This window comes from Monodelphis domestica, chromosome 2 (assembly GCF_027887165.1).
Source record: "Monodelphis domestica isolate mMonDom1 chromosome 2, mMonDom1.pri, whole genome shotgun sequence".
In the NCBI taxonomy this organism is placed as follows: domain Eukaryota; kingdom Metazoa; phylum Chordata; class Mammalia; order Didelphimorphia; family Didelphidae; genus Monodelphis; species Monodelphis domestica.
Window position 1 is genome coordinate 17,276,960 of NC_077228.1, and position 72,089 is coordinate 17,349,048.

Genomic DNA, 72,089 nt, shown 5'->3' on the forward strand with positions numbered 1-72,089 from the left:
AACCATTTTAAATATTACAGTTTATACCCTTAACTCTTTTAACTACTATAGTTTATGGCTCCCACTCTTTTAACTGCCACAGTTTATGGCCCTCAACTATTTTAGTTATAAGATTTTTTAATATGGTACTAGAAACACTAGTTTTAGCAATGAGAAGAAAAATAAATTGAAGGAATTAAAGTAGGCAATGAGAAAACTAAACTATCACTCTTTGTAAAAGATATGGTTTTATACTTAGAAAATCAATTAAAAACCATTGAAAAAAACAATAATGAGCAAAATCACAGAATACAAAATGAATCCACATAAATCATCAGCATTTCGATAGATTACCAAAAATGTCCAACAGCAAGAGATAGAAAGAAAAATTCCATTTAAAATAAATGGACAACATAAAACAACTAGGATGCTACTTGCAAACAAACACAGGAATTATAAAAACACAGTTGCAAAACACTTTTCAGACAAATAAAGTCAGATCTAAACAATTGGGAAAATGTTAACTGTTCATTTTTTTTTCCGTTAGTTTCCTTGGTGTTATTGATCTTTATTTCTTCCAGATGAATTTTGTTATTTTTTTCTAGCTCTCTAAAATAATTTTTGGTAGCTTAATTGGTGTGGCAATAAATCAGTTAAACATTTAAACTACATAAAATTGCATATGTGGGAATAGAAAATAATGCAATAAAAAGGAAATTTCAATTGTATAAATTTTATTAGAATTTTATTCCACTCATTACAATTTATTCCAATTATTCCCATTTATTTCTATTATATTGGAATGTTATCCAATTATACCATTTTTTTCTAATATTGTAATTTTATTCTAATCATGCCAATTATATTAGGATTTTATTTCAATTATTTTAATTATATTAGACTTTATTTTAATTACCCCAGTCAATTCCAATTAAGTTACATTATTCTAATTATTCCAAAGTAATTATTGGAATAAAGTTGGAATTGTTTTCTTCTAGTCATGCTTATAGAACCCCACATATAACCTTATGGGTCCATTGTTTAGAAACCTTTTACCGTAGTTCTCAAGCCTCTTTAGAGAGAGTTTGTCTTGGGGAGAAGAGGGCAGTCTTGAGGTCTGCTGAGCTGGGAAGTAACTCAGGCTCTGCAACCTCCTCAGGGCTGTGGGACCTTGTCCATTTCCTGGCCTCTCTGGACCTCTGCTTTCTACTCTTCTAGCTGAAAGGTTGCTTCTCTGATCCCTTCCTGCCCCCAAACTGTAGCCTCTGTGTATGGGTGCCTTCCTGCCCTCTCTGGCCAAGCGATCTCTCCAGTTTCCAGTAGTTTTCCAGTAAACAAGCCCAGCCTTCTCTTCACGAGGAAGCCTGTTTGCTCTCAGGAGGCAAGTCCTGGCAGGGAGCAGTGGGGTGGAGCACGGAAGAGAGGCTCACACTTCCTGGTGCTCTCACTGGCTGGCCAATAAAAAGCAACCCAATTAGCCGCTTCAAGGGACAAGCACAGCTCAAGCTTTGTCTGTCACTCGAGCTCTGGTCCTGGTGGCCCCACTGCTGCAGAAGTAGCTTGGCTTGGCTGGCCTTGGTGCTGAGGCTGGGGAAGAGTACAGCTCCCTGGGAGAATCATGCTCCTTTCTCTTTGGGAAGGAGCCTCCCTGCTGACCCTCCTCCTCGTGTCTACTGTTCTCCTGATCCTAGCATTTTATGTGCAGAGGGGGAGACAGCACCCTAACTTTCCTCCAGGCCCTCCTCTACTGCCCATATTTGGCAACATCTTTCAGATGGACCCTAAAAAGCCCCAAGACACCTTCCAGGAGGTAAGAAATGAGATGGGAGGGTGAGGGGGACAAAGGAACTGAGGCCCTAAGAAATATGCTAGATTGAATGGCCACAAAGCTGGGTGTCCATTCAGGCTCTGACCCAACCTGGGAAGCAGACTCTTAGGATGGAAGGAAGATCTGGTTTGTGGCCCAGAAGGCCTGGGTTCTCATTCCTCTTCTGACATTTATTACCTATGGGACCCTGAGAAACTCAGATGCTCATCACTTCTGGGATGAGTCATTGTGGAGTAACCTTTGGTACGTGGTTAGGATCAGATGGTCATGGAGATGGAGATCCCTTCAATTCTGATCAACCAAGATGATAAATGTAAAGTCTATATATAACATAAGGCAAAATGGAAGTGATGCCTTTTTATTGTTATCTTCATCATCAGCTTTATGCAAAGTCAATGAATCTCTGCCTCGGTTTACTCTTCTGTAAACAAAGATAAGGATAGCACCTACCTTACAGGTGAAGATCAAATGAGATATTGATTGTAAAGTGCTTAGCACAGTGCTTGAAACACATTAAGCATTTATATGTGTATGCATGTATAAATTCCATATAAGCTATCATTGTTATCTATAAAATGAAAGATGAAGTGCTTGATAACAGGGACTATCATACTCCTCTTTTTGTGTCCCCAACACTAAGCACAGTGTTTGGCACTTAAGAAATGATCATTAATTGACTGGCTGCAGAAAATGGTTCCTTCAGACTTTTGAAGCAGAGGTTCTTAATTGGAAACCAAATGAATATTTGTTAAAATGATTTTTGATAACTATATTTGAGTATATTTGGTTTCCTTTATAATCCCATAGATCTTATTTTATACACTTAGAAACTATTTTCTGAGAAGGGACTCATAGGCTTCCCTCGATTACCAAAGGGACAATACCACAAAAAGTTGAAGAATTATTGCTTTAGGTCACTGATCTTAGGACTTTGGACAAGCCATATCAGGTATCTGATATTCACTAGCCTTATTGGTCAATTATGACTGATAATATTGGCACAGTGCTGCATTCCCTGTAGTGTTCCTTTCTATTAAGTTTAGTAAATAAGAACTGATTTTTATTATAATTAAATGAATTATCCATTGGTATGTTGGTACCTAAATTAACAATTGATTTCTAATAATTGGAATTGGAATTTTGTAGTATTTTAAGATTCACACGGTGCTTTACAAATATTTCTTTCTTTGTTAACAAACCTTGGACAAACCAAGGCAGAGGGGCAGTTAGGTGGTTCTGTGAATAGAGAGCCACATCTGGAGACAGAAGGTCTTGAATTCAAATCAGACCTCAGAACCTTTTAAGCTATGTCATCACAGGCAAGTTGCTAATCCCCAAAGGCTTAGTCCTTATTGTTCTTTTTCCTTGGAGCCAATAATTAGTACAAATTCTAGGGCAGAATGGGTTTTTTGAAAAGTGAACACAAGGAAAAACAAAGATTGAGCTTGGTTATTTCCATTCCCCACCCCTATTCTGTAGTATATATGCAAAAAGAGAACTTTTTTATCCTCAGCTCCCACTGACAGAACTGGTGATACAGGTATGATTAATTTTGATGGCCCTGACAATTATACTTTTTTCAATTTGCCCTTATAAATAATCCTTGTGTGATCACAAGCTCTCTGTGTGTCCTTGGGTAAATCAATTCACCACTTTGATTATTGGCTTTCTCGTCTATAAAACAAGAATTTTGGAGCAATTGCATGCAAAATGTGCTTAAATCAATTCACTTCCATAAATAGTGTGGCTCTGAGAAACATTTTTTGATGCTCCTCATGCATGGTACTCTTTCCCATTTCCATGTGTAATAAAGGAGAAGAGGGAAAGGGAATGGAGCCTTCTCCTTTTAAAGGCAGGGTCAGAGTGAGGAGGTGGTGTTGATAAATCAGGGGAGAGAAGGAGATAGATTTGTCATTTCCCCCTCATCTCCCTGACCCCCCTACCCCAACTATGGCTGCCTTCAACTCCTAACTGTCAATTTCTCTGGGATCTTGTAAGAAGAGGCTTGTGATGATGATCCTCTTTCTTCTGGGGAGAGAAATGCCACTTCTCTTCTCCTCAATCTCAGGTTGCCCTCTAGTAAAAGCTGGAGTCAGTTTCTGGGTCCTATTTACTGAAGTTATTGAAGGGAAACTGAAAAGGGACAGGCAGGGTAGATGGAGGGTAGAAAATGAGATTCAAAAGGGAAGGAGGAAGAGGGGGTCCCTAACTGACTAATACTCTGCCCCCCATAGTCAGGCAGGTTAGGTCTTGGTTAACCCAGACCCCTTGGGGTTCAGAGTAAAGAAACCCTGGTTTCTTGGCTGCACAGTAAGTGTCCCCAAGTTCAAGGTTCAAAGAGGTTGGAGGAGATCTTTCTTTATGGACTGCTTATGCCTCAAAGTCCTATCCATTGACTTGTCTTCTTGGGAGGATCTGGGGTCAGGAATCACAGGGAGAGAGATCATTGAGTTAGGGATTTAGCCAGAGCCCAACCTCTCTGGTGAGTAATCTCAGACAGAATCAAGTTTCAAACTGCCTGGATCAGCTCTCTCACTCCTCTCACCCCAAGGTTCTGAGTCCTTCCTGCCCTTCCCCTGCTGCTGTGAAGTTCTACAGCTCTTCCAAGCTCATTTCATTCCAAGGTTTCAGATCCTCTTCCACGCATGCCTTTGAACTGGCAGTGCCCCTGCCTGGAATGAACTTCTCTCTCAGCTTTTTCATCAAGAAATCTTCTTTTCTTTGAAGCTTCAGTTCAATCATCAACTTCAATAGGCTGCCATTTCTAATCCTCTAGTTGCCAATGCAATACTATTTTATTAATATTAATTAATAATATTAATTAATGATTAATATTAATGACAATTAATATTAAATAATAATTAATATTAACACACATGAAGACACAATAATATGTGTATTGTGTCTATATACATATTGGGATTGTATCCAAGTAGGTGAATATATGTGCATTGGGAATATAAACATACATGTGAATATGGGTGTATATACACATACACATGTCAGGATCCTTTTACTTTCATCTTCATAGCCTCAACATCTGCAAAAGAGCTCTACGGTTGATCAGTGGAAACAATCATAATCAGTCACATTTCTGCAAAGGCTTAAGGCTGAGAACAGCTGCCTTTTCATCACCACTACTCCAGGAGGCAGATCATGTATTAGCCACCCACCCATTCTGCAGAAGAGGAAAATGTTTATTTATAGAGGCCAAGCAACTTTGGAATCACTAACTCCAAAGAAGTTAGTTTTACTTTTCTTACCAAATGCTGACTTCATTCAGAGATCCCATCTGCCACCCCCAAGCAGTGGTAACCCAGAAATGCTGGTCCTGCTACTCGCACAGCTGTATTCTCCCATTAGCATAAGCTAAAAATGATTTGATTTCCCTGGGTGGTCATCTCTAGAAATGCCCAAATTTGGGGTTGTAGAGAGGTAACAGCTTCCCAGGGTTAAGGATAGAGAACAGAACCATGGAATTTGATAGTTGGAGGGGACCAAAGTGGCCACCTAGTCCAACATAAACTTGAAAAACAGAACCCCGCAATAATATCAATGTCCACCCAGCCTCTTCTTAAAGGTAGGAACATATCTGGGAGACAGAACATGCTACCACCTCTCCATTTAGCCCCTTCCACCTTGGAATTATTGGTTAATCCTTTTGATTATGTCTGACTCTTTCTGACCCCACTTGAGGATTTCTTGGCAAAGATATTGAAATGGTTTGCTAGTTCCTTCTCCAACTCATCTGACAGATGAGGAAACTAAGGCAAACAAGGAAAAGTTACTTGCCCAGAATAATTCAGCCAGGGTCTGAGGTCAGATTTGAACTCAGAAATATAAATCTTCCTAACTCCAGGTCTGACCCCATTTGATTCCATCACCCAGCTATCTCTTCTAGCTTAGTGTTGTTTGAAATCAAATAAGCATCTCATTTTTGTCTTTAGCCAAGTCACTGATAAAAAGGATAGCCCAAACCAAGCAGGAAAACAGAAAGAATCCACTGGAGACCACCTACCTGGGACGATGGAAGGTTAAGCACCTTGCTGAGTGTAATAGTGGGCATGTGTCAGAGGTGAGACTTGAACATAGGTCTCTGTGATGCTGATGCTAAGTCTCTTTGCAGAATCCCATATTGCCTCTTAAGTGATATGGATATAGCCCTTGCATATTTTCAGAGAACTTTACATGCCTTATCTTTTTTAATCATCAACACACAAACACACCCCTTCAAGAGAGCTACAACATATATAGAAACTGTATTGGTCAAGATTTGGTGACTGGTTCCTGGTAGAAGTCAAAGGTAAGATCTGAACTCAAGTCCTACTAGATTTTGAGACACAAGCCTTTAACACATTCTACCCCTCACTTCATTTTCTTCTTTTCTGAAGTCTACATATCCCTGGTTTCAGAAAATAGTCTTCCTGTGTTGTCACCTTAAAATCATTCACTGTTCTAGGTCCTGAAAGCAAAAGCAAGCATTCTCAAGGCTTACTGGTGTGTGATGGCTTCAGATAAGGGAATGATGATGGATTCTCTGGGTATCTATTCCTAAGGCAAGTTCTGCTATGCTCAGGGAAGCTCATAATCATATTCAGCAGCAATGATTGACTTTCCTTCTAGTGTCCCTAGAAGACTCTTACTGAGTGGAATTTGATATGGGTCATTGGGGGAATGCCTAATCAGTGAGTCCGTCAATCGATCAATTGACAAGTATTTCATAAGTACATTCTGTGTGGTAGGTACTGTGCTGGATACAAGAGATTAACAACAACACAAAAGAAGCTTCTACCCACTGCAATAAACTTAGCCGTGGTACACGTATTGGCCTCTAAGTCTTTCGCCAATATTAAATTCTTAAGATGTTTATATATTGTCCTACATTCCTATCCTAGGGTATTGCCTCAAATGTAGTAGAGATTTCAGAGCCTGGAATATACTCCCTTTTCCCCAATATCTTTTGAAATTGAAATTCCCACTTTCCATCAGTTTCATTTTCTGCAGGGGCCACAACCCGCCGAAAGCTTTCGTGATACTTTACAGTTGCTAGTCTTCCCTAAAATCACTTAACAATCCTTTGCATGTATTCTGTGTTCACTTACCTATGTACTGATCATTTCCTTCCTATGTCAGCTTCTCAAAGGAATAAATGATTGTTTTTGTGACTGCCTATTCACATCCTAGCAGAAGACCTGGGACATGATCGGATGAGGCGATGTTTGTTGGGATGAGCGGAATTCAATTAAATTCAATTGAATTAAATGGAATTGAGTGGACTTCATTGGAATTGATATTTTACATCATTAGATTGTCATCTGATAACACTACAGAAAAAATGGCCTCAAAGCCAATAGAAAGTAACAACTCAAATTAATCTTTTTCAGTTTGCCAAGAAATATGGAAATATTTTCTGCTTGAAACTCTTTGGTGCTCCCATGATATGTGTGACTGGATTACCACTGATAAAGGAAGTCCTGCTCAAACAAGGCCAGGTGTTTATTGATCGCCCACAAACTCCTTGGAGTTCTTATGCCTTTAAACACCATGGTGAGTTTTTTTTTTTAATTCTAATAAATATTTTATATCTCAGTCTTCTTTGAAAAGTATTTTTGACCCCTGTCCTTCATCCTTCTTGGAGAATTACAACCCATTATGAAGATCATATGACTAGAAGAATTATGATAGAAGAAATAACCTTTTGAATTTTCCTTCCTCCGTGTCCGAGAGTGGGATGAAGTGAGTAAATTAAGAGGGGGGAAAACCAGCATTTCAAAGGGTTCAAATTCATGCCATAAGAAAATCTGTTGAATGAGCTTGAGATGTTCAGCTTGAGGGCAAAAAGAGGCCTCTTAATAGAAAAAGGATACACTTGTTGCTGAGGGGTATAATTTGGCTAAATACAAGGAAGAACTTTCTAACAATAAGAGCTATCGAAAAATGAAATGATTTTCTTCCAGCGGTGGTAGATTACCCCTCAATGGAGATCTCATCTCTGAGATGAGGCATGATTAAATGTAATAGACTGCTACTAATAGCAGTACCATCGTAGTGCTAGGACAGTTCTGAGGGACTTATGAAAGAATGCGCTCCACCTCTAAATAAAGACTTTTGGAGTGAAAATGCAGAAGAAACCATATGATTTATCACTTGTTTACATGGGTATATGATTGGGGATTTTAGTTTTAAAATATTACTCTACTACAAAAATGAACAGTACGAAAATGGGTTTAGTGTGATAATACATGTAGAATTTAGTGGAATTGCTTGTCAACTATGGAAGCCAGGTACGAAGAGGGAGGGAGACAGAATAGATCACGAAACCTTGGAAAAATGTGTAAATTTGTTACTGGAATATAATAAATAAAATTAAATATATATATATATATATATATATATATATATATATATATATATATATACCCATTTAGATGTTATCTTGGTAAATGGTTTGATATGTTGATCTAAATCTATTTTTTGTCATACTGTTTTCCGATTTTCCCAGCAGGTTTTGTCAAATAGTGAGTTCTTATCTCAAAAGCTGATATCTTTGGGTTTTTCAGACACTAATTTGCTGAAGTCATTTACCCCTATTCTATTTTCCATTGATTCAACCTTCTATTTCTTAGCCAGTACATGATTGTTTTGATAATTATTGCTTTATATTACAGTTTAAGTTCTGGTACTGCGAAGTCACCATCTTTTATATTTTTTCATTAATTCCCTTGATATTCTTAAATGTTTTTCAAATGATTAATTTTGTTATTATTTGTTCTAGTTCTATAACATTTTTGATAATTTGATGGTTATGGCACTAAATAAGTAAATTAATTTAGGAAGGATTGCCATTTTTATTATATTAGCTCAGTCTACCCATGAGCATTAATGTTTTTCTAATTGTTTAGATCTAATTATATTTATATGAAAAAATTATGTAGTGGGGTTCATATAATTCCTATATTTGTCTTGGCAGATAGATTCCCAAATGTTTTATATGTCTAGAGTGATTTTAAATGGAGTTTCTCTTTCTAACTCTTGCTACTGAGTTTTGTTGTAAATATATAGGAATGCTGATGATTTATGTGGGATTATTTTCTACCCTACAACTTTGCTAAAATTGCTAATTATTTCAACTAGTTTTTGAGTTGGTTTTCTAGGATTCTCTAAGAATACCATCATATCATCCACAAATAGGGATAGTTTAGTTTCCTTATTGTCTATTTTGATTCATAAATTTCTCTTTCTTTAATTGCTAAAGCTAGCATTTTTAGTACATGATTAAATAATAATGGTGATAATGGGCATACTGCTTCACTCCTGATCTTATTGGGAAGGCTTCTAAATTATTCCCATTACAGATGATACTTGCTGATAGTTTTAAATAAATACTACTTGTTATTTTAAGGAAAGGTCCTTTTTTCTATGCTTTCTAGTGTTTTCAACAGGAATGGGTATTGTATTTTAACAAAGCCTTTTCTGCATCTATTGAGATAATCATGTGATTTCTATTAGTCTGATTTTTTTATATAGTCAGTTATGCACATGGCTTTCCTAATATTAAACCAACCTTGAATTCCTGGTATAAATCCCAACTTGTCATAGTGAATAATCCTTGTGATGTATTGTTGAAGTATCTTTGCTAGTATTTTATTTAACATTTTTGCATCAATGTTCATTAAGGAAATTGGTTATTATTTTCTTTCTCTGCTTTTGGTCTTGCTGGGTTAGGTATCAGCACCATATTTGTGTCATAAAAAGAATTTGGTAAAACTCTTTCTTTTCTTATTTTGGCAAATAGTTTGTATAATATTGAAGTGAATTGTGCTTTGAATGTTTGGTAGAATTCACTTGTGAATCCATCTGGTCCTTGGGATTTTTTCTTGGGGAGTTCATTGATGGCTTATTCAATTTCTTTTTTCTGAGATGAGATTATTTTAGTATATTTTTATCTTTTGTTAATCTAAGCAATTAATATTTTTTTAAATATTAATTTATTTTAAACTTAGATATTCTTCCCTCCAAGATCAAAGCTCTATCCTCTGACCCTTGCCTATGCCTATTTTCCATCCTTCGTATGGAATACTCTCCCTCCACCTTCTTAGATTTTTCAGATCCTTAAAGAATCAGTTCATATTCTTATCTTCCTCAAGTAGCTTTCCCTTGCCAGTAATATCTTCTCCCATGTCTGATATCAAGTAATTTTATATGTCTTAAATATGCTTTAATGTATATTTATTTATTAAGTATTTAGCAGTGCTTAGAACACTGGTGTATGGGGACTTCCGGTTAAGATGGCGGCTTAGAGAAAGCTGAAGTTCAGATCTCCGGAAAACCCTTCCCGACCGATCTCAAACTAGAAGCTCCTAAGGCACCGAAATTCAAAACGATCAACAGCACAGACCCTGGGAACCCTCCTCCTGGACCTGGACCCGGTTCAAAAGGTACGGCTCCCCTTAAAAGCCAGAACCCGAGATCCCTCGGACCTCAGGGGTAGGAGCGCAGAGTCCAAGGCTCCCGGAAGCAGCAGCGGCGCGGGGCTCAGAGAGCAGGGTCTGAGGAACAACAACCCTCAGGGTCTTCTACCCAAGTCCCAGTCCGGGTGAAAGTTACTGCCTGGGGCTTCCGCTGCAGAGAGCCAGTCGGTCCGGGTGAAAGTTACTGCCTGGGGCCTCCGCTGCAAAGAGCTGGTCGGTCCGGGGGAAAGTTACTGCCTGGGGCCTCCGCTGCAGAGAGCTGGTCAAAACAACAGCAACCCTCAGGGCGGGCAAGACAGCCTCACGGGCTGGATCCTGCTATCCAAGTCTCAGTGAAAGTCTGTGCTCTCGGAGCTTGGGGAAGCGGCAGCCCATCCCCCCGCAGGCCGACGAAACAGACTCACGGCCAGCGATTCTGAAGGCAACTTCCGGAAATCGAGCCAGGGGGAGAGTGTGGCCTCGTGGTCCGACCCTTCCATTCCAGTTCCAGTGAGGCATATTCAGTTTAACCCAGGGAACGCTCTTAGAACCAACATCTGCCCAGGACTAAAGCCTCTGATCACCAGACAAAGACAAGAAAAGCCAATCCTCCACGTCCAGAGATGACAAACTCCACAGAAGCACAGAAGCCCCAAAATACCAAGAAAAATAAGAAGAAAGGGGCGACTCTGGACACATTCTATGGAGCCAAAATACAAAATACAGAGCAGATAGAAGAAGATATACAAGAAAATTCTCCAAAATCCTCCAAAGGAAATAGAAACTCTCCACAAACCCATGAAGAATTTGAATCAGAAAGGACCAAAAAGATGGAAGCCCTCTGGGAGGAAAAGTGGGAAATGATGCAAAAGAAATTCACGCATCTACAAAACCAGTTTGACCAAACTGTAAAAGAAAACCAGGCTTTAAAGCAAGAACTAATAAAGCAAAGCCAAAACACCAAGAAATTAGAAGAGAACATAAAATATCTCACCGACAAGGTGATAGATCTGGAAAACAGGGGGAGAAGAGAAAATTTAAGAATAATTGGACTCCCAGAAAAGCCAGAAATAAACACCAAACTGGACATGGTGATACAAGATATAATCAAAGAAAATTGCCCAGAGATTCTAGAACAAGGGGGCAATACAGCCACTGACAGAGCTCACAGAACACCTTCTACACTAAACCCCCAAAAGACAACTCCCAGGAATGTAATTGCCAAATTCCAAAGCTATCAAACAAAAGAAAAAATCCTACAGGAAGCCAGAAAAAGACAATTTAGATATAAAGGAATGCCAATCAGGGTCACACAAGACCTTGCAAGTTCTACTCTGAATGATCGTAAGGCATGGAACATGATCTTCAGAAAGGCCAGAGAGCTGGGTCTCCAACCAAGAATCAGCTACCCAGCAAAACTGACTATATACTTCCAAGGGAAAGTATGGGCATTCAACAAAATAGAAGACTTCCAACTTTTTGCAAAGAAAAGACCAGAGCTCTGTGGAAAGTTTGATACCGAAAATCAAAGAGCAAGGAATACCTGAAAAGGTAAATATTAAGGAAAGGGGAAAAATGTTATCTTCTTCTTTTACTCAAACTCTCTTCTATAAGGACTACATTTATATCAACCTATGTATACTAATATGTGGGGAAAATGTAATGTATAAATAGGGGGTAAAGAAAGACCAAATAGAATAATGGTTCTCACACAAAGATTCACAGGGGAAGGGGAGGGGAAGAAAACTCCTATAAGAAGGAGAGGAAGAGAGGGGGGGGGTTTACTTAAACCTCAATCTCAGGGAAATCAACTCTGAGAGGGAAAAACATCCAGATCCATTGGGATCTTGAATTCTATCTTACCCAACAAGGGTAAGGAGAAGGGAAAACCAAGGGGGGGAGGGGGAGAGGGAGAACAAAAAGGGAGGGAAAGAGAGGGGGGAGGGGGAGGGAACAAAAAGGGAGGGACTAAAAAGGGAAACATCAAGGGAGGGGACAAGGGGGACTGATTCAAAGTAAATCACTGGACTAAAAGGTAGAGCCGAAGAAGAAAAGGTTAGAATTAGGGAAGGCAATCAAAATGCCAGGGAGTCCACAAATGACAATCATAACTTTGAACGTGAATGGGATGAACTCACCCATAAAACGTAGACGAATAGCAGAATGGATTAGAATCCAAAACCCTACCATATGTTGTCTTCAAGAAACACACATGAGGCGGGTTGACACCCACAAGGTCAGAATTAAAGGATGGAGTAAGACCTTCTGGGCCTCAACTGATAGAAAGAAGGCAGGAGTGGTAATCATGATATCTGATAAAGCCAATGCAAAAATAGACCTGATCAAAAGGGATAGGGAAGGTAATTATATTTTGTTAAAAGGGACTCTAGACAATGAGGAAATATCATTAATCAACATGTATGCACCAAATAATATAGCACCCAAATTTCTAATGGAGAAACTAGGAGAATTGAAGGAAGAAATAGACAATAAAACCATACTAGTGGGAGACTTAAACCAACCATTATCAAATTTAGATAAATCAAATCAAAAAATAAATAAGAAAGAGGTAAAAGAAGTGAATGAAATCTTAGAAAAATTAGAATTAATAGACATATGGAGAAAAATAAATAGGGATAAAAAGGAATACACCTTCTTCTCAGCACCACATGGCACATTCACAAAAATTGACCATACATTAGGTCACAGAAACATAGCACACAAATGCAAAAAAGCAGAAATAATGAATGCAGCCTTCTCAGATCACAAGGCAATAAAAATAATGATTAGTAATGGTACATGGAAAACCAAATCTAAAACCAATTGGAAATTAAACAATATGATACTCCAAAACCGTTTAGCTAAAGAAGAAATCATAGAAACAATTAATAATTTCATCAAGGAAAATGACAATGGCGAAACATCCTTTCAAACCTTTTGGGATGCAGCCAAAGCGGTAATCAGAGGCAAATTCATATCCCTGAAAGCTCATATTAACAAACAAGGGAGAGCAGAGATCAATCAATTGGAAATGCAATTGAAAAAACTCGAAAGCGATCAAATTAAAAACCCCCAGCAGAAAACCAAATTAGAAATCCTAAAAATTAAGGGAGAAATTAATAAAATCGAAAGTGATAGAACTATTGATTTAATAAATAAGACAAGAAGCTGGTACTTTGAAAAAACAAACAAAATAGACAAAGTACTGGTCAATCTAATTAAAAAAAGGAAGGAAGAAAAGCAAATTCACAGCATTAAAGATGAAAAGGGGGACAGCACCTCCAATGAGGAGGAAATTAAGGCAATCATTAGAAATTACTTTGCCCAATTATATGGCAATAAATACACCAATTTAGGAGAAATGGATGAATATATACAAAAATACAAACTGCCTAGACTAACAGAAGAGGAAATAGAATTCTTAAATAATCCCATATCAGAAATTGAAATCCATCAAGCCATCAAAGAACTTCCTAAGAAAAAATCCCCAGGGCCTGATGGATTCACCTGTGAATTCTATCAAACATTCAGAGAACAGTTAACCCCAATACTGTACAAACTATTTGACATAATAAGCAAAGAGGGAGTTCTACCAAACTCCTTTTACGACACAAACATGGTACTGATTCCAAAACCAGGCAGGTCAAAAACAGAGAAAGAAAACTATAGACCAATCTCCCTAATGAATATAGATGCAAAAATTTTAAATAGGATACTAGCAAAAAGACTCCAGCAAGTGATCAGAAGGATCATTCACCATGATCAAGTAGGATTCATACCAGGGATGCAGGGCTGGTTCAACATTAGGAAAACCATCCACATAATTGACCACATCAACAAGCAAACTAGCAAGAACCACATGATTATCTCAATAGATGCAGAAAAAGCCTTTGATAAAATACAACACCCATTCCTATTAAAAACACTAGAAAGCATAGGAATAGAAGGGTCATTCCTAAAAATAATAAACAGTATATATCTAAAACCAACAGCTAATATCATCTGCAATGGGGATAAACTAGATGCATTCCCAATAAGATCAGGAGTGAAACAAGGATGCCCATTATCACCTCTACTATTTGACATTGTACTAGAAACACTAGCAGTAGCAATTAGAGAAGATAAAGAAATTGAAGGTATCAGAATAGGCAAGGAGGAGACCAAGTTATCACTCTTTGCAGATGACATGATGGTCTACTTAAAGAATCCTAGAGATTCAACCAAAAAGCTAATTGAAATAATCAACAACTTTAGCAAAGTTGCAGGATACAAAATAAACCCACATAAATCATCAGCTTTTCTATATATCTCCAACACAGCTCAGCAGCAAGAACTAGAAAGAGAAATCCCATTCAAAATCACCTTAGACAAAATAAAATACCTAGGAATCTATCTCCCAAGACAAACACAGGAACTATATGAACACAACTACAAAACACTCGCCACACAACTAAAACTAGACTTGAACAATTGGAAAAACATTAACTGCTCATGGATAGGACGAGCCAATATAATAAAAATGACCATCCTACCCAAACTTATTTATCTATTTAGTGCCATACCCATTGAACTACCAAAATACTTCTTCACTGATTTAGAAAAAACCATAACAAAGTTCATTTGGAAGAACAAAAGATCAAGGATATCCAGGGAAATAATGAAAAAAAACACATATGATGGGGGCCTTGCAGTCCCAGACCTCAAACTATATTACAAAGCAGCAGTCATCAAAACAATTTGGTACTGGCTAAGAAACAGAAAGGAAGATCAGTGGAATAGACTGGGGGAAAACGACCTCAGCAAGACAGTATACGATAAACCCAAAGATCCCAGCTTTTGGGACAAAAATCCACTATTCGATAAAAACTGCTGGGAAAATTGGAAGACAGTGTGGGAGAGACTAGGAATAGATCAACACCTCACACCCTACACCAAGATAAATTCAAAATGGGTGAGTGACTTAAACATAAAGAAGGAAACCATAAGTAAATTGGGTAAACACAGAATAGTATACATGTCAGACCTTTGGGAGGGGAAAGGCTTTAAAACCAAGCAAGATATAGAAAGAATCACAAAATGTAAAATAAATAATTTTGACTACATCAAACTAAAAAGCTTTTGTACAAACAAAACCAATATAACTAAAATCAGAAGGGAAACAACAAATTGGGAAAAAATCTTCATAGAAACCTCTGACAAAGGTTTAATTACTCATATTTATAATGAGCTAAATCAATTGTACAAAAAATCAAGCCATTCTCCAATTGATAAATGGGCAAGGGAAATGGATAGGCAGTTCTCAGATAAAGAAATCAAAACTATTAACAAGCACATGAAGAAGTGTTCTACATCTCTTATAATCAGAGAGATGCAAATCAAAACAACTCTGAGGTATCACCTCACACCTAGCAGATTGGCTAACATAACAGCAAAGGAAAGTAATGAATGCTGGAGGGGATGTGGCAAAGTAGGGACATTAATTCATTGCTGGTGGAGTTGTGAACTGATCCAACCATTTTGGAGGGCAATTTGGAACTATGCCCAAAGGGCGACAAAAGAATATCTACCCTTTGACCCAGCCATAGCACTGCTGGGTCTGTACCCCAAAGAGATAATGGACACAAAGACTTGTACAAAAATATTCATAGCTGCGCTCTTTGTGGTGGCCCAAAACTGGAAAACGAGGGGATGCCCATCAATTGGGGAATGGCTGAACAAACTGTGGTATATGTTGGTGATGGAATACTATTGTGCTCAAAGGAATAATAAAGTGGAGAAGTTCCATGGAGACTGGAACAACCTCCAGGAAGTGATGCAGAGCGAGAGGAGCAGAACCAGGAGAACATTGTACACAGAGACTAATACACTGTGGTATAATCGAACGTGATGGACTTCTCCATTAGTGGCGGTGTAATGTCCCTGAACAACTTGCAGGGATCCAGGAGAAAAAAACACCATTCATAAGCAAAGGATAAACTATGGGAGTGGAAACACCGAGAAAAAGCAACTGCCTGAATACAGAGGTTGAGGGGACATGACAGAGGAGAGACTCTAAACAAACACTCTAATGCAAATACTATCAACAAAGCAATGGGTTCAAATCAAGAAAACATCTAATGCCCAGTGGACTTACGCGTCGGCTATGGGGGGTGGGGGGGAGGAAAAGAAAATGATCTATGTCTTTAACGAATAATGCTTGGAAATGATCAAATAAAATATATTAAAAAAAAAAAAGAACACTGGTGTATGTATATGTATCCTGCCCAATGTATAATAATAAGTGTTGACTGACTGACTGACATTTATGCATGACTTACCTTTACAACTAGATGGAATTTAAATTTACATGAGAACTTAGCCAGTCTAACTGTCTGTATCTGAATCACTACTCAATGGAGGATTTTGCTCATCTTCAATCCATAATAACTCACTCTGCTATATACTTCTGTTTTTTGGTTCAGTTCATGCCATTCACATTCAAAGTTATGATTACCAATTGAGTATTCCCCTCCATCTTATTTTCCCCTTTAGATCCCTTTCTTTCTCTTTTCACTTGTCCCTCCTCACAGATGATTTGTCTTTAATCACCACTCCTTAATTCCCACTTTCTTCTATTACCATCTGCTCCTTTTCTTACTTTGTGCTTCTGCAAAATCAAGAAAGATAGGACCCTATACTTGAGGGAACATGGTTGTTATTTCGTCTCTGAGTCTATTAAGATGAGAGTAAGATTTAAGCATTGTCCATCACCACCCTCATCCTGCCCCATTCCACCTCTCCCTTCCATTTTCTGTCAATGTGATGCTCCTTTTTACCCCTTGATTATTTTTGCATATTCTATTCTAAACAGCTTACTCCTACACCCTCTGACTATCTATACTCTTTCAATAAACTGATAAAAATAAGAAAAAAATCTCTTTCCACTTAGGAACACATACTGTGTGACCTTATTGAATTCCTTAAATTCTGTCTTTTCTATTTATGTTTTTAGGTTTCTTTTGGGTCTTCTGTTTGGACTTTAAGTTTTCTATTTATGTCTGGTCTTATCACCAGGAATGTTTAGAAATCTATTTTATTAAATCACTATCCCCCCCCCCCAAAATAATATACTAAGTTTTGCTGGATAGGTGATTCTGGATTGTAAACCTAGATTTTTTGCCTTCTGGAAATCATATTTCAAGATTTCTGTTTCCTTAAGGTGGAGGCTGCTAAATCCCATGCAATCTTGATTATAGCTCCATGGCATTTTAATTGTTTCTTTCTTGCTGCTACAGTATTTTCTCCTTGACTTGTGAATTTAGCTGTAATATTCCTGTGACTTGTCAGGAATATTTAAAAAGGTGACTGGTGGATTTTTTCAATGTCTATTTTCTCTCTTATTCAAGCACATCACAGCAGTTTTCTTTGAGTTTGTTTTTCTTGTATTATGATGATGAGAATTTTATCATGGCTTTTAGATAATTCAATAATTCTTAAACTGTCTCTTCTGGATTTATTTTCCAGGTTGTTTGTTTTTTTTTAATGAGATAATTCATGTTATCATCTGCTTTTTCATTCTTTTGATTTTGTATTTTTTTGATGTCTCATGAAGCCATTAGCTTCTAATTGCCCAATTTTACATTTAATGAACTCTTTTATTCATTGAATTTTTGTGCCTCTTTTTACATTTTATGAATTCTTATTTTTAACTGTCATTTTATTCTTTCATTACTTTCATTTTTCTTCCCTTTTTTCCTTGCTTTCTCTTAACTAATTTTTTAACCTTTTTAGTTCTTCTAGAGCTTGAGAACAATTCATATTTTCCTGTGAAGTTTTTCATGTAGCAGCTTTACTTTCACTGTACCCTTCTGGGTTTATGCCTTGCTACTTTTTGTTTCAATAATTTTTAAATTATATTTTTGATGTTTTCTTTTCCCCCAGTCTTTTTCTTGACTATTACTTTCTTCTTAAAGGTGGGCTCTGTTCTCAGGTTAGAAAAGGTATTCATTTTTCTTGCTACTGCCCTAAACTGTATTTCTATGTTTCTACAAGTTTTAATTCTTCCATGGTGGTATGATGTCCTGTGGAATGGGAGCTCTGAAAGCCCCATCCAACTTCTGATTCAATCAGCCCCTTGGGACAGTTGTTGGCTTATAGAAGTCAGAGCACAGTGAGTTACACTTTGCTAGAGTTTAGGGTCTAGCCTTGGCTTTTAGCTCATTCTGGGCTTGATCTGGCAGGGCACACTGTGGTCTGCATTGCCCCGAGGCTTGTAACTTCACCTAGAGCTTGGGAAGGGCCTAGATCTGGGCTTACACAGGCCAGGCATATCATGTGTACTACGTTGGACTGGGATTCAGGACATTACTGCCGGCTAGGGCAAGGACTCTGGCCTCCCCTTGGGCTTAACACATCTAGGTACCTTACCCTGATTTGCACTGAGGAATATGGCTTTTATTTGTACTTGAGTGGGAGTTTTAAAGCTCCCTTCTTGAAATGAACGAGACAGGTATGCCACAGCCTGTAATGAGCTAGGGTTTGGGGCCTCACTGAAGGCTTTGGCTGGTGCTTGGAACTTTAAGGGATGTGGGTGGGGTTGCACTGTTATTGTCTTAAGCAGGATCTCAGTCTCTATGTTGGCCTGGGCCCAGGTTCAAAACCTGGAACAGTAGCTATGAGGGGAAAGGAGTGCTTGCTGTGGACTGATCTCCTCTCTTACCCCAGTGAACAAACCCTTTCTACATATCTTTTGAGTCTTTTTCTGCATGAAAACTGTTTGACTCAGTGCCCTTTTTTCTGTATCATATTCATTTTGAAATACTATTTTAAGATTGTCTGGTGAGGGTCCTCAAATCAAAGTTTTTGAACTTTCTCTGCTTCTACTGAACCATCTTGGCTCCCCCACACCATTCCCACTAATTTCCAAACTTTTTTTGTAATTTAGTAATGTCTGACTCTTCATGAAACATTTAGTATTTCCTTGGCAGAGATATTGGAGTAGTTGGCCAATTCTCCAGCTTATTGGAAAGATGAGGAAATTGAGCCATAGGAAATTAATTGAATTGCTCAGTCACATAACTAGTAAGTGTCTGAGGATAGATTTGAACTCAGTTCCCCCTGATTCCAGGACCAACATTCTATCTATCCACTGAGCCAACACACTTCAATATCTGCTTAAATACTTTTCAAAGAGCCACAAACTTCATTCCAGCAGTTGCTTCCTACACTGAGGAACAAGAATCTTCCTACATGCCTATGTAGAACTTCCTTGAAACCTCGAGAGTTCATCAATGACTGGCCAACCTGTTGACATTGTGCCTCTCCACACATTGCCATTTTGGATCTTGGTCAACAAAGCACAGCCAGTTCTACTCATAGCCTTTTCAATCAGTCATGGATAGACATTTATTAAGTGCTTACTCTGTGCCTGGCACTGTTCTAATTGCTAAGAAAACAAAGGAAACACAAGATAGTTCTTGCCTTCAAGAAGCTTAAATTCTAAATGAGGAAGGGGCATATGAAGAGCTCTGTAAAAACAAACTGTAAAAGGGAAAAGTAGGAAAAATTTACCAGGGGGAAAATAATTGAATCAAGAAGAACTAGGAATTATTTCAGAGTAGAAGAGGAAAATTTAAGGGTTTCTTAAAGGACAGAGAAACTTCTTCAGAAAGATTTGGTGACAGAGCATCCCAGGCAAGGGTCACAGCCAGAGAGAATGCCCAGAGCTGAAAGATAGAGTATTTTGTTTAGGAAATAGCCAGAAGGTCACTGTCACTGGATCACAGAGTACATGATGGTGAGTAAGGTATAATAGGTCTGGAAAAGTTGGAGGGAGATGGGTTATGAAGGACTTTAAATGTAAAACCTAGTATTTTAGTGGATGAAATGTATTCCCTAAAATTAATTGTTTTCCCTCTGTCCTAAGGCCCGAGTTTACATTGGCACTTTCTTCAAACCAATATCTACTCAGTGCTACCTAAAACACCAGTTAAAACCTCTCCCCCTGCCTAGGAACCCAGTCAGGAGGAAGGATGCATGCAGGTATGCATGGATGGAAAGATGGACTTAGAGTCAAGAGGACGTTAGTTCAAATCCAGACTCATACTTCCTACCTGTATGATTTGGTACAGTCACTTCACCTCAGTTTTCTCAACTGTGGAATGGACATAAATCTTCATAGGGTTGTTGTGAGGATCAAATGAGATAATATTTGTAAAGTTCTTAGCACATAGTAGGGGATTAATAAGTAATTATTCCTTCTGTTCCTCTTTTCTTTCCCATTTTAAAGGCCTCTGTGGAAGAACAACTCTCTTCTTTCTAGAGAATATATGTAGTCATATAGAAACAGTTTCACATCTCTCCTGATATTAAAAAAAAAACTTATCTCTCTTGGACACCTCAATGCAGGGTACAGCCCAAATGCTACATCTTTTTTTTTTTTAATAAGAAAGGTATTTCTAGGGAAAGATATATCCCAGTGTCCTTCTTCTATCACCACAAGAGATTCCTCCTCTTGCCCATAGTTTTCTTCTCCAAAGCAGAAACTTGGCCAGCAGTCAATCATCTCTAACTGAGGAAACCAGCAACTCATACTTATATAGCTCTAGGCCTATGGCCTGCTTATAGACCCGATGCACCTCTGGACATTGACATCTCCCTTTGCTTTATCTTTTAGAATTTTGAGTTTTTTCCATGTGCTCTAGAGGTGTCCTTTAAGTGCTATATGAGTTCCTTGGGGCAGGGACTATCCAACTCTTTTCTCTGTTATAAATAACACAGTGTTTCGAACATAATAGTTTTATTTTATTTCTAAATGCTTGTTGAATTGAATTCCATTGCTAGAAGGAATAACAACTGCAGTTAAATTAAAGATTTTAAATATTGATAGAAATTATTTTCATAATTTAGGCATAAGTTTGTCTAATGGACAAATTTGGAAAGACCAAAGAAGATTTACTTTAATGACCCTAAGGAATTTTGGTTTGGGAAAGAAGACCTTGGAATTTCGCATCCAGGAAGAGGCCACATACCTCACTGAGGCCATCAAGGAAGAAAAAGGTGAGCACTGGTTAGATAGAGATATTTTCAGTTGCTTGAATTGTCCTTTGACCAAATGATCATTAAAGAGAATCTGTAACTGGGGATGAGGGAATTAGAGGTAGTCAGTTTATTCCTAGACTACAGATAGACAAAAATCCCTCACCTAGGGAAAATTTTCAAAGACGCAGAATGTTCCTATAGGAAGAATTGAGATGGTAAGCAAAGAAAGGAACCCCTTTACAGTCTATTCTCTTTAGTGATGTTATAGCCCTCTTCTGCCATTAGCTCATAGATCCTTAGATGCCTCACTTCTTACAGTGGTAAATATGGCATCCTACCTTGGTCAAACACTCAAATCTACATAAACAGACATGTATGTATAACCATTCCTCTGTACTATTCTGCTTCCATTCTCTACATTTTTTCTCCTTCTTTCTTCTTCCTTCCCTCTTACTTATTCCCTGTTCTAGGTATCGTCCTTATATTCTTCTCTTCCTTCTTTTCTCTTCTGACTTCTTTGATCTTTCTTCTTCATAGAATACATAACTAAATACCTGCACACACATACATATATCATGCTGTTTTCATTTCTTATTTTTATTTTTATTAATAATCGATTTTCTTCCCTTCCTTCAAGTGAAAAACAAAACCTCATGACAAATGCAGAAAGTCAAGAAGAATAAGAATATTGGCCATATCTATATCTATCTATCTATCTATCTATCTATCTATCTATCTATCTATCTATCTATCTATCTATATCTATATCTTTATCTATATATCTATATATCTATATATCTATATATATATATATCTTATGGTATGTCCTAAGTCCATCAAGTCATAATCAGGAAGGGAATATCAGGGACCTTCATGAGCCTCTGGAATTGTGGTTATTATAGCATTGATCCAGGAACTTACATATTTCCAAGTTGACTTTTTTCACAACCTTGTTGTGGAAATTGTACCTTCTTCCATTCTTCTTCCTTTTCCTTTCCTTCTTCCTTTCCCTTCTCTTCCTCTCTCCCATCCTCCCCCACTTCACCTTTTTCCTCCTTTTTTTGCTATTTCCTCTTATTATCACTGAATTAGATTAAGAATAAACCTTAAAGCCATCAAGTCCAGCCCTCCTTCCCATTCTATAGGTGAATAAACAGTCAAGGTCAATTAATTGGTCAATAAATATTAAATGCCTATTATATGCCAGGTACTGTGCTAAATTCTGGGAAACTTCAAAAAAGGAAAAAGATAGTCACTCTCCTCACAGAGGTCCCAGTCTAAGGGGGAAGACCACATGTAAACGACCACATACAAAAAATATACAGGCAGAAAGTGGAGATAATGAATAGAAGGAAGAACCTGGAACCAAGATCACCCAGACAGTAGATGTCTGAGGCAGGATTAAAACCCAGATCTTCCTAGCTTCAGTTCCAATAGCCTACATCCTACAACTTACTGCCTCCCTTCCTGATTTTCCTTTTCATATATTTTCTTTACATTCTGATATTTCCAATTGTAATATCATTCTTACCATTCACATGCATACAAGTACCCCCAAGTCCAGAAAGACATGAGTATTTTTGTATGCTATCATATATGAATGGACATACATGCACATGTGTACTCATGCATATTGCACACAGATGGACAAAACTGTGAACCTACTCATATGACATATCAGACATAAAATCCTAGATAGAGAAGTAAACCTCCTTCAGAGGTCATCTAGTCCAATGCCTTCGTTTTACTGATGAGTAAATGGAAGCAAAGAAAGATAAAGTAACTTACCCAAAGTCATACAGATAACTTATGAAAGTTGAAAGAATATATGACAAGTAAATCCTAATCTTGACTGAAACATAAAATTGGCATTCTCTTTTCTTTTTCACATCTTTTAAGCAGTCTCTGGTTATGGACAATAATAAAAAATCAGTTCTGTGTTGGATGAGGAGAATGTGGTGGTAGGGGGTATTGTTGAAGAGAAAAATGTAGAAAGTGATGCCAGGCTACTTTGACAACCATGACATGAAGGGTATCCCATCTTTTGTCTCTTTCTGTCCACAGGACAGCCCTTTGACCCCCACTTTCAGATCAACAATGCTGTTTCCAATATCATCTGTTCTGTCACTTTTGGGTATCGCTTTGAGTATCATGATTCCCAATTTCGAGAGCTTCTGAAGATCTTGGATGAAGTCATGGTGCTTCACGGAAGGTGGGAGTGTCAGGTAATAGACCATCATCCTTTCTGTGCAGGACTAGCTCTTCCTCAGTTGGGTAGTGTCCTTCTTTCACCAGAAAAGCAATACGCAAGGCTGTGAGAGATTGGCAGGAACTGAGTCTCTGAGCAGAAAAAGATACTGGTGAAGGGAAGAAGGAAGAAACAAGACTTTTATAAACAGTGACATTAAAGATTATGCCTGGCAGCCCCAGGCTTTTCCAAAGTACTGTAACTCCAAGTAGTGATTTTTAAGATGTTTGCCTAGATAATCAATCTATAAATATTTATTAAACACTGATCATATGCCAGGTACTTTATGAGGTAATGGAGATACAGTGATAAAAATGAATTAGGTTCTGACCTTGGTGGTTTACATTCTTCTGCTGATGGAGAAAACATGCACTCAAGTAAGTGCAAATACCAATAAATATAAAGGGAACCATTTTGTAGAGTAGTCATTAGAAACTATTTTTTTAAAATTAAGCTTACATGTTTGTTAAGTTTACATATAAGGTTTATAAAGAGCTTTACATATATTTTCTACAATCTTGAAGCCTTTACGCTTGCTACTCCTCATGTCTGGAATATTGTCCCTTTTCATCTCTCCATCTTGGCTATAATTTTATTTCAGCTCAAATTTTATGTTCATCTACAAAATATCCTCCCCAGGGTCTCCAGCTCTTAGTGTCTTCCATACTGAGATTACCTTTCTACTACGATGCTGATATCTTGCTTGTATGTAGTTATTTCCATGTTGTGTCTCCCATTAGAATGTGAGTTCATTATCATCACCATCATATTGAACCAGTTCCATATAGGCATTGGTACTATTTTTTTCCCTTCCTTTGTTTTACCAGAACTTAGCCCAGTTCCTGGCACATGGTAGGTATTACAATGCTAAGTGTTTAATAAATGCTTATAGACTAAATGATTTTTATTCCCTCACAACAACCTTTTGAACTGGTTGCTATTATTATCCCATTTTAGTGATAAAGAAACAGAGGTAAAAATAAGTTAATTATTTGCCTCACATGTAATAAGTGTCTCAGCTAGAATTCTAACTCAGACCTATCTGAGTTTTAATCCAGCCCTCCATTCACTCTGCCTCCAAGCTGAACAGTGTGTGAGCCTTACAAAATGAGTCACTTATTCAAGATTTCACTTGACTCCTCGGGAGTCTGACTATGGAATAAAATGATGAAGAATAGTGAATAACATTAGTCTCATTTGCCAAAGGGGAGCAAAATAGAAATTCAATAGAAGAGAATTCTGTGGGGCTGAGAGGAAAACACAAACTCAAGTACTAGTAATTTCCCCAGAAAAAATCTCTCATTTCCTTCCTTCAAAGTTGTGTGACTGAGTAAAAAGGGAGAATGACTGATGCCAGTCTTGAAAAGAATATTTAAGTGACTCAGAATATGGTTAAGTGGCTGTTGTATGAAACAAGAGATGATTGGATGCCAATCTGGTTGTTATGAGTGCAATATAATAAATGGAAAGACAGTGCTTAAGGGAAAGATGGTTAGGAGGTGGTTAGACAGGGAATTAGATTAAACCCACAACACAAAAAGGGCAAAAACTCTGGCCAGACTTAGATTAAGGGATATAAAGGGATAGGAAAGTCTAACAGGAACTGGCACTCATTCCTCCTTTCTCTCTCCCATTTTATAATTAATAGTTATTCGAAATGTTTCCTTGGATAATGAGATTCTTACCAGGACCTCACCATAAGCTCTTTAGAGAATGGAAGAAACTACAGTCTTTTGTAACCCAAATAATCAAACAACACAAAGAAGATCAGAACTCAGAGGAGGCCCAGGACTACATTGATGCTTACCTGAAGGAGCTGTCCAAGGTAATGAGGACAGTATAGAATGTGTCTCTTGTATACTTAAAAAGAAAAAAAGGGGGATGAGGTGGAGTGGGAAAAATAGGTTGATATGTTCAGAATTTTACATTTGCTTCATAACTTCAGCATCTTTCCTCAATGGCAATCCTGAGATGTCCCGAGAATTCATAATATTAATTTTACATGTTATATGATGGATGAATGTGTGTGTGTGCATGTGTGTGTGTAGTGGATGGAGGGGTTGTGTGGTGTTGTGTGTATGTGGTGCTTATGGTGGAGAGCTCACAGTTTTTATTTAGAATTAAAAGGGATCATAGAACTCACTGAGTTCAACCCTTTGCCTTTTTAATTAGAGAAACTAAGGCAAAGAGTTTTAATCAAATTGCCTCTGTCACATAGCTAATAGACATCTGAGGTAGGATTTTAACCCAACTTTCTGTCCCCAAGTGAACGCCACTCAGAATGGGATTAAGTCCTGGCCCTGATATTTCATCTCTATAAATTCATCTCCCTTTACCTTATTTTTCTCATCTATGAGTTGAAGATATACTCTGTGCCCTCTAATCCATAGAAATATTATGTGTATATTCTTGATAAACATTACAACACCATAAAAATAAATTAAATGGTCAGTCATAAATATTCAGTCAAACTATAAACACCTCAGAGAATTTGTGTTGAGATGGGACCAGTATCATTTGCTAAAATTTGGGGGTCAATTTCCACATTACCCTCATATTGGACACTTAATTAAAATGTTACCATTGTCAGAAAGCTGAATGTTATCCCAAGCATCAATATATCCACTTGGAAATATTCAATAGACGACCCAAGAATTGTGTACAATTCTGGGAGCCACCTTTGAGGAAGGATATTCAAAAGCCTGAAAACATTGAGAGGAAGGTGGCCAGCATGTAAGGGGCCCTATAATTCATTCTCCAAGAGGTTCTGTTGATGCAACAGGGCATTTTTATCCTGGACAAGAGAAGAGTTCATGAAACATGGTAGCTATCTACACATGGTTCAAGATCTGTCATGATGAGGAACGACTATATGGCTCTGCTTGTTCGCAAAAAGCAGAATAAGGTGGAACAGTGTTATGAAGCAAAGTTTAGCTGGAAATACAGGGGAAATTTTCTGTGTGAGTTGAATAAGCTGGCTCAGAGAGTTGTGGGTTAAAGACAAGTGAGCAAATGCTGGCATATTTTAGGTTTCCACTTCAGGTATCAGTTGAACCTTGGATTAGAGGTGTCAAATATGCAGTCAATGTATTTATTGCATGTGTATATCATTTCTAAAGGGGCAACTAGTCAGCACAGTGGATAAAGTCCTGGGCCTGGAGTCAGGAAAAATCATCTTCCTGAGTTCAAATCTAGCCTCAGACACTTATTAATTCTAGGAACTTGGACAGGTCACTACAGTCTGTTTGCTTCTGTTTCCTCAACGTCTAATGAGCTAGAAAAGAAAATGGAAACCACTCCAGCATCTTTGCCAATAAAACCCAAAATCAGATCACAAAGGACTGAACTGAATACTGAAAAATAACTGAAAACCTCAAAAATTAACAATCCATTGTGTGCCTTAAAGTACTATATAAGCAAGTTAAATGATCAAGCTCAGATTTTCAATCAAAATAGAACTACCCTTGGGAATCTGTACAATACTTAAATAAGTGGGCAATGTTGAGGGTGCAATACTCCTGAATACTGCAGAATCACATTAATATATAATTCAAAAAAACTTGACAAAATAATTAAAAATATTCTAAAACATAGATAGTGTAAATTTGTTGTTGTCTAAAGAAATATGGAGCACACAGGGATCCTTATATATGATTTAGTGGTTCCCATTTCTAATTAAATTTGACACATTGTGATTCACTTGCAACTTCAAGATTTTGTAATTAGGTTCTCTATCATTCAAGAATGCTAGACCTACCTATATTTGACTTCCACATCCTTCATTCATTAGAGTCATCTTTTCCTGGGAACAAACCATTTCTCTCTTTCAGTATCTTCTTTGGGTACAATATTATTGGCACTCCATAACATACAGGATCATGGGGAAAGTAGCTAACAATTATAAAGCATTTAAATACTGTTCATTTTCTCATTATTTAAGGAAGAATTTGATAAGTAGCAGTAGCTACTACTTATATGCCTATGCCTTAAAGGCTTACAAAATAAGATACTGCTTGTTTTTGTTTCTTGGGATTGTTGTTCATGTTTCCTTCTAAGCAATGTCATGAAATAGCTAGCACAGATAACATTTCCATTTTAGAAATGAGGAAACAGAAATTGAAAGAGATTGAGGGATTTTCCCAACAATCGTGGAGCATGGATATATGAACCCAGCTCTTTTGACTGTGTTCCATTTCATGAGCATGAAACAGGGGAGGAATGAACTTGGAACTAAGGTAAGCCAGTAGATGGTACATGAATAGAGCATTGGACTTGCAGTGAGGAAGACCTGGTTTCAAATATATCCTCAGACACTAACTGCATGACTCAGGGCAAGTCATTAAATCTCTGTGTGTCTCAGCTTCCTCAACTTTTAAATAGGGAAAAATAATAGAAACCTATATCACAGATTTGATTTGAGGATCAAATGAGAAAATATTTATGAATTGATTTGATAATTACAATGGTTTGATTGATTTGTCACAGTTCCTCAGACAGAGAAGATGCTACATAAAGGCTAGTTATTATATTCTCCATTGTGCAAGCAGCTTTAATCCTGCCAGAAGAAGAAATATCAGCAACTACTTATAGTCATGTAGATAGGTCTTTAGTGGAGGGATACTAAAAAATAATGGGAGTAATAATGAGAGGGAAAAGAAAGAAAATGGCAAGGAAGTGGAGGAGAAGGAAAAGGAAATGGAGAAAAGTGGGAAGGATAAACAAGGAGGAAAGGAGTATGAGAAGAGAAAAAGGAGGAGAAAGAAAAGAAAAAGAAGCAGGAAGATGGGGACTTTGAAATTTAGTTTTATCACCAGTAAAATGAGGATATTATCTATTTCTATGAGTTTTGTTAGAGAAATACTCAGTAAACCTCTTAGCTCAATGGAAAAAGGAGCTTTCATTCTTATGAACACTTACTGTAATCTTGGGGGTTAAAGGGAAGTCCAGGGTCTGTCCCTTCAACCTTCCCAATGGCCATTTAGGGTGTAGCTACTCATGTTTCAAGAGAGACAGAATTATTTTTTTTAATTAACCAACTGAAGCTTGTCTTTCTAATTCAAGGGTGATGTCAGCTCTAGTTTTAGTGAAGGCAATTTAGCTTCGTGCACCCTGGATATCTTCTTTGCTGGAACAGAAACAACTTCAACCACTCTGCGGTGGGCTCTGCTGTATATGGCCCTTTATCCAGAAATTCAAGGTATGGTGATGGCCCCAGGCCATAAAGAAGTCATGTACCCTTTTAGGATTCTGCCAAGGGGAAAAAAAGATCTATTCATGAGGAGCTATAAGGTTTGCAAAGTCATTTACATACATACTTTTAGGTATTGTAGATGGAGCCCTGAGCTTGGACTCAGGATGGTCGATGTTTGCACTGAGTGGGCTCTTAATACATAAGTGCTTATTAAAGTGAAAGGCATGGAGCAAAGTCCCAGCAGTTGAGACATATATCCTGAAGCCAAGCCTGGTTACATGCCAAACTGCTCATTCCAGGATGGCACACAAATCTAAGGTCATAGCAATTCAACATGAAGAATGACATAAAATGAACTCCAACCTCTTACAGTCAGCTTCTGCTTCTACAATGGCCATGACAGAATGAGAGGGAATGGGAAGAAGGTACTAAGAATCACATGACCAATTAGCATTAACTTAGTGGTAAGCACTCTAAATGTGAGATCTGGACATAACTCACAAATGTGCCATTTCATGAATTCTGAAATTTTCTTCTCTGATCATAATCTATTGATATTCTACCTCCCCCTCTGCCTTCATTGACTGCCAATCTTTTGACCCCTCAGTTCCCTCCAAGGTTATCACCCCTACATTAATCACACCTTCTTTCTTTCCCCATTTTGATCAAGGCTTGGTGAAATAGTTCAATTCAACACTTCATCCACTGTGGTATTACCTATCTTGCCCTGGGAATACTTGGTCTTGTATCACTCCCACAATCACTGGTCTGCAGATATTGAGGCCATCCTCTATGAACTCCCTCTTCTCCCCTCCTCATCTCACACCACCCAAATGCTTTATGCTACTATTACCTGCATCCTCCCATCTCCCATGAAGAGGTGTCAATTTTCCTGGCCAAGGTCAACTGCTCAATATGCCCAAGTGATCCCATTCCATCCCTTTTTACTTAGCCCATTATCATTTCTATCTTTCCTACTGGATCATTTATATGCAATCATCCCCATTAGCTGTCTGCTTCCTTAATGCTTAAAAACATGTCCATGTCTTCCCATTTTAAATAAATCCCTTACTTGACCCATCCCCAGTACTGACCCATATCATAGTGCTCCTCCTTTTTGTGACTAACTACTTGAGAAAGCCATCTACAAAATGCCTCCACTCCCTTTCATCTCTCTCCTCCATATTCTCTACTGTCTGGTTTCCAGTCTCTTCATTTAAGTGAAACCACTCTTTCCAAAGTAACTCAAGTTCTCTTAATTGCCGAACATACTGACTTTTTCAGTCTTCATCCTTTTTTACCTCTCTTTTACACTGTAAATCATTCTTTCTTCCTTGGCACTCTCTTTTCTCTAGGTTTTCATGATGCTGCTCCCTCTGAGTTCCTTTCCTACATACCTTATCACTCTGTCTCCTTTGCTGGATCTTAGACTGTGTCACAACTACATCCTGGTCACATTAAGAGTTATTCAAAGGGGATACCTAGAAGGTTCAGTTCATTGAAAGTCAGATCTAGAGATGGAAGGTTCCAGGTTCAAATTTGACTGCAGATACTTCCTAGTTGTGTAACCTTGGACATGTCAACTAACCTCCATTGTCTAGTCTTTAATACTTTTCTGCCTTGGAATCAAAACACAATATTGATTTCTAAAACAGAAGATAAATATTAAAAGTAATATTTGACAGGATTCTGTTCCAAACCCTCTTCTGCTTTTCCTCTAAAAAATTTACTTTTTGAACTCACCAGCTTCCATGAATTCAAGTTTCATTTCTATGCTGATAATAATCAAATCTATTTGCCCAAACCTACTATCTCTGCTGAACTCCAGTCTAATCTCCAATAACTATATTGGACACCTCAAATGAGACATCCTGTACATGTTGTTGAATTCAATATGTCTAAAGCAGATTTCATCATCTTTCATACTAAAACTTCCTCTATTTCCTAGTACTGTACAGGGCAATACCATTCTCCCAGTTCTTTAGATTTGCAACCTGAGAATCATCCTCAACTTGTTATCTCACCCTTACCCCTACATTTAACTGATTGCCAAAGACTATTGGTTATACCTTTTAGATACACTTTGAATTCATCCTCTTCTCTCCTCTGACACTGTCTCTGCTATGCTGTGCCTTCATTCCCTGAACTATTGCCAGTTTCCATTCAATTGCCATTGAGTGATTTGCTCAGTCAATAAAGTCTAGACACATATGTACATGCATTCATTTATTAAATTCCAGTGTCTTCTTATCACCTCCAGGATCAAATGTAAAATATTCTATTTGCTTTAATAACCAGCCCCCCTTCTAACTCACAAGTCTCCTTACACTTTATTCCCTGACACATACTCTTTGAGTCAGTGTCCCTGGCCTCCTGGCTGTCAAGTGAAAAAGATCCCCCCTCTCTCTCAGATCTTTCTCTAATTACCCTATGTAAATCTTGAAATTTCTGAGACTTGTGAATGTTAAAAATTTCCACATTGAGGAATCCTCCATTGGAACAAATTCCCTACTGGGAAACATTCCCATTTTGATGTGAGAACTCGCCAGGAGCAGAAATGAGAGGACCTCTAATCCACCTGTACTTAAGACTGCTTTAGGGGAGAAAACTCCTTGCTATGGGAGGACCTCTACTCCACCCGTACTTAAGACTGCTTTAGGGGAGAAAACTCCTTGCTAAACAATGAAAGTACTTGGACCCATGCTTATAATAAGGCAAGGAGTTCTTTGAGCCATGCCTATTTTTTAGAATTGATACAATGAGATGCTAGGTACCTAAAAGGGTCGGGCAAGTTTTCTATTAATGAGATTAGTTGACTCAGCTGTGTTTTCACTGGTTCAGATTTACTGAGGAGATTAGTCGACTTAGCAGGAATTCAGATGGGCAGTCCTTTGGAAAACATCTACAGTGATTGGTAGATGTAAGGACTTAGGGGAGGTGACATAGGAGAAAAACCCTTATATAAGAAAAAGCAGAATCTCTTGAGAAAAAAAATCCTTTAGGAGGATCTCTGATGAGGATCGCTTGGGAAGAATCTCTTGAGAGAGGCTCTGGAGAAGGGAAGCTCTTGGAGGACAATCTCTAAGGAGGTCTCGCTGGAGCTCCTCTGAGGGGACTCTGTCCCTCTGGAGGCTCTGGAGAGAGGCCCTTTGGAACAGTCTCTGGCTGGAAGGCTCTTTAAGGAGGACTCTGGGTGGAACTCTCTCTGGTGAAGTCATTTGAGATGGAGCTGGCCTGGTGTCACTAGAATCCTTGCTTAGACAGACCTTGTGGTGAGTGATAAAAGACTGACTGACTGATCTCTCTCTCTTAAGACTCAGGTCTAGGCCATGTTGGCTTAAGGCCCTTCATACTTATTTCCTTTTTCCCTCTTTCTCTCTTTTCTTTAATTCCACATTTGTATTAATTAAAATCTCTATAAAACCCAATTGACTTGGGTATTTGAATAATTGAGAATATTTCCCTGGAGACCACCTTATATTTGATTTAAAAACCAAGACACTGTAGTGAAACATATTTTCTGTGGTCAAATTTACTTACCCTCTCTTATATCTATCACAATTTATATCTTCCACCATTTTAACTCACTACAGTTTACAACCTCAACCATTTTAACTGCTACAGTTTATGGCAGACAACAATTTTAAATCTTACACCTATGCCTGGAATACTATCCCTCTTTATCTCTGACTTCTAGCTTTCATGGTTTCCTTCCCTTCAGCAAAAAGCCTTTCTCAATGCCCCTTAATAGTCCCTTTCCTTTGCTGATTATTTCCAATTTATCCTGCATTTGTACTGTTTGCTTACATGCTGTCTTCCTCAAAAAACTGTAAACTTCTTGAGGTGAGTCTATTTTTTGCCTTTCTCTAGCTCCTCAGTGTTTAGTACAGTGCCTGATATATAATAAGTGTTTGGTAAATGTTTGATGATGTAACTTGAAATACTTCATTTCTGTTTCTACAGTTCATCCCAAATTCTTTGACAGGGATACACTCACATAGAGTCAAATTACCTTTGTTCTAAAATTACCATCATGTTCTTAAGTACTGTCCTCTCCATCTGATGGATTGGCTTGGAAATTAATGATGATGGAACCATTAATTTAAAGCTAGAATTTGCCTTAGAGAAAATCTATCGATCTTGATTATTTTAAAGAGGCCCCCACAGGTTCGATGGTGTTCTCAAGGTCTTCTATATAGTAGTAATAGAGTCAACATTCAAACTTAGACCTTTTTTCTGTTCCTCCAGCATATTTTCCATGGTAACATTTTTCCTGGACACATTCTCATCTACACAAACGTCCTTATTTGCTATTGATCAGCAACTTCTCCACTTTTCCATGCTATTGAGCTTGGCATGTTTGGTAAAATATCAAGCCAAACCCTAGTCAATCCAATCATTAGTGTGGCTGAGGTTCTCCCACATGATCAGAGAAAACAGGAGAAAGAGAGCCCTGAGTTCAAACCCACTCTCAGGTATTTCCTAGATGGATGACTGAGCAAGTTACTTAACTTCTTTATGCCTCTTCCATAAAATAGAGATAATAATTGTACCACTTTCCTGGAATTGTTCTGAGGATCAAATGAGATAATATTGTAAAATATTTTGTAAACCTACATATGCTCACTACTCTTATTTGAGTGTCAAAAATCTCTCTCTGTCTTCCAGGCAAAATACAAGCTGAGATTGACAGGGTGATTGGCCAGTCCCGGCAGCCCACCATGGCTGATAAAGAAAATATGCCCTACACTAATGCGGCCATCCATGAAGTCCAGAGAATGGGCAATATCATTCCTATTAATGTGCCCAGGGTGGCCACAGTTGATACCACAGTTGCAGGATATCATGTGCCAAAGGTAATTTTTTTTTTCCTTTTTCTCTCATGAACTTAAAGTGATTCTATGGCTTCCACCTGCCTTGAAGGATTGAGGTTAGGAGTAGGTAAAATGAAAAGCATCAACTGTAGAACAAGAGTTCTCAGCTTGAGGTCCATGAACCTGGTGTGTGTGCATGTGTGTGTGTGTGTGTATTATTTCTATGTAATTGACTTGCTTTGTAACTTTATCTATTTTACTTCTCAAATTTAAAAACATTACTCTGAGGAGTTCCTAAGATTCACCAGGCTGACTGCCAATTAATTCCTTGGCAGACAAAGGTAAGGTCTTTGGATTGAAATCTTAAAGTAGTTGATTCTCCCATACAGAAAAGAGCCCTGGATTTGGTGTCAGGGGTCTGAGTTTAAAGATTTATGTCTATTTTCATCCCTATTTGTAACATCTTGAAAGTGACCCCCCTCTTTGGACCCAGTTTACTCTTCTGGAAAAAAGATACTATATAAATATAAACTATTATTACAAATAATGATACCATGGAAAATTGGGAAGAGAAAGTATCCTGAAACATAGAATCCTAGAAACGTTTGTCAGAGCTGAGAACTGCTTTGGAACAGGGAATATCAGAGCTGGCAGAAACATTCAGGATCATCTCAGCAGAAACAGCAAAGCTGAGGAGGATGAAATATTTCAGAGTCCCAAGTCCCATGAGTAATATCTGTCATAGCCAGTGTATGACTTCCCCTCTTCTACCTCAAAAGCCTGCCTTGCATGCCTGGGCATCTTTGCCATCTATGAAGATCAGAGTGGGGCAGTAGCCTTCCTTGCTCTTGATCCCACAATCACATGAGCATAATAGGTCTAGTGTGGGTTTTCCCCAGGTTGTTCTGACCAAAAGAAACACTATCAACCTAGATGGCAACAATTTCTCAGTCAGTGTGGATAAGGAGACTCAGTCGGACACTGACCACAGAATCCTGAATGAGTTATCTGCATTTCCTTTGCCCCAGATGGCACCAAGGAACCAAATGGCTGGGGAATGTGGCCAATATCCTATCCTGGGCCAGACTTTAACCCACTCTATAAGTTTTAATCTTGAGGCTCTGGAGACTAAATGAAATCATGTTAATGAATAATTATACCTCCCAGGTTCATAAAACTTTAATATCTCTGGAAGCATTTTCCTTCTAGCAATCTCACAATTCAATTCCATAAACAATTATTAAATACCTATGTGGGTTAGGTGTTAAGATCTGCTGAGGTTTAAATTGTGGGCTTCGGTCCTAAGATTCATTTCTTTACATCTACTGAGCTGATAACTCTGAAAGACACTGTGATGAATAGAGAGAGCTACATAGGTAATAGGCATAGGAGTAGGTAACATTTATAAAGAGCTTTGTAAATATTATCTCAGTTGGTCTTCACAACAAGCCTGGGGGTGAGGTGTTGTGATCATCTCTAATTTACAGATGAAGAAATTCAGGCAAGAAGGGAAGTGACTTACTTAGGGTCACACTGCCAGTTAGAATCTGATATAATAGTTAAAGACGAGCCTGGGGCGGGAGAGATCATGATAGCATGATGTAATTAATAACAGCTTTACAGAAGAGGAAGGGAGTCTGTAGGGTTTTGAATGGTGGGTGGATAGGATTTGGAGAGTCCTGAGAGAGAGAAAGAAGTGAACATTTAGGACACAGGAATGGATTGGGATGAAGTGTTAAGAAAGACTTAGTTTAAATATGGAGGCAGAGAGACAAATTAGAATAGTGGGAAGAGTATTGAACTTGGAATCCAGAAGATCAGGATTTGGATCCTGAGGTGGGTGACCTTGGCTAAGTCTCACAACCTCTTTGTGTGTGTAAAATGATAGGGGCAGGGTCTAGGACCCTCCCAGATCTAACATCATGATCCTATACCTACTGGAGAGCAGAGGTTCCTCCCATGACATAGTTTGAAGATGGTGTTTGTTCAAGGATTTCCATGCCCAGAGGTAGGGCTACCACATCATTTAGACACACCTACCTACTCATACAAGCAGGTTTCAAGAAAACCTGGGCCCACCTACTTTTGTGTCCTATCTTTACCTGTCCCACAGAGCTCCTCCCATGACGGCTGCTCTATCTAAACTCACCTAGATGCGTTTTTATATTGTTAGGTAGAAGGAAGCTGGAAGTTCCAACCCAACAAGGCCTAATGGATAAAATGCTGGAATGGGAGTTAAGGGAAGCTCATTCAATTCCAATGTCAGATGCTTTCTTATTGTGTAACCTTGAGCAACTCACTTCCTCTGTGAGGCTCAGTTTCCTTATCTGTAAAATATGCATAACAATAGGAATGTTCCTGAAGCAGTTCACTCATTCAGAAGCTAATTCATAAGCATGCACTAAGGAGAATGTGGTCTCAAATCCGGCAGAGTCTACTTGGAAGACAAATCACTCAGTGCTGATGGGCATCCAACTTGCCCCAAGATGACAGTTTGGATATAACTCCCCACATGCCCTGGGTGACCTTGAATCTACCTTTCTGGGTCTCAGTTTAGTCATCTAGAAAATGAGAGAGCTAGAACAGATGATTTCTACAGTCTCGTTCAGCTCAAAATCCATAGCTATCTAAGACATGGTTCTTGACTTGGGGTCCATAAACTTGATTTTCAATTATTTTTACATTATGATGCATTTATTTTGAAACTATTGGTTTCCTTTGTAATCCTGTGTTTTTGATTTGATTAATTTAAAAACATATTTCTGAGAAGGGGTCCATATTCTTCCTAGGGAGTCTCTGATCCTACACACATTGAGAGTTCCTGCTCCAAAAGGTCTTGAGTTCTACAATATTTGACCATTTATGGTTGCAGGAGGCTCTTTTCCCTTCCCTGATCCTCAATTCTTTAGCCTTTAAAAGGACAGAGTGGCCAGGTCCCTTCTACCCCAAAGTTCCCTGGACTCAGTTCTGTCCTCTAATTTCCAGGGTTCCTTATTGGTGACCAATCTAACCTTAACCCTAACCCTCATTCTCTAGTCTAGAAAATTAGAGGGTGCCCAGGGCATTTCTACCTCAATGTTTCTTGGACTCAGTTCCTTCTCCTTATTTCCAGGGGACTGTGCTGATGACCAATCTGACTGCCTTGCACAGGGACCCCAAGGAGTGGGCTACCCCTGAAACCTTCAACCCAGAACATTTTCTGGAGAATGGTCAATTTAAGAAAAGAGAGTCCTTTCTGCCTTTCTCAGCAGGTAAGTCACACTCATGGGGAAGACAGCCCTCGGCCAGGGGACACTGGTCTTTTAGAGATTTTTTTTTAAACCCTTACCTTCCATCTTGGAGTCAATACTGTGTATTGGCTCCAAGGCAGAAGAGTGGTAAGGGTTAGGCAAAGGGGGTTAAGTGACTTGCCCAGGGTCACACAGCTGGGAAATGTCTGAGGCCAGATTTGAACCTAGGGCCTCCTGTCTCTAGGCCTGACTCTCAATCTACTGAGCTACCCAGCTGCCCCCTCTTTTAAAGATTTTAATACTTTGCAAATCCCCCTCCCTAAGTCCCACAATCATATGAAAGCACCTGAATTAATATTATCCATTGTTTGGGAAAATGCATCACAACAAAATGAAAGTTTTAGAAATCTTCTTAAAAGCATGCAAGAAAGACAATATTTCTTGGGAGCTTCAGGGCAACTCTGTGAGGTCAGTACTACCAAGTTAGGTCTATACCATTCATTCATTATGGAGGGAGAGATGGTCACTAGTCAAGTATAATATTTGGAGAAGTCCTTCCTGCATTGGACCTGGTGACTCCCAAAGCATCAAGTCTTACTCATTTCTATCACTTATAAAGTTATATTTATAAAAGTTACATGTGTATATGTATGGTTGTATATATACATGTGTACACACACACACACACACACATACAGAGTACTTTAGAGATTCCAAAGTAATCTCATTCCTATGGGTGTTACTTCCCATCATTTCTCTCCTGGACCATTGCCCCAGTCTTTTAAATGATCTCCCTGTCTCAACTCATTCCCCACAACCAATCCATCCTCCACCCAGCTGCCTAAAAGTTACCCAGAGTGTAAGTCTGACTAGTTCTCCTCTGCCCTCTCCCTGCTCAGTGAGTTCCAATGGCTCCTTATCACCTCTAAGACAAAATATAAACTCCTCCTCGATCGAATGCTCTCCATCACCCGACCTCATCCTGCCTTTCCCCTCTACCATCTCATCCTCTTGGTGTAGGTGCTTTACTGCACATATAATGTTATGTCTTTACTCCATGCCTTGTTCCTGACTATTCCCCAGGCCTGGGACACCCTCCATCCTGACTTGTACCTCTCCAGATCTCTGGCTTCCTTCCAGATTTTGGTCAAATGTCAACTTGTATAGGAGGCTCTCGCTGGTCCCTCTGGTAATGAGGATCTTCCCTTCTCCTTTCTCTATTATCTTGTATAGACCTATTTGTGAACTGTTATTATCTCTCTCCTTAGACTGTAAGCTCCCTGAGGGCAGGAATCATTTTTGCTTTCCCCTACCCCCCTTTTATCTCTAACACTAAGTTGAGCACTCAGTGCTGGCATACAGTAGGTGCTTAAGAAGTATGTAGGCATCTAGTTGGCAGCAGAGTGAACAAAGAATGCTACTGGTGTTGGGGAGACTTGAGTTCAAATATGCATTCAGACATTTACTAGCAGGCCTAGTCTTTAACTACTGTTTCCTTCAGTTTCCTTATTTATAAAAAAGAGATAATAATAGCATCTACCACATAGGGTTGTTTTGAGAATTAAATCAGATAATATTTTAAAGGACCTTACCAACTTTAAAGGGTTTCATAAAGTGTTAGGTATAATTATTATGATGGGCTTGTTGAATTAATGAATAAATGCTTTACCTAACTTTAGTAAAGTTTGAAAGAAAGCTAGAATACTTTGTAAATCTGAAGTCACCAGAAATATAACATCCGTTATTATTCTGGAAGATCTACCCGTCTATTACTTAAAAGGGGGAGAATGATGGGGCATATAATCAAGCCACTTAATTTCCTGAAACTCAAATTCTAAATCTATAAAAGGAAGGAGTTTCAGTAGATGCTTCCTGAGGTCCCTTGAGCCCTGAGTCTTTGCTCTTCTTCTCTCCCTGGCTTCAGGGGCTACCCCTCCATCCTTTTGAATTTGAGTCTCTACCAGATCATTTCTTCCAAATACAAAAAGGAAGGCAGAGGGAGGGGAGGTGATTTGCCTGACATTTTTTAAAGAAACAATGATAGACTCAGGAATGGATTCTCAGCGGTAATGGGAAGTGGCAGGACTGTTATTTAACCCAACCTTCTTTTTAATACCAAACATCTAATATGACAAGATTTTGTTATGTTACTGAGGGGGTTGACACACAGGCTTAGCCTCATAGCTGGATTGGCACATTTTCCCTCTTGAGGTCTGTCCAGAGGCCTCTCTGAGGACCAGGGTTGCCCACCAAGGTGTGGCATCACAGTCAGATAAATGAGATGAGACACACTGTGCATTCAGCCCACGTACACAGGCATCACACACAGTGCTCTGCCATAGTATCATGGTATGTTTATTATATAGATTTTTGGTACACACACAATCAATTCTCTACATATGTGACATTCTCCAGTTTGATTGGATATTATCAAATCACCTAAACAACACTCTCGGGACGTTACTACAACAAAGAATTCTGTGATCATTTACTAGGTTTCTACAACCGTCTGTGATAGATATGATTAATGTAAATAAAGCCATTTGCCGGTTAGCACCCATTGACCTGCAGAAAGGATCATTGTGCTTTTAGTCAGCTTTCACTATCCATCATAATTGCTTGGGAGATGAACAAAAAACACATTCATATCTAGCTGTGAGGACTTCAGGCAGACAGATTTGGGGGTTTTTCTCAGTTTACAAGTTCTGTTTTTCTTGTGTTACTTTAATATGCCTAGCGATGCAGCTTGGCTTCTGTTCCAACAAATTCATTCAAGTGTGGTAACTATAGGACAAGATGCATTATAGTACTCACCCTTTCAGCTGGTGTTTATTGTAGGACCTTTGTGCTTGAGAAAGGAGGGGTCATGGGCAGTAATCTTTGGGCTTTTATTCTGTAATTGCAGTCTTTTGGGGTTAATAACCTAGGGGGCTTTAAGTAGGGTATATATTTATTGATCCTATAAGTATTTGGTCTCATGTTATTTCTCCTGTATGGGGGAGAGAATAATAATCATAACAAGTCCACGAGTGGAGAAAATTTGGGGAAAGAAGTCACAAAGGGGGATCATCAGGGGGCCCTCATTTGGGGGTCTGTTTTGCTGGGATGTGATGGCCTCCAGAATTTCCCATCAGAAATCATGTGAGCTTCCTCAGAGAAGTTCCCTGGAGAAGGAGAGAGCACCCTTTGTGCTTTTAAAGAAGGGGACCCAGGGTGTAATTAGCATCTATATATCATCCCAGATGATTACACAACTAAAGGGGTCTGTCCAGATTCTGCCTCCTTCTTCCAAAGCCTCCTCCTTCATTCAAGTCAAGCTGATTCTGAGATAACAGGCGTGCTGCCATCACAATCTTTCCTTGGCAAGACTTTCCAGATACAAAGTTCTGATGAGGCAAGTCAGCACCTTCTCTGCTTCTTCAAGATCTTAGACAATTGTTTCAAGCATTGAGAAATTGTCACTTGCCCAACATCACACCATTACTTAGTGTCAGAGGCAGGAAGTCTACTTCCAGACACATTATTTCAACTGTTCTAAGTGTCTAAGAGGGATGGTAGCAACATGGTATGGTAGATATAGTACCTCATATAGAGAGGAGAAGACTTGGGTTCAAATTCCACCTCTGAATTTTAATAGGTTGTGTCTATGGACAAGTGACTTAATACCAATGATTTCCTCTTTAATCAAAAGAGGGAATTGGGACAGATGACCTTAAAGTTTCACCTCAATTTTGGATTTGGACTCAGGTGATCTGATTCCTCAATCTGGGCTCTTGAGACTCCTTACCTTGAAATACTGTCTGTGCCAAGCTTTCATAGATTCATTGTTTTCTGATCTCTTTGCCTTTCAGGGAAGAGGGTCTGCCTGGGAGAACAGCTGGCTCGGGCTGAGCTCTTCATTTTCTTCACTTGCCTGCTTCAGAGATTCACATTCCAGGCTCCCCCAGACACCCAGCTGAGTCTGGACTTCCGAACTGGTGTGACCATCTCTCCTGTCCCCTACAAAATCTGTGCTCTTCCTCGGGAGACACAACCCAAGCTTGACCTATAGGGGAGCCTGTCCAGGGGATGGGGAAGGATGTGGAACTAGCCTTATCTTCCATGGTCATCTATCCAGCCTTTTGGAACTTGGATGGGGGAAAGAAGAGAAGTTAAGAAGGGAAGAAGAAGGGAAACAATGGGAGGATAGCTATGGCCAAAATTGAACCTTCCTCCTCAGAAAAAAGAGAGGTAATAACACCACCCAAGGAAAGCAGAATCTTTATTGCATTGGGAGGTTAAGGACCTGGTGAAAATCTTAGCTCTGCAACTTACTAGATGAGTGACCTTGGATCACTTAAATCTCTCTCTAATTCCATTTCCTCAAGTATAAAATGAGGAAGAGATTATCTAAAATCCCTTTATGTTCTATATCTAAAACCTTGTGATGATATGAATAAGAGAGAACCAATGCTTTTCCGCCCCTAATCAAGCATTGGGGCCAGAGGATATTTTTGTTTGCTTGGTTGGTTACACATCTCCTGATCTTGTAATTCATGTAATAAAAGTGACTTTAGGGGGCAGCTGGGTAGCTCAGTGAATTGAGAGCCAGGCCTAGAGATGGGAGGTCCTGGGTTCAAATGTGACTTCAGCCACTTCCTAGCTATATGACCCTGGGCAAGTCACTTGACCCCCATTGCCTAGCCCTTACCACTCTTCTGCCTTGGAGCCAATACACAGTATTGACTCCAAGATGGAAGGTAAGGGTTTAAAAAAAAGTGACTTTAGGAGAGGTTTCAGAGAGTTTATGTGAGTTTTAGGAGCTGTGTATATGTTGATGGGGAAGATCTTTAGAGATTGTCAACATTCTGTGGATTGGGAATGTTTTTATTATGTCTTTGGATCTCCATCATCTAGTCAAGAGCCTTGCCTAGAGAAGGACCCCAAGTAATCCTTGCTCATTCGTTTATTGCTAAATCATGCAAAAGTTTTTCCAAACATGTTCATGTTCACTATTTCCTCTGATTTTCACAGTGTGAAATATTAATCAATCAGCCAATGTGCTAGTTCCTCTTTCCTATGAAAAACCTTGTTATAGAAAATTAATCAGAATTATTCCACTATCAATTATAGTCACCCGGGGATAGAAACACTCTCCCCTTGAGTATGGAACCAGAAAAACAATAACTGATAGCATAACCGATGCTTGGTGTATGGTTTTTAGGGGGGAAAAGGGGAACTGTTATATGTAGTAAGAATTTAGGCTCATCCAAGAGTCTATGTATATAACCAGATTAAGAATTTAGTTCCAGATGAATATATGTAAGTATATGGATTGTTAGAGTAATTTAAAGTGTATGTTATTGATCATATTGATCATAAGTAAGTTATTGTGGAATCATGGGTGTGCCAATCCATTCAACAATGTACTCTAAGCAAGCTAGTTCATATAGAAAGTTGCAGAAAATGGAAGATTGCCAAAATTTCATGGAGGTCTCTGGGCCTGCCAACTTTAAAAGGCCCTGGGAAGGGGGGGTCCAGAAGAACCTAGCAGGTGGAGAAATTGTCTCCATGGAGATCTTTGGGGTGGGTGGGTTGGGAGGTTTTGGAGAAAGGAAGGAAAGTATAATAATAACACATGTGTTTTGCAAGACAGACTCTGGGGTTCTGAACTGGGAGGAAATACAAGCCCTATAATTTCTTTGTCACAATAAAATCAGATTTTTGCCCTAAAGGGTTTCCCAGCATCTTATTTTTACAAGCATCACCAATCTGTTATTTCTTGTTAGAGATGCATACACAAGATAGTTTTCCATGACAATAGAAACCCTTGAAATACTCCAGCCAGTTAGAAAACATCAATACCCAGGTTAAGCCAAGATCATGTTGTTCAAATTATGTATGTTCCCCTTGTAAATATTCCTCATTTATATCTATAAAAGAGATCTGTAAGCTCCTAATAAGGTCCTTATTTTAACTGATGCAGTCTTGGACCCATTTTATTGGTAAACTGCTAATAAACTGATCCTGGTCAGAACACGTTTACCTCATATTCTCTTATTCACAAATTTCAATTGTGACAACAGCTACTCTATAAGGTAAATTGAGGCAGATCCATTTTACAGATGGGGAAACAGAAAAGCATTTACTAAATCAATATTTAAAATGTAAAATTATAAAAGTAATAATTTTCCTAGGAAAAGAGATGGTAGAACCAACAATCCCAATCTAAACTGATTTTATATTTCTTTGAATACTGTAACAATTGTGATATTCAAGAGACCGGTTTGGGGGTAAATATATCTATTAATTACACTAGAACATATCCAATACATTGGTAGATCTTTGATACTCTTGATGATCAAAAACCAGGAAATTCCCTTGCATAGGTCCATAATAAATACTTTGGAAACTCATGATTCAGTCTCTCCCTTGGACATCCCAAGACATCGTTGATAATGAGGAGGTTGAAAATCAAACACTCAACCATCCCACACTTCAATAGGTAAAGTTAGAAAGGGCAGGTGATATACCTAACAATAAAAGTACTACCAATTAGCCATGTTTTATTGGGGTGGGGGGCAAGTCTTTGGAGTTCCTAAAGACAAAGGTAATGTAAAAGTCAAAGGATTGAATGAAGCCTCCATATGGTCAATAATTTTTTAAAATATTCTATTTCTCCTTAGCTAATCCCTTTTCCATATGGCAACCCTTCAAAGAAGACAACTTCTTACCCAACTCTTTCCCCCAAAACACACACAAACCTCCTATATGCTAAGTATGATCAAGTCCATCAAAAGATTTTTTCCTATAGCATGATTTCAAAGGTTGATTTTTTCTGGAGGTTGAGTGGTGTAGTAGAAATACTTTGTTTAGAGTAAGAGGCTCTCAGTTCAAATATTTGCTCTGATACTATTTTGTGACCCTGGACCAGTCACTCCTTTTGTTGAACCTTAGCTCTTCATCTATAAAATGAAGTACTTAGACTAGATAACTATAAATATCCCTTTCAGCTCTAAAGCTATAAACCTATTAACTTTCCTTAATTCCTATACAAATTATCAGTGCCCTTTCCAAAATTGTGGTCCCCAGAGTTGAACAGAATACCATAGAGGAAATCTGACTGGGACAGAAGACACAGCACAGCAGTGATCCAGACTCTGGTCCCCATGCTTCTCTTAATATAACCAAGGGTTGGTTCAACTTTCTAGACTGTCATAGCAAAAGACTAGCTAATATTGACCATGTAGTCCACTTAATCTCCATCTCTTTTTCCTCAAGTCAACTTCTCTTTCTGGTATTTGTGTTATTGAGATTTTTGCCCCAATGCAAGACTTTACATTTACAGTCATGCTTAGTTTTCATTGATATCAGTTATCATTAGTTGTCTAGAACAAATTAATCAGATTTACATTGATTCATATGGAAATAATTGTCTCGGTTTTCATTGGTTTCCGATTTTGCTGATTGTTTTCAGATGGATTATTGATGGAAACTGAGGTATCACTGTGTTTGAACTACATTTCATTCCTATATATGTATGTGTGTGTATGGAGTAAGACAAAACCAGAGAGACAGAGACAGAGAGAAAGGAAAGAAACAAAGAAAGAAAAAAACAAAAAAGAAATGGAGGAAAGAAGAAAGGGAGGAAGAACAAGAGAGAAATATATGTTTAAGTACCACAAGACCCTCCCTAAGCCAACAGCAGATAACTCTGATATCCTTTCTTTGAATTTCTAAGCACCAGTTCAAGCCAGCAATGAGACACTAAGTACTAGGCCAGTAGAGTCTACAGTATATCTGCAACTTCTTGTAAATAGCAGGCCCTAGGAGAGATTGAATAAGCATTGGGAGGCAAATTCCAGAGCTCTAAGACTACAGGGTGTCATAAGATCTTAGAAGAACTAAAGCTTGAAAACATTCAGAACCAAATCTGAGGGTAAAGGAAACCTGAAATTTAAGAGAATTTAAAAACTGAAGAAAAAGGATGGGAAAATGAGCAAAAACAAAACAAAACCCCTAATCAGAGAAAATTGTTGTGGAGACTAGGAAGGGCAAAGCACAAACTCAGAAGGAGACAATGAGATCAAAGCAACTACATGCAAAACTTCAAAGAAAGAAATTTATCTCAGACTATGAAAGAGCTCAAAAAGGATGTCAAAAATTAAATAGAGAAGAACAGGAAAACAACTAATAGCCAAATTGGAAATCCTGAAAATCAAGGGAGAATAAAACCCAAACTAAGAAAAATATTGATCTAATAAACAAGACTAAGAATTGCTTTTAAGGGGGAAACATGAATAAAATGGAGCATTGATTAACTTTATAAAAGAAAAGAAAGGAGAAAATGAAATTACCAGTATCAAAAATGAAAAGGGTGAATCCACCATCAAAGAAAAGACAGTTCTCCTGGTTCTAGGCCTGGTTCTCTGTCCACTGAGCCACCTAGCTGTCCCAGTATAATGAATTCATAGGATCATAAATTTAGAGCTAAAAGGAAACCTCAAAAGCCATAGTGCAAGTAGCTCATTCTTTGGATGAAGAAAATGAGCCCCAGAGAAATTAAGGAATTTAAGCCTCAGGTCACACATGAGTAAGGAAGCTGGGATTCAAACCATCATTCTCCAGCTCTATTTCAAGCTTTCTGTCCATTCACCACTCTGTCTAGTTCTTCTCTTGGAATCAAGTCCTATTTATCCACATAGAAGTCCATCATTCACTAAAGTTGTCCCTGCCCTTCCATGTGAAAGCAGCATAGGATTATGGACAGAATGTTGGATTTGGATTATTGGGTCCATTCTTTCACACTTGAATACTCTTATCATTAACCACTGGTATAAACCTTTGGAAGCTCATTTAACTTCTGAGCCTCAGTTTCTTCATCTATAATAATGAGAAGTCTTCCAGCCTTAAGTGTATAATCCTATGTTTAACCAACATGTATCAAAGAGTTTGAAGGGGCTCCCTTATCTCACATCCCCCTGGTCTTTCATGATATCTGACATTTCTAACCAGTATTTCTTATAGGACTTCTGAAGGAATTTTCTAAATGAAGGCACATTGCTTTCTGGGAAGGTCACTCATTTATTACCTAATTCATAAGTACACACTAGGATGGTTGTGGTCCTACATGGAACAGAAGCCAATTTGAAGACAAATTAACAAGTGCCGATGAGCATCAAACTCCCCCCAAAGTGATAATTTGGACTCAATTCCCACTTCTAACACTCCCTAGATGAAATTAACTCCCCTCTCAGAGTCTCAGTTTATTCATGGAGAAAATGAGTTTTGAGATTTGAAAAAATGAAAGTCTTCTAGAATATATAACCTCTCTCTACAATCTCATCCAGTTGTAAATTTATAGTTGCCCAAGGCATGGATTCTTGACATGGGATCCATGAATTTGATTTTTCATTTTGTTTTGCTTTGTTTAGATTGTGATGATTGAATTTAGATATGATTGGTTTCCTTTGTGATTCTGTATGTTTTCTTTGATTCATTTAAAAACATATTTCTGAGAAAAGGTGCATACGCCTTCTTAGGGGTCTATGATCCCACACACACTGAGAATTCCTGCTCCACAAGGTCTTGAGTTCTATAACATTTGACCATTTAAAAACTGTACATTCACTGCAAGTTCTTTTGACCTCCCTTATTCTCTAGTCTGTAAAATGAGAGAGTGGCAAGGTCCCTTCTACTCTTTAGACTCAGTTCTATCTTCTTGTTTCCAGGAGACCTTACTGCTGACTAATCTGACTTTCTTGCACAGGGACCCCAAGGAGTGGGCTACCCCAAAAACCTTCAACCCAGAACAGTTTTGAGAGGACAGTCAATTTAAGAAAAGAGAGACCTTTCTGCCTTTCTCAGCAGGTGAGCCACACTCATGAGGAAGGGAACCCTAGGTCATGAGGCACTAATCTTTTTAAGATTAAAATATGTTTCAGATCTTACCTTCTAAATCCCACAATCACTCGATAATGCCTATATTGATTTATTCATTGATCTGGAAAAAGCATCACAACAAAATTAAACCTTAAGTTATGCTATTTAAAGTCAAGAAAGACAGTATCCCTTCTGAGCTTCGTATACACCCTGTGAGGTAAGTACTAACAATTTGGTCTACACCATTCATCTATTCTGGAAGGGAGATAGTATTTGGAGTTCTTCCTGCATGGGTTGGACCAGATGACTCCCGAAGCATCAAATCCTGTTCATTTCCATCACTTATAAACTTAGATTTATAAAAGCTGCATATATGTGCCTGAGTGTATATATAAGTATACACACACACACATATATGTATGTATATATTTTTATATCTTCATGTGTATATACCCACTCACAAACACATGCACCAAATTAAATGGTTTCCAATTGTTGGTATTGAGGTTACTGCTGTAAATATTTCCATAAAAATCCAAGATTTAAAAATTTTTGAGAAAAATTTCTCGGGAAAGAAGCTCGCTAATTCTTTAAATCCAGAAAACGAACTATTTGGAGAAAGATGCCTGCATAAACCTACACTGCATCAATAAGATTCAGAATGAACTTTCAGGTGCAATTGATTGAACTGAAGGGGGCTAAACACATTTATTTTGATTGTATACTCTTATGCCAAAGGGGACTGACTTCCCCCTAATTGGTTTTTTGTCAATGTGTCTAGCAAACATTGGTTTTGCTTTCTCTCTTCCATTTCCCTCTTATCTATAACTATTGTAGTTTCCCTTTAGAATGTTCAATGTCATATGCACCAATAGAAGATTTTTAGGGGTACAACATGATTATGTCAAATGATCCATTGAGGAGACTAGTCTTCCAAAGGATCACAGGGGAAATTGTGAGGATGGAATTAACTCTCTCCTTGACAACTTTTAGATTTAATCACCAGAAGAGTATACACTGCACTTATCCTTAAGTATGGGGAGGTCTGTGACCCATGTGTGCTATAGTAGGTGACAAATCAAAACCCATTGACTGCCCCCTGGGCAGTCCTAAACAAAGCTACAGATACAATTGGTCTATGTAAAATGGAAGGCACAGGAAATGACAAAAGGATGGTTTTTAAAAGTGGGAGAAATTTCCTGTGACCAGTTGTTTCACCTTCAAACTTGATCTTGAAGGAGCTCTGGCTTGGGACTTTGGACTGCTCTTGAATTTTCCCTTTGAACTACCATACGGGTGAGTGAAAAGGCTGACTCCCTTTCCTGGCTTTTCTGGAGGTACTAGCTTCCAGAGAGGCCCCTCTTCTGGAAGGAGGTCTTATGACTAGAACCCTTGTTTAATTTACCTCTGGGACCCCTTTCCTGGGGCCTCTGAAGCCCTGCCTGGTTTGGACAGGGCCAGAGTAATTATCTACTCTCTCTCTTATTTCCTTACTTTCATTCTTTCTCCTTTTGTAAATAAACTACCATAAAAAGTCATCCTGACTTGAGTCATATAATTTTGGCAAACATATTTTTATACATTTAGTACAATCTTTAATTTTTAACAATTATACTTCTCATGATCTCTCACCCACACCATTGTTCTAGCCTTCTAAGTGGTGTGCCTGATTCCACTCACTCCCCACACCAATCCAACCTCCACCCAATTCCCTAAATGAATTTCTCACATTACAGGTCTGACCATTTTACTCCCTGCCCTCATGCTGCTCAGTGAGGTTATGATGGTTCCCTATCACCTATAGGACAAAATACAAACTCCACTGAGATTGAATGCTCTCAGTTATCCAGTCTCATCCTGCCTTTCCATTCCACCATTCCGTTCTCCTTTTCTAGGTGCTTTCCTATACATACAATGCTTTTGTCTTCTGACTTGATGTCATGTTCCTGGGTATTCCCCAAACCTGTGATGCCGTTCCTCCTCACTGGCTCCTCTTGAAATTTCTGGTTTCCTCCCAGATGCAGATCAAATGACTCCTTTTATAGGAAGCCCTTCCAGGTCCCTTGTGAACTTTAGATTACTCCACCCTACTTAGTCTAACAAAATCAGGAATGTCTACACCCATACTTAAGGATTAAGTATTTTAGAGGATGGCCTATGACAGACATGTGCTAGCAAATGACAAATCAGAAACAACTGACAGATCCCTGGGCTGTCCTAAGTCACGCCCAAGATATTATTGGTACATGTGAGACGCAGGAAAGTGATGTAAAACCGTGTATATATTTCGCATCACTTCCTCCCTCTGTCCTCTTGGATGGCAGAGAGGTGGCTGGCAGCAGCGTGCTTGGCGTCTTGGCTGCAGCTATTGTCCGGTTTGGTGGTGTTTTCCTTGATACTCTACTGGGAGAAACTGAGTAGCTAGTTCAGGTTCAGGTTGGAAGCAACTGGTTCCAATTAAACTGTAATTTTATTTGAATGTAATTTTCTGAATAAAGCTGGAATTGTTTTCTCCCAGTCGAGTTCATGAAACCCCACTTAGCCCTCACGGGTCCCCCGGCTCCTTCTACCTTAGTTCTCAAGCCTGTTTTCAGAGGCAGCTTGTCCTGGGGAGCAGAAGGCTGCCTTGAAGTCAGCTGAGCTGGGCTCCAACCAGGCTCTGAAACCTACACAGAGTTGGGTGCCCTTGTCAAGTTCCTGATCTGTCTAGACTTTTTCCTCTTCTCTTCTAAAGCAGAGGCTGACTCTCCGGGGTCCTTCCTGCCCCAAAGCTGTGGCTCTGTGATATGGGACCTACTAGAGGGTCCGTTCATGTGTGGGTGCCTCCCCTGGTCACTCCTGCCAAGTAATCTCTCCACTTCCCAGGAGACAAGCCCCGGCTTCCTTTCCTGGGGAGGCGTGTTTTTACTCTCTGGAGGCACATCCTGGCTGAGGGCGGCGGGGTGGGGCACGGAAGAGAGGCTCGCACTTCCTGGAGCTCTCACTGGCTGGCTCACAAAACCCCGCCCTCTCAGCAAACCAGGGAACTGACAAAGCTCAGGCTTGATCTCTCCCTGGAACTCTTGTTCCTGGTGGCCCCTCTGCTGCTGCTGTTGCTGCTGCTGTAGAAGAACTCTCTTGGCTGGGCTGGCCTTGGTGCTGGAGCTGGAGGAGGATGCAGCTCCCTCTAGGAAACATGCTCCCTTCCCTGCAGACCCTCCTTCTCTTCTCTGCCATTCTCCTGATCCTGGCCAGTTATGTGCAGAGGAGGAGGCAGCGCCCCAACTACCCCCCGGGCCCTTCTTGGCTGTTCAAGATTGGCTACTTCTTTCAGATGGATATTAAAAAACCGCATATCAGCATCCAAGAGGTAAGGAGTGCGAGGGGAGGGCAAGAATCCACCAGCTGTGAGGGGGCAGAGGAACTGGGTGGCTTACAGCCTGCATGTGATCATCCCTGCTCGACTCTACCTGGAAGCAGCCTTTTAGCCAGAGATGAAAAAAAGAAAGAAAGAAAGAAAGAAAGAAAGAAAGAAAGAAAGAAAGAAAGAAAGAAAGAAAGAAAGAAAGAAAGAAAGAAAGAAAGAAAGAAAGAAAGAAAGAAAGAAAGAAAGAAAGAAAGAAAGAAAGAAAGAAAGAAAGAAAGAAAGAAAGAAAGAAAGAAAGAAAGAAAGAAAGAAAGAAAGAAAGAAAGAAAGAAAGAAAGAAAACTTCTGGTTCAGAGCCTCGGGGGCTGGGTTCCCCTCCTTCTTCTGACCTTTACTTCCTATGGGACTTGGAGAAACTCAGATGCTCATCACTTGTGGGATGAGTCATTGTGGAGTATTTTTTTTTTCTTATGGCTCTAATCAGATGGCCATTGAGATCTCTTCTGGACTGTCATTCTGATCAAATGAGATGAGATATAAAAAAGTGCTTTGTAACTTTAAAGCAAAAAAGAAATGTTATTCCTATTGTTATCATCATCATCATCACTGCAAAATCAATAAACCTCTTTTTGTAAGTTTCCTTAAAAAAAAAAAAAGGAATAGCCAGAGCACCTCCCTCCCAGTGTTGTGACAATCAATGAAATAATCATTTTAAAGTGCTTAGCAGAGTGCTTGGAGCACATTCAATATTTTTTGACAGATGACAGATGGACTGATTGATGGACGTAATGATAGATTAAGAGATATGGATGGATATGTATGTCTGTATTACACATAAGATATTATTATCTATAAAATGAGAGATGAACTTATTGAGGGAAGGGACTGTCTTAGGCCTCTTTGTTTCCTTAGCACTAAGCGTAGTATGGCACACTTGAAAAATATTTATTAATTGACTAACTGGCAGAAACTGGAGTAGGAAGTCTTTGAGGTCCTTTCAAACATTTGAAGCACAGTTTCTGAATCACTTCTGAAAATTATTTTTGATAACTACATCTTAATATGTTTGGTTTCCTTTATAATCCTATGTGTTTTATTGTATGCATTTAGAAGCTTTCTTCTAAGAAGGGATCCATAGGCTTTCCTAAACTACCAAAGGGACAACACCACAAAAAGGGTTAAGAATCAGTGCCCTAGGTCTCTGATCTTGGGACTTTGAACAAGCTGTGCCAAGTGTCTGCTGCTGTCTATCCTTATTGATCAACTCTGTCTGATAATGTTGGCATTGTACAGTTCCCTGTAATGTTCCTTCCCATTAAGTTGAGTGAATAAACACTGATTAATATTAATAATAAATGACTTACCAATTGGTAAATAAATTAATAATTGATTTCTAATAATTATAGTTAGACTTCTGGTAGGATTTTAAGATTCACAAGAAGCTTTAAAAATGAAGAAATCTTTCTGTACACTTCCCGGGTCCTAGTCCGGTGATGGCAACCTTTTGGAAATGGAATGCCATGTCACATCCCCATCCCACCCCCGAGACTGAGTGCCATGCCTGACCTCTCAAGAGACCAAGTGCTGTATCTATCCCTCTCCCCCTATACCCCCAACCCTACCTTGTTCCAGATAGGAGAGGAAATAAGCACTTCTCCTGGACTGCTGGGCATAGGGAGTTGGTGATGAGAGGAACAGGTAGAGAAGAGGAGAAGAATGGCCCATGCTCTCCACTAGCCTCTAGTTCATCTCCCCTCCAACTATGCCTCCCCAAAACTAGCTCCTTTCCATCCCCACCATGGGAATCACCTTCACCACAGACTCAACAGGCTGACTTCTGTGCCTCACCCTCACACAGCATATGACACCCCACACCCAAGCACAGTAACCCAGATGGGGGGGGTGCTCCCATTGGGCTGCTGGGCAGAGGGATGGATGAAGTGAAGAAGTCCCCAGAATATGTGAAATGGGGGAGGGAAACAACTCTACCTTAAGTCCCTCTGGTTTTCTAGTAACAAACTCTGGTGGGCAACTGCAAGTGTGCCCACAGAGAGGGCCCTGCATGCCCTTTTTTTGCACATGTGCCATAGGTTTGCCATCACTGTTCTAGTCTCTTCTAAAATCACTTAATACTCCTTTACATGTATTCTATGTTCATTTATCTACAAGATCATTCCCTACCTATGTCAGGTCCTCAAGGGTGTGAATGATAGGGTTTTTGTGGTTACCTGCTCAGCTCCTAGCACAAAACCAGGGACATATGAGTAAATGTTTGGTGGGGTGAGATGAACTCAGTTAAATGGAATTGGATCACACTGAATTCAGTAGACTCCATTGGAATTGATGTTTCACATTACAAGAATATCTGATAACAATAGAAGTTTTTTTTTTTTTTAAGCCTGAAAGACAATGGAAGTTTGCAATTCAAACTAACTCTTTTACAGATTGTCAGGAAATATGGAAACATTTTCTTTGTGGAAATGTTCAGTATTCCTATGATATTTGTAACTGGATTGCCACTGATAAAAGAAGTCCTAGTTAACCAAGGCCATGTGTTTGTTGATCGCCCTCGAACTCCTTTGCAGTCTTATATCTTTAAATCAGTTGGTGAGTTCTTTCAATTATGATAAACATTTTCTATTTCCAATGTTCGTTAAAAAGTATCTTTGAGCTCCGACCATCAATCTGTTTGGAGAATTCCAGCCTATAACATAAGAAATATACCTTTGAAGTTTCTTTCCTTTATATCTAAGTGTTGGGAGAAGTCAGTATATTGAGGAGGAGAGTAACAAGGATTTCAAAGGATTCAAATTCATTCCTTAAGAAGACCAGTTAAAGAAGCCTGACAGTTTCAAATTGAGAACAAAAAAGACTTAGAAGGAAAGGGAGAGACACAAGTGTTTTCTCAAAGGTTTAAAGGTCTCTTAATAGAAAAGAGATTAGATTTGTTCTCCTTGCAACAAATGATAAAAAAATAAACCAGCTACAAATGATGATAGTCACAAAGGGGTAAAGATTGGCTGCATATGAGAAAACATTTCCTAACATTCAGAACTCTCCAAAAATTAAAAATTTTCCTGAAGAAATTGTAGATTCCTTCCTCATTGGAAATCTTTAAGCAAAAGCCACTCAGTATATTCTGTTGATGTTCTTTCCTGGGTACAGATTTGACTGTATATTTTCTGAAATTGCTTCTAACTCTGAAACTCTGTGCATTTATGGTTCTTCCTTTAGGCTCTATAATGCACATAGTGGTGTAGATAACAAACAGCATAGCAACCTGCAATTTGGAGAAACTCAATAAAATCAAAGTCCAAGGTCAAAGTCTTGGGTGGGGTAGAGTGTGACAGGTGACTGAGAGAGAGAGATGTGAGTAGATGGGAAAAAAGGAGCAGAAGTTGACACAGATATGAGATAACTATTTATCTTGTTATTCAGAAGAAGGAAAGTGAATGTTATAACTAGAGGAATGAAGGCATGAAACAGAAAACCACAGGAGGAATATCTTCTTGAGACTTAGTTAGCCATCAGCCCTAAGGTTAGTTTGGTGCAGAGCTCAAAAATGGTGGAGATAGGAAAACACATTTGGAAGTCATTGTCAAGACTTTGATAGATAATCTTTAAGGGTGGAATAGAAGTAGTGTAAAGATTAAAATTTTGGGAAACTGAGGCAGGTAGAAATTAGTTTCTCTCTGCAAGGAGTATTATATTTTAGAGGTTTATTAAAGGTTAAGGATTAAAGAAAATACAGAATAAGAAAACACGTGCCTAGGCCAGAGAGGCCTAGACAAGATAACCTCACATCATGGAAGAGATGTGTCTGCTCCAAAATGGAAGTGCAAAAGACTGAGCCTATTCACAACCAGGTTTAAATACCCCATCTCACTCTTGGCCCAGGTGAGAATTCAGTGAGATTAGAGGGCATTCTGGGGAAGTGGAGCAAGGATTTCTGGGGATTGAAGTCCTGGGTTTGAGTCTATTTTTACAGTAGAAAGGGCCTACTTAGAAGTAGGTATGATCAGACTAAATGATCACAATGGTTCCTTCTAGTTTCATTATTTTGAGTGTCTTTGATTCTTGACCATATCTTGATGACCTTTCATCCAATCTTTTCATCTTTATCTATCACAGATCATCTATTGTTACCCTATGTTTTAGGCAAAGTGCTCCAGGTACTGTTTCCCTCCCCTACCACATGACTGGAGATTGCAGAGTTAGGTTTGCAAGGAAACTTCAAGACCCTCTACCATTTTAAAAATGAAGTAACCAAAATCAAGAGATATTGAGTGATTTGTGTAAAGTCATAGCTAGTAATCAGAGGCAGGCTTTAAATCTTCATCATTAACTTCAAGTACAAAACTCTATCCTCTGACCAAAAGCATGATATAAAAACACAAATACACAGTACTTTCTCTGGCAGTAGACAGCATTCCCTATGATAAGTCTGTCAGGATTGCCCCAGTCATTTCATTGTTGTGAAGCTTTCTCAGATGATCGTTGTACAATATTGCTGTTTCTGTGTAAAATGTTTTCCTGGTTCTACCTATTTTGCTTTTAATCAATTCATGCAGGTCTTTTTAGCTTTTTCTGTAATCATCTTGCTTATCATTTCTAATGGCATAATAGTATTCCATTACTAACATGTACCACCATTTGTTCAGCCAATTGATGAACACCCCCTTAATTTCCAATACTTTGCCATCACAAAATGAATATCTATGAATATTCTTGTACAAAAAGGTGCTTTCCTCTTTTCTATTAATATCTCTGTGATGTAGACCTAGTAGAGGTTTTACAGGATCAAAATGGTATGTAAAGTTTTATAGTGCATTATATATAGTTTCAAATTTCCCTCCAGGAGGATTTGATCAGTTCACAGTTCCACCAACAATATATTAATGTCCCAATTTTGCTATATCCCTTCCAACATTTATCACTTACCTCTTCTGTCATATTGTCAATCCGACAGGTGTGAGGTGGTACTTGAATTTTATTTTAATTTATATTTCTTCATTCAAGAATAATATAGAACATTTTATATGACTATTGATAGCTTTTATTTCTTCATTTTTATTGTTTGTTCATATCATTTGGCCATTTGACATTTGGGGAATGGCTGGTAATCTTATAAATTTTATTTAGGTCCCTATAGATTTGAGATATTAGGCCTTTATCAGAGGAATTTGTTATAAGATTTTTTTCCAATTTTATTGTTCTACTTTTACTTTGGTTATATTAGTTTTGTTTGTATAAAAGTTTTTTAAATTCAATATAATCAAAAGTGTTTATTTTACAACTTATAATGCCCTATATCTCTTGTTTGGACATGAATTCTTCCCTTCTCCAAATATATACCAGGTAAACTATTCTATGTTCCCCTAATTTAGGTAGAGTATCACTTCTTATATCTAAATAATATGTGCATTTTGACCTTATCTTAGTACAGGGTATGAGATTATGGTCCATACCTAGTTATTTGGCATTTTTTTTTCAGTTTTCCAGCCGTTTTGTTAAACAGTGAGTTCTTATTCCAAAATCTGCATTCTTTGAGTTATCAAACACTAGATTTTGTGTACACTACACTGTATTTTGTATATCTTTTCTATTCCATTGATATACCATTCTATTTCGTAGCCAGTACCAGAATGATTACTACTTTATATTATAGTTTGACATCTGGTCTCACCAGGCCACCATACTTCACATTTTTTCATTAATTCCCTCAATATTCTTGACCTTTTGTTATTCTAGATGAGTTTTATTATTATTTTTTCTAGTTCTATAAAATATATAGTTGATAGTATTCTTGGTATGGCACTTAACAAGCAAATTAACTGAAGTAAAATTGGCATTTTTATTATATTAACTCAGTCTCCACATGAGCAATTATATTTTTGCCAATTGTCAATATATGACTGTTTTTTTAAAAATTGTGTTGTGTAATTGTGTTCATATAATTCTTAGATTTTTCTTAGAAGAATGATTTCTAGGTTTTTTATATCATCTAGGGTTATTTTAATGGAATTGCTCTTTCAATCTCTTACTGTTGCACTTTGTTGGAAATAATATAAAAGTGCTGAAAATCATCAATATGGATTTACTTTTTACCTTACAATTTTACTAAAGTCATTATTTATTTTAACTAGCTTTTTAGTTTTTAGAAGTTAGGTATTCCACATACAAAGAAACAATTGAGGGCATTTCTGGGCATGACTGGGTTCTCATGTCATTACATATCAGGGTATTCACACATTTCCATGTGCCTTACAGATCTGATCAAAAATGAGCTTGAAGAGCCATTGAAGCTCACAAAGGAACATTTAAATGCTCTGTTCACATTGAAGCAAGCTATCCTAATAGCTCCAGCCCTTGGCATTCTAAGTTATAACAAAGACTTTCATCTGTATGTCCATGAGGCTAATGGTATAGCTTCTGGAGTATTGGCCCAATATTTGGGGTTGCAACTGAGGCCTATCACTTATTACAGCTCAATCCTCAATCCAGTTGCAAGGGGCATGGTGCACTGTCTGAGGAGCATTGCTGCAGCTGCCCTTATGGTCAAGAAAGCAAATGAATTAGTGCTAGGATGCTGGCTCCATGTTTACTCTGCACTCCAGCTAAAAAAAGTGCTAAAATCACAGAGTAGGCATGCATTTACATCTGCAAGGTTATCCCAGTATGAAATCATTTTGCTGGTAAATGACAACTTAACTTTACATAGATGTGCACCATTGAATCCAGCTATGCTAATCCCTGACCTACCATTGGGGGGAAGAGCCCCTAAATGATTGCATCCAAATGGTAGAAACAGTGCCTAAGACCAGAGAAGATCTGAGGTACACACCACTCAATGATCCTGATTTAAAAATATATTCTGATGGGTCTTTACAAAGGGAAAAGGATCGCAGGGGGTGCAATTGTAATGGGGGACAAGACCTTCTGGCATGCATCTTTACCAGGTCATGTCAGTGCTCAAGGTGCAGAACTCAAAGCCCTTATAAAGCACTTAAACTGTCCAAAGGCAAAAGGGTGGATATTTACACTGATTCATCCTATGCTTTTGCAATTCTATTTGCCACAGGACAAACCTGGAGAAACAAGGGATTTGTCACAACAGCTGGAAAGAGGATAGCATATGAAAACCTTATCAGTCAACTCTTAAAAGCAGTGAATTTGCCAAAGGAAGTGGTGGTGATTCACTTCAAGGCTGGGACGAGATATCCCTAGAAAATCACAGGGCAGATGTGACAGCAAAATTTGCTGCCAGATTCAGTACTATCCATGTTCTGAATTTCTCTCTGGTGGATAAGCATGATTTCAAACAAGCATACTGCTGAGAAGAGATTCAGTCATGGCAAGAACATCTAGGAGCCAGATTAGTCAAACGAATCTGGTTAGTAGAAGGAGGAAAGCCCATTTTGCCCCCAAAGCTGTACCAACATCTATGCAATGTGATTCACTCCAGAGGTTATTATGGAATGGAATCCATGTTTGATGAGGTCTGCTGTTTTTGGGAAGCCCCAGGAATATCAACAAATACTATAAGAGTGTATCAGGCATGTGAACTATGTATAAAGTTCAACCAAGGTCATTTCAAGTGCAGGGCATTGGGAGGGCAACCCCTAGCTTATACACCTTTTCAATGTCTACAGATTGATGGTAACAACATGCCTAGGGACCGAGGTTATAAATATGTTTTAGTTATAGTGGACAGGCTCACTCAATGGACAGAAGCATACCCATCAAAGAAAAGCAACACTGGCATGGTAGTGAGAACACTGCTTAAAGAAATAGTTCCTAGATATGACATTCCAGATGCCATTAACTCAGACAGGGGAAGTCACTTTACATCTAGCATTTTACAAAAAGTATATAAGTCTCTGGGAATAAAGGGAAATTTCCATAATGCCTACAGACCAGAAAGCTTAGGACAGGTGGAAAGAATGAATAAGGAGTTGAAAACCACAATAACTAAACTATGCCCAAACTCAACTTAAACGGACAGCAGTTCTTCCATTTGCACTGTTCTATCTGAGAACAAAACCCAGAGGAGACTTACACATTTCCCCACATGAGATACTTTATGGACAACCAGTATGGATGGGAAGGACCACTAAACCATCTTATGTTTCCATCCTGGGAGGGGAATGCCAGTTACACACCTATCTGACACAGATACAGGATAGGCTGGAAGAACTGAGAAGACAGGGATTACTAATGTAAAGAGTCCAGCAAGATTTCTCACTACATAACATCAGGCCAGGTGACAAAGTGTACGTGAAAAATTTCACCAAAGAAAAATCTACAGAGCCCAGGTGATCCTGTAGTCCCAGATACCTGAGACCTTCTTTCAAGGTGAGACGACAGTCAAACATGTATCCATGAAAGGAGAAGACTGCCAGACCTGTGACAACTTCAAGCAGCACCAAAGGCTGGAAGTCACACTAACAACTGGAAAGAACTTTGAATCAAGGATATTATGGGGAACGAACTTCAGGAAAATGGAGCACATAAGATGAATCACCAATCACGTTAATTTCACATATAGGAAATTGCATCCACATGCACATAAGAGTCAACATAGGAAGAATGTAGCATAGATCTTCAGGCAACTTGATAAGAAGATTTCCTGAAGAGGAGTAAGTATGCAACCAACCACCCTGACATATCTAGAACACAAACAAATTTCACACTGAACTTAGGACCTGTTTTATGAATAAGGACAGCCCATAAACTGTATATTTGTAAATAAATCTCTATTAGAACTCATACAGATGGAAAGGAAATGACCTTCCTGTCTGGATGACTTCAAACTAGAGGATGTATATATATATACATATATATATATATATAAAACATGTATCATATGTAAATATGTATAAAAACCAGACATGTACATATGTAAAGTACCAACTATCTTATCAACTAATTTAGGATAGGCAGAAAGTTAACATACTAACCCTTTAACCAACAGGGACAGAATAGTTTAGGGACAAAAATGATTTTGTAAAATCTGAGAGGTAGCATAGGGACAGAATGTATTACACTTCAAAAACATAGAAAATAGCACATAGCTAGAAAAAAATTGTTACAGGTAGATAGCATTACATGTTAATCATAGGACAGTTTATTCTCACTTAAATAGTTAAACATGACATGATTAGAACAGAGATATACATTATATTTATAGTTGAAAATTTGTTGTATTCGTGAATCGTTACCCCCTACATTGTACAAACTTATTTTTTGACACGTTACCCTAACCCTCCTTCCTGCAATCCATTCCTTAGCATGAGATAGGATATTAAGATAGTAGTACATAGATAGATTAGAATAAGATTTTTTATTTTGGGAGGGGGGAGGTTAGTTGGGAACAGTAAGTAATATAGATAGATTAGAATAGAAGATAAGTAAGCTGCATGGGATCATGGTAACACCATGCTCACAATGGGAAATGGAAGATTGTGATAGAAGTTTTAAAACCCCAAAACTTGAGTTGCAGTCTGGGAAATTGCTGGAGCCTCAGCTACATTGGGAGAGGGGCCCCAGGAGATATTCTGGAATCTTAGGGGAGGAGGAGATTCTATCATAGAGGCAGTTCGCTCTCTGAATCCTGAGTCTAAGGGAAAGGTCTGCTGAAGACTTGCTCCTGAGAAAAGATTTACATCTTTCTCCTGGTGACTGGACACCCTTCCCCGCACTGGTCCTCTACTAAGCTTAAGAAGACTCCAAGCAGCTGACAAGATCACCTCACAGCTCCTGGTGCCCTGGGTCTGAACTGTGCCCAGTGGGGCCAAGACCAGGGCCATCCAAGCCTGAATCTCTCAGGGGCCCGAGGCTGCCAAGGCCTGGGTTCCCCAACTTGAGGAGGGAGGAAGGGGTAGATACAATAGGGACACCTTTTCCCTCTTTCCTCACAAACCCTTCCTGCAGCCACTTCCTTGTGTTATCCCCAATTGGTCAGTAGAATAGTTTGTTGTCTTTTCCCAAATGACTCCAGTGGGAGTGGGAAACAGTTCTAGCTTGAGGGGGAGAGTAACTCTCTCTCTCTCTCTCTGAGGAGGGAAGCTCTATACGTTAGTAGCAGAGGGAAGTCAAGAGGCAGATTGGGGTGAGCAGCCATAGCTGAGGGGAGGCTGAAGGGGGAGACTACTCACTTCCCTTCTTCTCTCCCTTGGCCAAGTTAAACAGCAGCCATATCCCCTGAACCCTGCTTTGAGAGGGAAGGTCTCCATTCTTTCTCTCTCTACCACCAGTCTAACTCTCTATTACACATCATATCATCCACAAAGAGTGATGATTTAGTTTCCTTATTGCCTATTGTAAATCCTTCAATTTCTAATTCTTTTCTTATTGCTAAAGCTAGCTTTTCTAAGACAATATCAAATAATAGTGGTGATAATGGACATCCTTGCTTCACTCCTGATCTTACTGACATCTTCTGACTTATCATCATTGTAGATTATATTTGCTGATGATTTAGGTATATACTACTTATCATTTTAAGAAATGACATTTATTCCTACACTTTCTAGTGTTTTAAGTAGGAATGGGTGTTGTATTTTATCAAAGACTTTTTATGCATTTCTTGAGATAATCATGTTAGTTTCTGTTAGTTTGGTTACTGATATGGTCAATGTTGCTGATAGTTTTCTTTATATTCAATCAGCCCTATATTCCTGGTATAAATCCTACCTAGTCACAGTCAATGATCCTTGTGATATATTGCTATAGCCTCCTTGCTATTTTATTTAATTTTTTTGCATCTCTATTCAATAATAGAATTGGCCTATAATTGTCTTTCTCTATTTTGTTCTTCTTGGCTTAGGTAACAGTACCATGTTTGTTTCACACAAATAATTAGATTGGATTCCTTCTCTGCCTATTTTCCAAAGTAGTTTATGCTGTGTTAATTATTCTTTAAGTGTTTGATAGAATTCATGTGTGAATCTGTCTGGAAATGGGGATTTTTTTCTCAGGGAGTTCAATTTCCTTTTCTGATATGGGATTATTAAAAAATTTTATTTCCTCTTTTGTTATTATGAACAATTTGGAGGTTTTTTGTAAGTATTCATCCATTTTACTTAGATAGTCATGATTATTGGCATATAATTAGGCAAAATAGATACTAATGATTGCTTTAATTTCCTCTTCATTGGTGGTGAGTTCACTCTTTTCATTTTTGACACTGATTTTTTGATTTTTCTTATTTCCTTTTAAAAATCAGATTAATCAACAGTATTTTATTTGTTTTTTTTTTCATAAAACCAACTCTTAGTCTTATTTATTAATTCAATGATTCCTTTTCTTTCAATTTTATTAATTTCTCTTTTGATATTTAGAATTTCCAAGTTAGTCTTCAATTTGGGGGGGTTTAATTTGTTCTTTTTATACTTTTTTTTAGTTTCATGCCCAAGTTATTGATCTGATTTTCTCTGTTTAATTGGCAAGAATTTAGAGATAAAAAATTTCCAATAAATACTGCTTTGACTGAAACCCATGAATTTTGCATTGTATTTCTCATTAGTGAAATTATTGACTTTTGCAGTTCTAGATTACATTAAGAAAAGGGGAGACAATGAGAATGCTTATGATACTTACAGTAGCAGCAGGCCAAGGCAGCCTGCCCCTGATAAACCCATGACACTGTTGAAGTTAGCAGGAACCACAAGAAATGGTTCAGGTCCCTCTCATTTCTTTTGGTCATCCAGATTAAGAATTGGGTTCCTCTTCTTGTCTGTAGTTGTCTTCTCCAAAGAATAAATTTTACTCATCTCTCACTGAAGAAATCAGTGTCTGATACTCATACACCCCAAGGTCCATGGACTGCTTATAGACCCTAAGCATCTTTGGACAGTGGCATCTTCCTCTGCTTTGTCTTTTGGACATGCAGATTTTTCCATGTGTTCTATAGGTAAACAGGAGTATTATCTCCTCACTGAGTGTGTGAGTTCCTTAGGAGGAGGGACTGGCTAGTTCTTTTCTATTTGTATAACCAATACAGTGTTGGGCACATAATAGGATTTTCTTCCTTTTTTAAGTATTTGTTTAATTGAATTCCATTGCTAAAAGAAGTAATAACCATACCAATAAAATTAAATATCGTTCAAGTATTAAGATGAATTATTATTATTATTATTTAGGCTTAATCATGTCTAATGGTCAAGAATGGAAAGATCAAAGAAGATTTACCTTAACAACTCTAAGGAATTTTGGCTTGGGAAAGAAGACCCTTGAACTTAGGATCCAGGAAGAGGCCACATACCTTACTGAGGCTATTAGAGAAGAAAAAGGTGAGCACTTGTCAAAGATATGTTTTTTTTTCCAGTACATTATATGTTTTTTACCAATTACATGTATTAACACATTTCCAAACAAATTTTCCTAACTTATATGATTGAAAATATCTCCCTCCCTTCCTCCCTTGATTTCCCTTTTCTGGAAGGTGATTTGATCTGGGTTATACATGTATTATGACATATTTCTGAATTGTTCATTTTTGTAAGTAATCTTATAAAACCAAAATCCCAAAATATAAACCCAAATAAATTATTGAAAAATCCTATGCTTTCATCTATATTCTGACTCCAACAGTTTTCTCTGGGGTGAATATCATTCTCTGTCACAAGACCCTCAGAATTGTCCTGGATCATTGCATTGCTGATGTGATAGAGACATGAAGACAGAGAGGTCTTGCAGGACTTGTGGACCAAGATGCAGGGCTGGAGATCTACCTCTAGATGTAAGTCAAGAGAAGATTCCAATGGAATGTTCCCAGGAGGGGCAGTTGGGGGCTTTTGCTAGCCACATGGAGAGGAGAAACTTGGTTTTTGGACTTGGTCTCTAACTGGAAGTCACACTCTCTCTCCCTGGAGTTTTGAACCTGGCTGAAAGATCTTTGTGAGGCTGATTTGGTTTTGGGGGTTTCTTTGGCTTTGGACAGTTGAAGTTGACAAGAAGGAGAAACTTGGATTTTTGAGTTAGTGGTCTGTTTAAGAGTTGAACTGGTCAGGAGAAACTGTGAGACTTTTCTTGGTGAAGAAGAAAGAAGATTTTATCTCATTTAAATTAGGGAAATCCTCATCCCTCTTACCTCAGTTTCCCACCCTGTTATCCCAATAAACCCCTTGACTGAGAAAGCAACTAGAGTATCTTCATAGTTCACTCAAGAGGGAGGGAATAAGCAAAGGCTTCAAGAAGTATTGGAAGGTAGGGGAGGCAAAAGAGGAGAGAGTTGGAAAAGGGAGGGAGTGAAAGGGGGAGGAGGTTAGGAAATAGATTATCCATCAGCAATCAGTAGGGATCAATAGTCAAACCCCAGAACAAACCCCAGGACATTCCTTTATAAGCAGTCCTCTGTGTGCCAATATTTCTGTGTGGCATCCCTCAGCATTTCTCATTCCTACATCCATCACCAAAAAGCAGGTTTAGGTTCCTGTAGCTAACTCTCTCTAGTCAAAAGCCAGAGAACAACAGTCATTGCAGAAGAAAGAGTTTCCACTCAGTTTACTTCTCTATTTCAATCAGAAATAGTTTCCTTCAGCTTACTATTTTATTGCACTGATAACAGTTAAATCTATCAAGTTAATCATTCCACAATACTTCTCTTACTATTTGCAATGTTTTACTGTTTCTCTTTATTGTACTGTGCTTCAATGCATGAAGGCCTTTCCAGCCATTTCTGAAATCATCCTGTTCATCATTCCTTAGGGCACAATAGTTTTCCATCACCATCATATACCACAATTTGTTCAGATATTCCCCAATCTATGAACATCATTTTAATTCCCAATTCTTTGCCACCATGAAAAGAATTATAAATATTTTGGACAAGTAGGTCCTATCCTTTTTTCTTATTCTCTCTGTATACAGACCTAGTCGTGGTATTATTGGATCAAACTTTACGCATTGTTTTATCGACCTTTGGCATAATTCCAAATTGACTTCAAGAATGGTTGGATCAGTTCACAGCTACAACACAAGGTGTTAGTGTTCCCATTTTGCCATATCCCCTCCAACATTCATCTTTTTCCTTGACTGTCATATTGGCCAATCTGATAGGTGGTAGGTGGTAGCTCAGAACTGTTTTAATTTGAATTTCTCTAATCAAAAGGGATTTAGAACATTTTTTTCATATGATTATAGATAGCTTTGATTACTTCATCTGAAAATTGCTAAATTGCTCAGACAGAGATATTTTCAGTTACTTCCAATTGATGGTTGGACAAAATATGATTAAAGAATCTGTAATTAGACATGAGAGGAATAGGAGGAGACAGATCATCTCTAGACTGGAGAAAGACAAAATGTCCCCCCTTAGGTAAGGTTTTCAATGACATGGCAAATTCCTATAGGAAGAAAAAAGATAGTAAGCAAGAAAAGGAATCCCTTGAAAGTACCTTATCTTTAATGACATTCTATTAATCTTTTGACATTAGTTCACAAACTACTGGATGTTTCATTTCTTAAAGTGGCACACATGGAGTCCCCCCATGGCTGGTCACTCAAAACTCTGTATAAACACACAAACAGGTATATGTACCCTTTCTTTTATATTCTTCTGCTGACATTCTATATATATTTTTCTTCTTCCTCTTTCTTCTTCCTTCATATTTACTGATTCAACTATTCCCTGTTCTGTGTCTTCCATTCTGTTCTTTTTATGTTCTGTTCTCTTTCTGTTCTGTTCTGTTCTCTTGTGCCTTCTTTGCTCTTTTACTCCTTGTACTTTAGAATATATAGGTAGATATTTACATCCATATAAATATTTGTGCATATAATAAATAGATCCCTATATTATGTTCTCTACATTTTCTGCTTATCTATTTTAAATGAATAATTTCTTTCCTTTCCTTCTTTCAAATGGAAAACAAAAACCTTATAACAAATTCACATACTGAAGCAAAATAAATTCTTACATTGAACATGTCCAAAAACATGTATTTCACTGTGTGGACTAAATTCATTACCTTCTAGTTAGGCGAGGAATAGCAGGCACCATGATGAGTCTCTGGAATTGCAATTGGGATTATATCAATGCAGGTTCTTACATTTCTCACAATACTATTATGAAATGTAAAATTTTAAAATATAGGTTTTATGCTAAATATAAGAATTTTAAAGTAATATTGTGGACACCAATTAAAAATATTACAACTTAAGTCAAAATGACTTTTAGCAGCTTTATTTACAAAGAGGTAGAAAGAGTGAAAGTGGAAAAATGTAGATAAAGACATAGATAGTACTGCCTTGCTTCCAAAACCCTTAGTTTAATCCTGATGTCTCCAGACCACAAATGTGAATCTGAAAGCAAATCTCACAAGAAACCAAAGTACTAATTAGGAAGCCGAAATCTGAAGAGCAAAGAGGCATTGAAGAATTCTCCAAGAACCTTCAGTGAACAAGAGGCTAAGACAGCCAAGAATATCACCAGAACTCACGCTGAAGGGAGTGTCCCACAAAAATGCCAAAGAGCAGAGAGGGCCTCCTCACTGAAGAACTAATGAAGGAATCACTGCACTCACCACCTCAGGATCCAAGGAAAGTCTCCTTCTCCAGTCTGGCTCACCAACACAGAGTCTCCAAAGCCAAACTCCAAAGGAGAAGAAGTTCAAAAGAGAAGTCCCAACAATAGGAAGTTCTGGACTTCTTATGATACTTTTTCCATGTCACTTCCTGTCCCTTCCCCTCTTCACAGGGGCCAATCACAGCTTACAAATTGCCTAGCACTTCCCAGGGGGGAAGTGTCTGTAGGATCCACCTGTAGTCCTATGAGGGTATAAACTCTTATCAAAGGATTTGCAAGTTTCTGACTGATTGAGTTTAAAGGGTGGAGCTCTCTAAATAAGTGACTTGTGAATTCTCTTACTTGATGGCTAACAAAATGTAAAGTAGGTGTTTCTTGATTGATCAACTCGAAATAGACAAAGAGAATAAAGAATTCCCTTTCACAATCCCCCCAACATAACCAGCTTATAATTTAAAGATCTTTTAGTTTAGGGTGCATGCAATATTGTACTTTCTAAGAGGAAATTATAATAGTTGGAAATAAGAGGGAACTAAAAGAGAGAGAGAGCAAAACCAATGTTTGCTAGGCACATTGACAAAAAGCCAATTGAGGGCAATCCTCTTTGATATAAGATTTTCCATTCAGAATAAATGTGTTCAACCCCCTTCAGTTTAATCAATTACTTCCCAAAGTTCATTTTGTATCTTCTGATGCAGTGTAAACTTTCTTTAAGGCATGTTCTCTGAACAATTCACTTTCTTCATTCAAAGAGTTAAGCTTTTTTCCTGAAAATTTTCTCAAAAATTTTTTAAATCTTGGATTTTATGAAAATTATACAATCCCCCTTGAAAAGGGTGTTGACCACCACCGGGATCAGCTCAGGATACTTGGTTGAGTTATGAGGTCTATGAGTCAAAAGAAAATAAAAATCATAAAAAATAGAAGAAAACATTAAATTGGGGGGGATCAAAATCAAAACAAAAATATCAAAATCTATGTATATAAATATTTCTAAATAAGCAAGAAAATACCCATAATAGGTCCTTGAATTAAGATCCAATTAAAGTGATTTCTGTCCCACAAGTCTGTAGGACAATGCTGGATATTGTGTCATCTTACACTCTTCTTCCTCTTTCTTTGTTTCTTCCTACTTCTTTTCCTCCCTCCCATCCTCCTCCACTTTGCCTTTCTCCTCCTTTTCTGCTATATCCTCTTATTATCACTGATTTAGAGTAAAAATAATCCTTAAAGAACATGAAGTCCCACCCTCCTTCCCATTATATAGATGAGTAAACAGGAGTCGAGTAATTGAGTCACTTGCAAGGTCAGTTACTTGGTCAATAAATATTATGTGCCTACTATATACCAAAAACTGTGCCAAATTCTGGAAATGTTTAAAAAAAAGGAAAAGATAGTGCCTCTTCTTGGAAATATCCTAGGGAAGACAATCTGCAGATGACCATGCCCAAATAAGATATAGGCAGAAACTGGAAATAATCAACAGAAGGAAGACACTCAAAACAAGATCACCCTTCCAGTATATATCTGAGGCATGAAAAAAACCCAGATCCTCCTAGCTTCAGGTCCAGGATCCTACATACTACCTCATACTGCTGCCCTTCCTGATTTACCTTCTCATATGTCTTCTTTTTATTCCAGTATTTCCAGTTGAAAAATCAATTCTATAATATTTACTCACATATATACAAGTTGCCTACAGATCCATATAGTTATGGGTATTTTTGTATGCTCACATATATGGATTAAATGATATACAGATATGTACCCATACATATTGCACATAGATGGGCAAAACTTTGAGAATCTACACACATGCTTTATCAGATATAGAATCCTAGATAAAGATTCTATTTCCAATAGTTACTTCAGAGGTCATCTCATCCAAAATCTTCATTTTACTGCTGAATAAATAGAGGCAAAGAAAGATAAAGTAGCTCATCTAAAGGCACATAGGTAACCTAGGTTGAAAAAATATATTCCAAATAAATCCCAAGCCTTGATGGAAACATTTTTAAAATTGACATGCTCTCTTCTTTTTTCTCACATTTTTAAGCAGTCTCTGATTATGGAAAATAATAACAAAACAGCTATGTGTTGGAGGAGGTAAGTGTGGAGGAAAAAATTGTTGAAAAGAAAAAGTTAGAAAGTGATGCAGGGCTCCTTTAACAAGCATGACTGACATGAAGAGTGGCCCATCCTTTTTCTATTCCACAGGACAGCCCTTTGACCCCCATTTTCAGATCAACAATGCTGTTTCCAACATCATCTGTTCTGTTACTTTTGGGAATCGTTTTGAATACCATGATTCTCAGTTTCGGGAACTCCTGAAAACCTTGGATCAAGCCACAGTGCTTCAAGCCAGTTGGGAGTGTCAGGTAAATAGGCCAACATCCTTCCTGAACAGGGTTAAATTTGCTTCAGTTGGGTGGTGTCCTCCTTTCACAAGAAAAGAAACAAGCAAGGCTATGAGAGTCTGTCAGGAACTGAATCTCTAAGCAGAGAAAGGGACTAGCAAAAGGAATGAAGAAGAAACAAAAAGATTTTCATAAAGAGTGCCATGAAAGACCATGCCTGAGGGCTCTAAGTATTTCCAGAACACTGTGATCTTTAAGTATTGGATTTTTTCCTAATATCTTTTCCTAGACCAGCAATTTAGAAACATTTGTTAAATGCCTACTATATTCCATTTACTATGCAAGGTGATGCGGATACAGTAACAAAAATGAAATGAATTCTGATCTTGGGGATTTTACATTCCTCTGGTGATGGAGAAAATATGCACTCAAGTATGTGCAAATACGAAAAAAAATAAGGGAACCATTTTGGTAAAATAGGCATTAGAAGCCAGGAGCAACAGAAAAGACTTCATTTAGAAGCTGCCACTTAAGCACAGTTTTGAAGGAAACAAGAGATTTTATCCACAGCACTGCAAGGGGAGTAAAATGAAAACAGATAGATACAGAGAGAAAGACAGAAAAAAGAAACAAAGAAACAGAGAGAAGAGATACAGACAAAGACAGCTAGAGAAACAAAATGAGATACAGAAAGAAGAGATAGAGAGAAAAAAGATAGTTTCCAAAGTGCTTACATGTAAGGTTTGTAACAAGTTTATATATACATATATTTGTTCCAAACTTGGAGCCTTTGCACTTGATGTTCCTCATGCCCAGAATGCTTTCCCTTCTCATCTCCATATCTTGTCTTCCTTCAAGAATCAGCTCAAATTTCACCTTCAACTGCAAGATGTCTTTCCCAATTTCTCCATTTCTTAGTGCCTTGCCCACTGAGATTCCCTTTCTACTACTCTACATATATCTTGACCATGATGAATTTCAAAGGAGTGCATCCAAGTGGGAAATGTAGAGATTACTGGCCTGAGTACATCCTTAAAATCATATTCTGTATAGAAATTTGTTTTCTAAAGGTGGGGATCAGGAGGACACTTTATAAAGAAAGAATTAGAGCAAATGAATTTTGATTCCCTATTTAGAAAGCAAACTCATTAATAGCAGAAAATTTTCCTGGTTTTCTATTTGCATTCCTATTGATTAGTATTTCATGCACCTAGTTATTAACATGTTGTGTCTCCCACTAGAATGTCAGAACATTCCCATCAGTATGAGATTGGACAAATCTCAAGACTGGTATTGCTTTTTTCCTTCCTTTGTTTCCCTGGCACTTAGCCCAGTGCCTCACACACAGTAGGTGTTACACTTGGTCAGTGATTAATAAATGCTTGTAGACTGGCTGATTTCATAACTCCCTCACAACAACCCTTGAAGTAGTTGCTATTATTATACCTATTTTAGAGATTAGGAAACAGAGATAAAAAGAAATTCAAGTGTTGCCTCACAGCTAGTAAGCATTTCAAGAGGAATTCTAACTTAGATGTTCCTGAATTTTACTCCAGCACACCATCCACTCTGCCTCCTTGTTGATCAATGAGTGAGTTCACCAAAGGAGTCAGTTGCTCAAGATTTCATTCACAGGAGTCTGTTTATGGAAGAAAATGAGGAAGAATGGTGAATAATATTGGCTAACATTTCCCTAGATGGAGCAAAATGGAAAATCAAGTGAAGAGAATTCTGTGAAGTTAAGAGAAAAACACAAGCTGAAGTGCCAGCAGTTTCCCCAGAAAGAATTTGTCCTTTCCTTCCTTAAAGATTGTGACACTGACCAGGAACAGGGAATGTCTGATAACAGTTTTGAAAGGGATATTTAGGTGCATCAGGATATGGCCAAGACACTGGTGTATGAGGCAAAAGATGGCTGCAGGCCAGCCTGGGTGTTATGAGTGTAACAATATGGGAGAAGAGGCAGTGGTTAAGGGGAGGATCAGTTTGAAAGTGGTTAGACAGGGAATTAAACTCCATGACACACTAAAAAGTCAAAAATGCAGGCGTGATAATGTAAGGAATATAAAGGAATAGGACAGTCTAACAAGGACTGGCACTTATCTCTCCTTTTTCTCTCCCCTTTTATATTTAGTTTGTTGAAATGTTTCCTCGGATAATGAGTCTCTTGCCAGGAGCTCACAAAAAGCTCTTAAGAGAATGGAAAAAACTAGAGTCTTTTGTAGTCCATGTGATCAAACAACATAAGGAAGATCAGAACTCAGAGGAAGCCCAGGACTTCATCGATGCTTACCTGAAGGAGCTGTCCAAGGTAATGAAGTCAGAACAGAAAACATGTATAGTATGTCAGGGAAAAAAAATAGGGCCTTGGATGGGGAGGGATAAATTGGTTATATGTTCAAAATTTATCATCTGCCACATAACTTCACGACCTTTCCACAGTGACAAATTGGCGATGTTCTAAATATAAATAATATTTAAATTTTACATAAGTTATGTGGTGGATATGTGTGTATGTGTCTGTGAATGTCTGTGATAGTTTGTACTTGTATGTGGGGGTGGTTCTGGGAAATTCACAGTTTTTATTTGGATTTGGAAGGGGGCACAAGAGCTCATTGAATTCAATCCTCTGCCTTTATTACTGGAGAAAGAGGAATAGAGTATTTAATAAAATCATCCAATCACATAGCTACTAGGAATCTGAGGAGGGATTTGAACCAAGCTCTTTCTGTTTCCCAGTCAGTATCCTACAGGCTCCTCGGATTGGGATTAAATCTTGGCCTTATATTTTATACTTACTAATTCATTTTCCTGCACCTTACTTTTCTCATCTACAAAATTCTGTGTGCCCTCAATTCAATAGAAATATTGTGTGTATACATACATACATACATATATATATATATATATATATATATTCTTGGTAACCACTAAAATACTCTAAAAATAAATTAAATAATGTGACAATGAAGGTACTTAGCTCTTCCTTTTTTGGAAGATTGAATTGTAATCCACAATCTATTTTTAGATTTTAATCCCCTAAAGGTGATAACTCAGTATTTGAAGTAGATATACTCATTTTAACTACAAAAAGGTGTTAAGTAACTATAAAAGGTGAACTAACCAAAAAAGGTGTTAAGAAACCAAAAAAGGTATAATCTAACCAAAGAAGGTGTGAACTAAAGAGTTGGCAGTCCTGGAGAAAAGCATCTGCTGTGATTGGTAGACATGAAATTTAGGGGAGTTGACACAAGAGAAAAAGATCTTTAAAAAGAGGACCTTTCATTCTTATGAGCCCTTACTGTGTTCTTGCGAGCTAATGGAAGCCAAGGATGTGACTGCCTCAAACTTTCCAATGCCTCATTTGAGGTACTCATGTCTGAAGAGAATTAATTTTTCAAATTAACCAACTGGTATTTGCTTTTCTCATTTAAGGGTAACATGAGTTCTAGTTTTAATGAAGACAATTTAGTCGCATGCACCCTGGATCTCTTCTTTGCTGGAACAGAGACAACTTCGACCACTCTGCGGTGGGCTCTGCTGTATATGGCCCTTTATCCAGAGATCCAAGGTATGGTGATGGTCCCAAGCCATAAAGAAGTCATTCATCCTTTTAGGATTCTTCCCAGAAGAAAAGGTCTATTTATGTAGACATATAAGTTTTGCAAAGTAATTTACATAGATCATCTTGATTTAGCTGTCATTGGAAAAGAGCAGTGATTGCTATCCTTATCAGTCCTAAGGACCCCTTTTTGATTTTAAAACTTTGTTCAGCTCCTCATTTGATGGTAGTTACTGGTCAGAACAATAGTGTGTAGGATTTGAAATCAGAAAGATGTGAATTCAAATCCTGCCTCAAGTACTTACTAACCACATGATCCTGAGCACATATCATTTCTTTCAACATCAGTATATTTATAAAATGGAGATAATAATAGCCCTTAACTCAAGTTAATGTGCATAAAGTGCTTTGCAAAACTTAAAGTGCTCCATAAATAGTAGAAAATCTCAAAAATGTCTCTAACTGGTCAATAGCTAATTAGGAGTTGGCCCTTCAAGGGGCATGTAGACAGAAAACATATCCTTGTCCATTTGATATATTAATCACATTTTGTTAAAAGAAGGGAATTCCTTAGAATACCTAAGGACAAAGCAAATGCAAAAACAGTGTCTCTGACCCAGCTCCCAGACACTGGAAAACACAAACTTCTCTCTAATCCAGACTCTTAAACAGAAATTA

At 38.2% G+C, this 72,089-nt stretch overlaps 2 protein-coding genes across 4 annotated transcripts in view; both read left to right on the forward strand.

Annotated features, from left to right (window-relative positions):
• Positions 1-1,441: 1,441 nt before the first annotated feature.
• On the forward strand, positions 1,442-42,472 carry LOC100031907 (cytochrome P450 2J2-like). 2 transcript variants are annotated; one of them, XM_056815034.1, is made up of 10 exons: positions 1,653-1,789; positions 5,755-5,882; positions 7,192-7,354; positions 21,145-21,294; positions 23,341-23,501; positions 25,173-25,349; positions 28,586-28,721; positions 33,384-33,571; positions 36,642-36,780; positions 40,611-42,472. In XM_056815034.1, exons 3-10 carry the CDS (start codon positions 7,243-7,245, stop codon positions 40,808-40,810), a joined length of 1,263 nt encoding a protein of 420 aa, XP_056671012.1. In that variant the 5' UTR covers positions 1,653-1,789; positions 5,755-5,882; positions 7,192-7,242; the 3' UTR covers positions 40,811-42,472. The 2 variants fall into 2 exon arrangements, with proteins under 2 accessions (XP_007480554.1, XP_056671012.1); XM_007480492.3 differs by lacking the exon at positions 5,755-5,882 and having other exon boundaries at positions 1,442-1,789.
• A 7,156-nt stretch (positions 42,473-49,628) lies between these two features.
• LOC100031914 (cytochrome P450 2J2-like) overlaps positions 49,629-72,089 on the forward strand; it is a 32,925-nt gene continuing 10,464 nt past the window's right edge. Inside the window, exons 1-6 of one of the 2 annotated variants that reach the window (XM_016429878.2) lie at positions 49,629-49,969; positions 52,411-52,573; positions 62,110-62,259; positions 67,710-67,870; positions 69,984-70,160; positions 71,285-71,420. In XM_016429878.2, the coding sequence (XP_016285364.2) occupies positions 49,775-49,969; positions 52,411-52,573; positions 62,110-62,259; positions 67,710-67,870; positions 69,984-70,160; positions 71,285-71,420 (982 nt within the window). In that variant the 5' untranslated portion in view covers positions 49,629-49,774. The remainder of the gene's footprint in view (positions 49,970-52,410; positions 52,574-62,109; positions 62,260-67,709; positions 67,871-69,983; positions 70,161-71,284; positions 71,421-72,089) is intronic. The other variant, XM_056815033.1, reaches the window with a different exon arrangement.

Coding starts and splice junctions, on each gene's coding strand:
- LOC100031907 (XM_007480492.3), top strand. CDS start 1,598: ATGCTCCTTTCTCTTTGGGAAGGAGCCTCCCTGCTGACCCTCCTCCTC. Junction 7,355..21,144: donor TTATGCCTTTAAACACCATG/GTGAGTTTTTTT, acceptor TTCATAATTTAG/GCATAAGTTTGTCTAATGGA. Junction 36,781..40,610: donor CTTTCTGCCTTTCTCAGCAG/GTAAGTCACACT, acceptor TTTGCCTTTCAG/GGAAGAGGGTCTGCCTGGGA.